General features: G+C 38.5%; 3 protein-coding genes and 1 non-coding gene across 4 annotated transcripts in view; 1 reads left to right on the top strand and 3 right to left on the bottom strand.

The window, feature by feature from the left end:
* Positions 1-5799, top strand: part of LOC140166399 (monocarboxylate transporter 13-like) — a 7489-nt gene extending 1690 nt beyond the window's left edge. The window contains exons 2-4 of the mRNA XM_072189854.1: positions 1449-1592; positions 3379-4383; positions 5286-5799. Of these exons, the coding sequence (XP_072045955.1) occupies positions 1449-1592; positions 3379-4383; positions 5286-5482 (1346 nt within the window). The 3' untranslated portion in view covers positions 5483-5799. The remainder of the gene's footprint in view (positions 1-1448; positions 1593-3378; positions 4384-5285) is intronic.
* Positions 5800-12062: 6263 nt separating this feature from the next.
* Positions 12063-21829, bottom strand: LOC140166398 (testisin-like). Its single transcript, XM_072189853.1, has 5 exons — positions 21721-21829; positions 20022-20301; positions 18982-19133; positions 14522-14681; positions 12063-13348 (listed from the first exon to the last, which is right to left on the bottom strand). The coding sequence occupies exons 2-5, from the start codon at positions 20248-20250 to the stop codon at positions 13221-13223; spliced, it is 669 nt and encodes a 222-aa protein (XP_072045954.1). The 5' UTR covers positions 20251-20301; positions 21721-21829; the 3' UTR covers positions 12063-13220.
* Positions 21830-39565: 17736 nt separating this feature from the next.
* Positions 39566-64010, bottom strand: LOC140166906 (uncharacterized). The gene is made up of 17 exons (XM_072190392.1): positions 63725-64010; positions 62719-62754; positions 61723-61764; positions 61243-61352; positions 60123-60196; positions 58369-58553; positions 56080-56244; positions 55702-55971; positions 54841-55089; positions 54061-54306; positions 52314-52556; positions 51596-51838; positions 49902-50144; positions 49013-49348; positions 45303-45632; positions 43684-43776; positions 39566-39762 (listed from the first exon to the last, which is right to left on the bottom strand). The coding sequence occupies exons 1-17, from the start codon at positions 64008-64010 to the stop codon at positions 39695-39697; spliced, it is 3219 nt and encodes a 1072-aa protein (XP_072046493.1). The 3' UTR covers positions 39566-39694.
* Positions 48017-48092, bottom strand: Trnat-cgu (transfer RNA threonine (anticodon CGU)). Its single transcript has one exon. It is a non-coding gene; the product is annotated as a tRNA-Thr (tRNA).
* Positions 64011-72089: the final 8079 nt, after the last annotated feature.

The following is a 72089-nucleotide window of genomic DNA, read 5'->3' as shown; positions in this document are numbered from 1 at the left end:
CTTTCTGAACGCGACCAATCAGTTGTCATTGGCAAGACTGTTTCTGAGAATCATCTTCTAATCTACGGTGTTCCGCAGGGATCTCTGGTCGGTCCAATACAGTTTATTTTGTACTCGGGTCCAATTAAAGATATTTTGAATGCTCATGGAATTAGCGGAATGATGTATGCTGACGATACACAAGTGTATATCATGTTTGATCCGTCCGCTAGCACACAAGCCATCGCGTCAATTGAAGCATGCGTTTCAGACATTCGGGCTTGGGCAACATCCAACAAGCTCAAGATAAACGACGCAAAGACAGAAAAGACAGAAATTGTGCATATTTCGTCTCGATTTCAATCCAAAACGACTGCACCTTCTGTCCAGGTCGGTACTGCTGACATTAAACCTGTGGAAGGCGTACGAGACCTATATAGGAGTGTTCATCGATAACCAGCTTACCATGTCAAATCATGTCAGTAATGTGTGTCGGACAGCCCTTTACGCACTACGGTCAATTAGCCAGCTGAGGAAATACCTCGATAAGACTACTACAGAGTGTCTCGTCCACGCTTTTATATCGTCGAGACTTGACAGTTGTACCTGTCTTCTTTATGGATTTCCAGACGCTGATATCGCAAACCTACAGCGTGTGCAGAACTCGGCAGCTCGTCTGGTTGTTGGAGCTAGAAGACGCGACCACATACAACCAATCCTTCAAGATTTGCATTGGTTGCCAATCAGAAAGCGGATTCTTTTTAAGATGCTTTTGTTAGTTTACAAATCCCTCGCAAACCTGACTCCTCTCTACATTAGTGAACTCATCACTCCATACGTACCCTCGCGAACTTTAAGATCGAGCTCCAAGGACTTCTTCAGATTCCTCGCGCGTCTCGATCCGCTAAATCTTGATACGGAAAAAGAGCTTTTTCCATCGCGGCTTGAGGTTGTGCTTTCAATGTAAGGCGCGTTTTATAAATCCCTTTTATTATTATTATTAAGGAGAGGAACCTGTATATAAACGATGAACGGAGTGCCTATCTCTCTTTCATTGGCGATTGGGCCAGACTCCTCTGTGTAATGCTGTGTAGAGGGATCGCTACACCTCCTCCACAGCGAGTATTTTACCTTCCCAGCATTAAAGAGTGCCGGTACCCATTTATACACCTGGGTGGAGAGGAGTATTAATCGAGATAAAGTACCTTACTCAAGGGCACAGCACAATGGCACGATGGCGTCGCCGGGGCTCGAACCCGCAACCTTCCGATTATGAGTCGAGGCCCGTTCCGCTCGGCCACTGTGCTCCCTATGGAGCTCTTATTTGAACGATTTAGTGCACCCAACAAATCTGTTAAAGGGTGTCCATCTACGGAAACAAAGGTTGGTATGAGAGATAAGAAATTTTGCTTATAATACCTTGAAGCTGGAATTACTGGTATTAAACAAAACAAATGTATTTCTTTCAGGTCCGATTGGTGGTACATTAGCTACAATATTTGGCACCCGTGCTGCAGTCATGACTGGTGGGCTGCTTGCAGGTCTCGGAATGATTGGTACAATGCTGATGGAGTCAGTCTTAGGAATTATACTGACTTGGGGAGTTATGATAGGTTTGTACTCATGTACATAAAACAGGAACATGAAAGCTAATCAATTTCGCTATACAGGGTGTCCCAGAAAATATTACCGAGTGAATAAAATTGAACGTAAGTCGAGAAGTAGACATTGGAATCAAAACATTTAAAATGTAACACATAGCCTATTTTATTGTGCATCACGTACGAACATTTTATTTGATTCCGGTGACTGATTGCGAAGACATTAACGATTACATAATGTGCGCATCAATGCAGTTCATTCCAAGTTTGATCTCATTAAGTTTAGTCCACATTATCTATTTTATAATACCACGGTGTTATGTTATTCATGCTTTCACTGAAGATGAATAACATTTTGTCCGAGAAAACTTTGATAGTGCAATTGGAAGCTTTCCAACTTTGAACTTTAATTCTTTAGGTTGTGCATATGTTATGATATTTTAAATTTCCAAAGAACATTTGAGCCAAGAATGACAAAGATCAAGTACTTACAGTTTACGTGTGATTGTTGATACCATGCAACATTAATGTTAAAGTTTTAAAAGATTTAAACTTTGCATTACAATTTCTACGAAAGATTCCAAAAACTTAAATGTCTGTGAGAGTTTTTTTAAGCCAGCTGGGATTCTTTTATGCAATAATTCTTTATGCAACATTTATATCAACATTAACGAAAAATATATTTACAAGTACCGAGCATCATCTTACATGCAAGCTTTCATTTTCAATATCGTGCCGGTTGTTTTCAAATCTGAATTAAATATTTTGAAAGAAACAGATTGTTTAAAAAGAATGAAAAGGGTTTCACAGAACAAAACATGAAGCCCTTCGACATTTAACCCCTTTAGTGCGCATTGTGTTCAATGATCTTTCTTTTAAACTTGGAATGAAGTGCATAGACGCATACGTTATGTATTTGCCTATTCCATCGTAATCAGTCAACCGATTCCAGTAAAATTGACATGTATGATGCAGAATAAGATGGGCTACACGCTGATGTTTAGATTTGTGGATTTTGATGTCTATTTCTCGATTTACGTCCAAATTCATTTGCTCGGTAATTTTTTCTGGGACACCCTGTATTTGTCTCCCCACTTGGAACTATATTTTACTAGGCTTCCTCGAGACAGTAGCGTTCACGGGTGATACACGTGAGATCAAAGGTGGTGCATCACCACCATACGGCGCGAAGTATCTGTGCCCTACAGATATACATCTTCTTTAATCACACTTGTATCATACGCTGACGCTGCTGTCTTGAGGAAGCCAAATGGACTAAAAAATAATTGTGCTTATTAAAATTCATTTCCATGGTACCAGCACACTGTCCTAAAGATACTAAACAATCTGTGTAATCATGCATGGTAATAGCTTTATTTTATAAAAATGTTAATTTGAAATGATTAGTATGTTGTTAATTCTCCCCAATGCCAAAAACTTTATTGATAGCTCAGTAGGTAACCATGGTAAAACCCGTGTTCCTGAGTCCTACATATCACGAGTTCAAATCCCGAAATGCTAAGTAAACTAAGGTTACGCAATATTTTAATAAGTTTTTCGCCAAATTAGGGGTACTACACCCCTGCCCAATTTTGTGCCTATTTTTGCATTTTTCTCAAAAATTGAGGGAAAACCAATATTTGATCAATAAATGAGTTGCTGAATTTTCATTACAGTTGTTGTAGTCCTTGCCCCTATAATATACATATCTTACTTGTGCTATAATTTTTGGGAAAAATGCAATAATAGGCACAAAGGGGTGTATATACCCCCTTAACGTGATCTTTTGTTTTACCAGGTTTGGGTTTTGCACTAGTCTTTGCTCCGGCCATCGTAAAGATTAGTCAGTACTTTGATGAACATTTCACCGTAGCGAATGGCGTGGCATATGCGGGAGGTGCAGTCGGTCAAATCTGCTATCCATTATTGACAAGTGTCCTTATTGGAAACTACGGCTGGCGTGGAGCAATATTGATACTTTCAGCTATTACGTTTCACTTGGTAATTAGCGGAGCAGTGTTGAGACCAAAACGCGCAGAAACATTTCTAAGTAAAAGCGGAGTATTGACTGATGTAGTTGCTCACGAGAACTCGGCATTTGATCGCATTGAAGCAGAGCATGAATCGTCTACAATGCCGTCGTCCAAAATAGCATCTTCAGAATGCCGCATTAAATTGACGTCAGATACCAGACACATAGTGTCAAAGCAGCAGTACGCAGATGTTGTCTCTGAAGCCGATGTAAATGGAATTAAACTCGTTTCAAAAACAGACACCCCCGTTCATGCTGATAGATATGTGAAGACAATATGCCGTCATTGGGAGACCGTTCCAATTGTTCTGAAATCAATTTTCAAAAACATTTCCTTTGATATTATGCTGGTTGTTTTCTTCATTAACGGTTTTATATTCTTTGCACCGGTTTCTCATGCAATACCTCAAGCATTGGAGGCAGGGATAAGCGAATCAAAAGCAGCTATCTTACCAACTGTGTTTGGCATCGGGAACTTAATTGGGCAAGTTGGGCCCACTTTTATTGCCGATTTTCTTCATATTCCAAGAGGCGTAATCGGTGCCTGTGCATTCGCAACGTGCTCTGTTTTAAATTTATTGAATCCATTCTTCAATTCTTATTGGCATCACACTGTATTTCACGTTGTCTACGGGACTGCTGCGGGTACTCAACAAGTCTTCATATATACCATTGTTCAAGTAATCCTTCGTCCTAAACATCGTGTAATGGCTGTGGGTTTCGCAACTTTTATTGACTCACTTGGGTACGCTGCAGGTGCATTATGTGCGGGTATGTATGTTGGAAAGCTCTTATGGATAATGCACTTGCACAAAGTTTGAATTGTTCGTGATTTCCAGATAATATTTGTTAAAATTAACTTCAACCATGACTTTATTAGCATAAAAAACTATTGCAATAAGCCCGTTTCCGTTTGTCCTCAAAGGGCCATATCGGTATCAAATTGTGATGGCGTCATCAGCAATTAACATACTAAATTACCATCCCTGATAATTACGTAGAAACAAATCTCTAACTGCAAAATATTTAAGATTCTTAATTAGAATTAGTTTACTTTGATCTACGTATATCGATACATTCTTGTGAGCAGCACAAAAGAAGACCATTATTTAATATTCACTATTTTAAAACGGGCTCCAGAGAACAGAGATCCGTCAAGGGCCAACAAATTCTGAGTGAAAGTTTCCGAAGTCACTATGTTGATAAATTGGTGAAGTATCCTTAAAAACTTCAACCATCATTCTAATGGTTCTGAAACAAATCAAATTTAAGATGATGTTAAACATACCACAATGACAATTTCGTGCACTTTCCCAAATTGAATGACCACCTTCTCCCTTTCTTGTCTGTTACTTCCTGTTGACGTAGACGCCGCTGTTAGTTACTGCTCATAATTATGTGTTCAGTAGTTTTGTGACATGGAAACGTATCCTTAAACCATTTTCATGTAAGAAATATCGCTGTTTTAGTTCGCGTCCTTTGCTGTTTTTGTGACATTAAAAAGTCTAGCTTTATTTGTAGGGATTACTTTAGAAAATATTCTCTAGCAAAAATAATGGCATAAATTACGTTTGACATCATTGACGGAACTCTGAATGTCCCTTTAAGATAAAATAATTGTCTTGACACAGTACACTTAGCTCTTCTTTGTCATGTTTGTTTTGATTTTTCAGGTTGGCTGGTTGATGCAACAGGTGCCTATAACGCTTCCTCTTTCTTGTGCTCAGGATTAGCAGCGATCGGTGGAATATTAATGATATACGTGACATTCATGTCTAGAATAAAAGTGAATAAATTGACAGTAAGAGCAAAGACGTGGATTATCAACCGTTTATACTATCTTTATGGGGTTTGCTATATCCTACACTGAATGTAAAGGCGTGGATTAGCAGATATTAGTGCGATATAAATCTATTTTAATATTCCGGAAATGTTATTTCATGTACTTGAAGCTATATAGTAGCGGAGGAGAAAACTTTAGCACTAATCCACCAGGTCCCAAAACACACCTTTATACACACAGTACTGATGGTAAGCAGTGTACTTTTATATTTATAAATGCGCTTTTATAAATACGCACGTGACTCATGGGCACGACATACCAAGACCAGCAAGCGTGACCAAATCCGCATGCATTGACCACTATACTTTTTACGTCAATGTTATTATAGTTCATGAAGCTCCCGTGGCCCAGTGGTTAAGCGAAGGCGAACCTGGTGACAAATTATGTTACTTATCAAACGTCCTACTCGTCGTCCGCGTACCGCCTATGGACAGCGATTCTTCATGGAAGCTGCTCATAGAGAATGGAACAATTTACCTCAGCATGTAAAACAAAAACAAAACTGAAAACCTTTCTTTTTAATCAATGATTGCCTTTTGTATATATATGTGTGGCATCTTTTATATCAATTTTTGTGTGTCATCGCTTCCGTGTAATTTGACATTATTTTCTTAGTGTTTCACAATTTGTTCTGTGTCTAAATTTAATTATTCTGAAAATGTCTGATGTTTTAATATGCAAGCATCTTACTATAGTTATTTGATTAATCCTCCTTGCTTATATGTGTAATAGTATAATAGGGATGCTGGAGCGAGTGTTCCTGCCATTCCGTGGTGCGCTCTCTTTTTTTCTGCGTTGGCGTTGCGGTCTGGCGAAATCAGTCGCTCCGGTGTTTCTGTTTCTTGGAAACTATATACTTTTGGTGGAAGCTCTATAGTCCGACGGTTCTTTATTCCGACGGTTCTTTAGTCCGAAGGTTCTTTAATCCGACGGTTCTTTATTACGAAGGTTCTTTATTCCGCCGGTTCTTTATTTCGAAGTTTCTATAGTCCGAATTTTAAAAAAGGTTCCCTAATCCGAATATTAAAAGAGGTTCTTTAATCCGAATTTTAAAAACGGTTCTCTAGTCCGAATATGAAAATAGGCTCTATAGTCCGAATTTTAAAAAAGGTTCTCTAGTCCGAATATAGAAATAGGTTCTATAACCCGAATTTAAAAAAAGGTTCTCTAGTCCGAAATTGCAAAACGGTTCTATAGTCCGAAACGGATACCGTGTTCTTTAGTCCGAATTGGTAAACGGGTTCTATAGTCCGAATTTCATTTTTATCATTTGTTTCAGTGTCAAATCATCAATTGTTAAATGCAAATCCGCTAAAGTTCAACATGGTTGGTTTCTTTGGATATTTTCCGTAGCGTACATTGACGTTCATTTTTATTCTGGTGATATTTTCTTAATTTTTATCTGTTTTCATTCCATTATAATACTATACTAGTAATACTCTACGATGTATTCGAGTATTGTCGAGTTCAAATTTTCATAGCGCCATCCCGATCCCGTCACGTAAATGGTGCGGCTTTTTTTAAACATTTAAACAAATTTAGTCATTTAAACAAATTAGTTAAACTCTGCTTTAGTATTATCTAGCTAGAGGGCGCAGTAAATGTTAATGTTTTAAAAAATCGGACTATAGAACCTTTTTACTGATTCGGACTAAAGAACACGGTATCCGTTTCGGACTATAGAACCGTTTTGCAATGTCGGACTAGAGAACCCTTTTTTGAATTCGGATTATAGAGACTGTTTCTATATTCGGACTATAGAACCCTTTTTAAAATTCGGACTATAGAGCCTATTTCTATATTCGGACGATAGAACCCTTTTTAAAATTCGTACTAAAGAGCCTATTTTCATATTCGGACTAGAGAACCGTTTTTAAAATTCGGACTATAGAACCTTCGAAATAAAGAACCGTCGGAATAAAGAACCTCTTTTCAAGTTTTTTTCGGACTAGAGAACCTCTTTTAAAATTCGGACTAGCGAATGCTATGAACACATGTTCGGACTAGCGAACCTTCGGACTAAGGAACCTTCGGATTATAGAACCTTCGGATTATAGAGCAGTCCCCATATTTTTGTGTAGTTTTTAACAAATGTTGTCCTTCCATTTATACTGACTGCCTACGCAAAACAACTTTTTAATTTACAGACTTGACATTTAGTACGGAATATTTCTTCACGAAGTGCCAAGACTAATTTGAAGGAGGTCTGCATAAACCGCACGGGCTAAATATTAATTGGGTGCAATTAAAGTAGAAAAGGTTCTTTTTCAGATCCAATTATTCTGGTACTTTATACTCAGAAATATTTCTCAATTCCTATCAGAAATCTTGATTACTCTGTTGTGGTGTTTCTAGATGTTTGATGAAACGGCAACACTGTTAGGTCTTGATGACGTTTCCAAACTTCCTGGTTGCCGTTTATTGATGAGTTGATCGTAGATCTTGTCTAGTTTGTAAGCCCCCTCGTCTTTGTTCATGGTGTTATGCCCCCTACTTCTTATCCAGATTGCCTCCTTCAGCCAGCGTGTTGTTTTGTCTGCTTCTTGGTCAATGATCTGTGCCTCCTCCCACCCAATTACGTGATTTTTTGCTGCTACATGTTCTACTATTGCTGATTTATGAATTTCTGATGTTGAGACTTTTCTTTGAGCCCTAGTAAAGCTTTTTGCACTCACTTTCTCAGTTTCTGTTTTATGTTCTGAAAGTCTTGTACCGAACAAGCGACCAGTTTCACCAATATATGTTTTGGGACAGTTTTGGCACGGTATTTCATAAATAGCCTCTGCTGTCTGCAATGGGTCGCGTTTGTCCTTAGGGCGCACAAGTATATAGGTTTCGTAGTGTGCGGTGGGGTTTGAAACTAGTGGAAAACCCGTGTTTCTTGAAAAACCTTTGTTCTTTTCTTTACTGTCATTGGAACACCATGAATAGCTCCTCCCACATTCAAAACTGGTACATTACAAGTGCATTTCAGTTCTGATCAAACTTATTGGTATTTAGGTTCAGTACATATCACCCCAAGCTTCATTCAATTTGATAATACCATAACAATGTTTCGAAATTCAAAACAATACATCTCCGTGCAATGTAAGGGCAAGGTATCATTGTATTGGCGATGTAACCCCATTTTGACACAGTTTATACATATATTATTTATACACAATGACCGATTGCCCACACAAAACCACTCTCTTAATTCTAATCTTTCGAATTCCTTTTCTTTTTATATTTCGGCAAAAATAGCAACACTTTTCAGCTGTGACATATAGACATACACAAACAAATATTAGGAACTCACAGGAATCACCATTATATTAATTTATTGTGAAAATATTTCAAATACTTTTTTACACAATGTAACATATCTTTTTACTCAAGATCTAACTTAATCTTAAAAATGTATATATTGCTAGAAACTAATATTATAAACATTATAAAACTAATAAACTACAAGTTAGTATTTACATAGTACTGTCATTTTATTAAAAGTTATCATGCAGACCAAGTTGAACTATGTTTTTCCTTTGTAATCCGGATTCTCCAACACGTATTATGAAGCTAAATTGGGGAATTAGTCCAAGGGAAAAGCAGAGCGAGGTACCGGATTTGGAGAAGAGTTGAGGGGTAATGAACGGGAAAAGGAATGACTAACACGAAATGAAGCAAATGAAATACAATTAAGGGGGTACTACACCTGTGGTAAATTGTGACTATTTTTGCATTTTCTCAAAAATAATAACACACTGGTAACAAAAGTTATGTATATTATTGGGGCAAGGAATCCAATTACTACACTGAAATTTCAGTGACTCAAGACAAGCGGTTCAGTATATATGATAGGAAATGAGGTACATTCTAGCGGTACCTCTTTTCTTATCATAAATAACGAATCACTCGTCTTGAGTCACTGAAATTCCAGTATAGTAATTGGATTCCTTGCCCTATAATATACATAACTTTTGTTGTCACTGTGTTATTAGTTTTTGAGAAAAATGCAAAAATAGACACAAATTTATCGAGGGGTGTAGTACCCCCTTAAGACATTTATTGTGAATTTACATCATCAGACAAACTATGTATGTCTTGATAAGTCTTACCAGGGTCACATTGCAGCATAACTAGTATTATTGAATATAATTCATGTGCAAGACATGATGACAATATATTAGCCATCATGTTGACCAATATAAACTAAACATTAGGACTCTGAACAAATTCATCAGGATCGTTCATAAATCACTGGTTAGCAAATGTTCTCAGTACAGATCCAAATAAGTAAAATTAGGTACTCACTAGAAATATTTCGATTCCTATCAGGAATCTTGTTCACTCTGGTTTGGTGAGTGGTGGTGTTTCTAGTTGTTATCGACAATCTTTGTGACTGATCTTGATGACGTCACATGGGTTGCTTGCCGATTGATGATCTGATCGTAGATTCGATCAATCGAAATATTTCTAGTGAGTACCTAATTTTACTTATTTGGATCTGTACTGAGAACATTTGCTAACCAGTAAACATTAGGAGATGAGCCTGGTTTACGTCTGTAAGGGTTTGGGAAACAACAAGAAGTGAAGCATTTATCAAAGCACGGGAAATACGTCGCTCCAAATTGTGCAATTGATCACGGATAAAACGTTCACTCGATGAACGGATATCATGGCTCACGGCACTGTGATCAATATTCAATTATACAAATGGATTATCGTCACAACACTATGCTTTTATCCCCAAATGAGGGAAAGTACGGGGTAAATCTTAAATAAAATGAAAATCATCAAGAAGCCACGATTTCTCTGTACAAAATATATGCTAAAAAAAGCATGCATGTCCAAATTAAAGTCAACGATTAGAGGTTTACAGCTTATTTTATGCAAATTAATAATGTTAGGGTTAGGGGTTAGGGTTAGGGCTAACTCAGTTCTTTCAAATGATTAAAACAGCCCCTAGCCATAATTCTGAATAGTAGGCATTCTGAGAGTAGCGGGTCTTCTGGGTAACGGATACAGCCCGCTAGCCAGAAAACCCGCTAGTCATGAGTCATAAAAAATTCTGATTAGCGGATCTTTAATATAAAATACAACAAAAAGCCCACTATTCAGAATGTCCGTTATTCAGAAGGTCCGCCACTCGTTCTGACTAACGGGCCTTCTGAATAATGGGTTTTCTGAATAGCAGGTGTTCTGACTACCGGGTCTTCTGAGTGACGGGCTGCACCCATTTCATCCGATTCTGAGGTTATACATTTCTCAAATAAATTATTTTCCTATTTGGTTTGCTGAGAGGAGTAATTTAAGACAAACTTCGATTGAATCGGCGCATTTTGAAAATTTGGCTTCTGTGCATGAGATATTTGAAAATTGACCTTATACCATAACTCCTTAAAGCCATAATGTGTGATTTGCTTCACAGTGACGCCCTCAATTTTACTCGGATTTCTACTTTTTGCATAATTATAATGCCCAGTGGTATACTAAAATACCACGTAAAAGACTAAGCCTGAAGTGCTTTAATAACAGTAAATTGTAACTCTTTGTATTAAAACCGGGTCGACCCGGTTTTATTCAGAGTTCAACCATCGAGTGCTTGCTAACATGTACCGTGGATGTCAGCTTGTATGTACACACGTCGAGCGCGATGCTCCGTGCAGTGACATGTAATACGATCGGCGAGCGTAGTACACGCATTGTAGGCGTTGGAATGAAATCGCAATTTTCTTCGTTATACCTCATTTGTTTGGCTCGAAATTAAAAGGGGATAATGTGATCAGTGAAAACAAACATTTAAATCTAATTTTATTCCTAGCAATGAGAGGAACAATTTGAGGATTATGTTTGAGATTTCTTATGTTAAGGGGAGTAATTTGAGACCAGTTTCGATGAAATTGTATTTTTTTTTAGAAGTTTGACCCAGTGTGAAATTTTTGACATGACATATTCGACCTTTTAACTCCTGAACTAAGTAAGCACCGTAGAAAAATATGACAGTTGATTTTTTATTCCATGTGATAAGAAGAACAATTTGATATAAATTACATTACAACATGATAGGACTATTCTTAAGTTTTTTCCCCACTGTGACCTTTGACCCTTCGTGGGAACCACAGGGGGCATAGAAAAAATGGAACCAATCAAATTTTTATCATTTCAGGTTTCAGGATGCCAAAAAACATTGGTTCCACTAGTGTAAGAATTATTACATTAACATATGAAGACAAATCAGTCAATAAAAGGAGAATTTAGAGATGGTTGAACCCGGGACCTTCGATTGCAGTTGGATGTGTTTGTATGTATTGACCGTCTATGCAGAAAGGATGGGAGAAATGGTAGTTTATTTCATTAAATGAAATATGCTGTACTTTAATTAGCATTGGGATACTTCCCTGATTGATTTTGACAATGTGGTTATTATACAAATATATACTGCCATGAGAGGTTCTGGTTAAAACTATGGGCCCGATGTGAGATCAATAGTACTATTTTCCTTCGGTGCGACCATAGCTTTAACCAGAACTTCGAATAAAGGCAGTATATATTTGTTTTATATACTTCATTAATATGTTCTTTGTTCATTGATTGGTTAAAAGACCAATTTAAGCACACCCTATATTTTGCCCTTCAAAAAAATTGAATAGGCTAAAGTCGGGCTAACCAATTACAGCAGCGCGAAATCACGCTATGGCAGTTTCGCGTGCGTGAACTGTTCCGTCGCATCGAATGCGCGCACGCGGAAGGCATGGTCAAAAGTACTATTTACGGCTTGGAGGTACTATTTACGGCTCATCCGGGACATTGCAAATACTATTTACGGCTTAGAGGTACTATTTACGGATAGGAGTACTGATGGTAGAACTATTTTTGGTCATGTGATTCACTTTTAACCAATCAATGAACAAGAATATATTAATGAAGTAAATAATATACAAATATATACTGCCATGAGAGGTTCTGGTTAAAACTATGGGCCCGAGGTGAGATCAATAATACTATTTTCCTGAGGGGCGCAGCCCCGAAGGAAAATAGTATTATTGCTCTCAACGAGGGACCATAGTTTTAACCAGAACTTCGAATAAAGGCAGTATATATTTGTTTTATATACTTCATTAATATGTTCTTTGTTCATTGATTGGTTAAAAGAAAATTATTTGACGTTTTGACTCTCCAGCTTCTGAACAGCACGACCAATTTAAGCACAACCTATATTTTGCCCTTCAAAAAAATCGAATAGGCTAAAATCGGGCTAACCAATTACAGCAGCGCGAAATCACGCTATGACAGTTTCGCGTGCGTGAACTGTTCCGTCGCATCGAATGCGCGCACGCGGAAGGCATGGTCAAAAGTACTATTTACGGCTTGGAGGTACTATTTACGGCTCATCCGGGACATTGATAATACTATTTACGGCTTTAGAGGTACTATTTACGGATTGGAGTACTGATGGTAGAACTATTTTTGGTCATGTGATCCACTTTTAACCAATCAATGAACAAGAATATATTAATGAAGTATATAAAGTCTTATATTTAAATTTATTCCGTTACATTATATCCCGTCATTCATATTTAGATTTAGACACATCCCGTCACCTACAGAATAAACTGCACATTAAGCTACAAAAAACAGGTTGGCATCAGTACAGCCGTCTACTACTGGATACAAACCAATCATCAAGCAGTAGGCCTATCTATAATGATGTGTCTGTATTATAAAGGCCGATTAGCCGATTGCCCGGCTTTCGCGGTTAATGGAAGTCCGAGTCATCATACTATCAACAGTTGATTATTTCATCCTCACCATCAGGGCAATGAGGTACACCATCACAACGCTGTTCTTCTAAGACACATGTAGGATTGCCACATACTTCATTACTGCACCGTAAATCGGGAGAAATGCACTCTGAAATTGATGAACACAATTGATCAGTCTATTAGATTTCAGTTCAATAATAAAAATATCATCATAATACAAAAAAATCATAATATAAAACAAATCAAAGAATAATGAATAAAATGCACCCTGCTGTGGGAGGCATACGATGTGGGTCTCTGGATGATATACTTGGCACCATAAACATGATAAAAAGAGGTCATTTGGTGCATGAGAAGGCACAGAAAGGTAGAGGTCACTCAATAACACTAGAACAATGGGGGTCATAACTTCGTCAAAATATGCAGTTGGGCACGTAATATTTTATGTCAAGCATATCTATGATTTATCAGCTCAAACCGGGGTGAAAGGCTGATAAAACCTCAGCCTGGCCAAGTGACCTGATGATGAAGGGGTCGCCGTGGATAGATTTTACTGGAAATGCAAGTGTAACCAATAATCGGGCGTTTCGACTGTGAGATCATAGGCTTAGGAACCGCGTGGGGCTTGCAGGGGCTCACCCCTCAATAATCTTGGTCTGGGGGCTCAGCCCTCCCTCCAATAAATCTAGATGAAGTCAAAAAGTATGACCAGATACCGGAGAAAATGAGTGTTTTGACATATCTTTCGCAAAATTTCCTGACAACCCAAGATGGGTCACCAAAATTTGTGTTTAGTCAGCCCCCCCATGTTGAAAAATTTCTTAAGCCAATGGAGATTGCCACCGGCATTTTCTAGATGAGCCACGGGGAAAGCGAATATTTAAGCCCAGGAGCTCTTGCACCAACCAAAGTCAAAGATCTTAACCTGTATACCACGCTGCGCCCATATTTACAGCTATACTTATTGACATGAAAGTGTCAATAACTAGCTTAAATTGTTGAAGAAAATTGAAATGACGCATGATGAAATTTGAGAGAAATTGGATCATTTGGTTAAACAGTATCAGATGTTTGGTCAGAATGCTTGAAAACGGCAGTCTTGGGTGACGACAGCCAAATAGAAAAAAAAATGGTCATTGGATGAACAGACGTTGAAAAAGGATATTATTAGTCACATATCCCCGTCTTCACCCATTTGAAGATTGAACAAAACAGTTTATGAATTATCAGTAACTCATACTTTCCCAAGCGCCTACTTTTAACTTTAGCTTTTTGTACGCTAGCATGGATATCTTATATGAAAAGCTGGTAAGAAATGTACCTTCATGTCGCCTGATGTTACGTTCAATAAACGAGTAATACCGGGAAACTCTGGTAAAGAAAGAAGGTAAACGTCCACAGCCAATGCCGCCGCTAACGATACCAACAAGATGCCATCGGCCGTCATCTCCACGGCAAGATAATGGTCCACCGCTATCACCCTAAGGAAATACAACCCACCCGCATAGTATGTTATCGCTCATAGTACAGGGCGCTGATGGGTAACTTTTGAGTCACACCTAGTTTTCCTACATTATCGGAACCAATGTTTTTTGGCATCCTTACACCTCAAAGGATAAAACTAGAATCGGTCCTATTTTTTTCTATGCCCTATACTTGTCATATTGCACTAGGGTACTAGTTAATGAGTACTAGACTAAATAAGGTCATATGTCAAATATTTCATGCACAGAAGCCATATTTTCAAAAATGCACCGATTCAATCGAAATTTGTCTCGGCAAACCAAATTGGAAAATAATTTATTTGAGAAATTTATAACCTAAGAATCAGATGAAATTATGGGTCAAATGTCATGCTTGTATATACATATTTCTATTGGACTCTAGACTATGTCATAGTCGAAATTTGAGCGGGAATTTGAGAAATATAAAAATTAATCCAGTTTTACTCGATATTTATATTGTAATAAATAGTCTCGATATCGTGTACTACAATCTACATTCTGAGTAATTCGTGTCCGAGTCCTGCCTTACTTGTTTTTTTATTCCTTGAAAGAGGGTTCCCTTCATGCCTACCAGTGACTCTCCAAGCAGTCTGTTTATTTTGAAGAATTGCTCACGTGAAAAGATCAGGAAATTCTATCAATTGTGCATACAATCGGAGTTTTATGTGTAATGTGTAAAGGTATTTAAAGCTCGAGTATGAAAACAGAGGGAGCACGGTGCCTGAAAAAGATGCACAGGCGGCATAGGAAGCGCAACACGTGACGTACGAGGCTGGCAAAGATACATGGCTGACAGCCCCATTCAATATACACGGTTAACAATTACAAATGGAAAATTAACATACTTGCAGTGGGGTACTTTGTAGAACCCCGACGGTTTTAGAGTAAGATAATTTTGCTTTGACACCACATAACAAATTTAGAATTGTTTGTGAAGATTTCATGATTATGTGTTAATCCAATGGCGACCTAAAATTGGCGATATCGCTTCCATCACCGCCTGAAGATGCATGCAGGGCTGGATGCATGCAGACGACTTTTTTGGATTTTTATGTGTAAAGGAAAAGCCTAAGTATGCACGATCCAAGTGGACTACGGAGTAGTCTAATTGGACTCTGGTTTTATGAACTCTGAAGGGGGACATGACAGTACAAATATGCACTTAAATTGTAATTTGAGACCAGTTTCGATGAAATCGGGCCATTTTTTAATTTTGACCTCTGTGTATGAAATTTTAGACATATGACCTATTCAACCTTGTATAAACTCCTTAACTAATCACCGTAGAAAAGTATGACAATTGACTTTTTTTTTTTTCCCTGTGATGAGAGAAACAATTTGAGATACATTACAACATGATGAAACTATTTTTAAGTTTTTCCCCCACTGTGACCTTCGATCTCTCGTGGGAACCACAGGGGCATAGAAAAAAATGAAACCAATCATATTCTTATCATTTCAGGTTTAAGGATGCAAAAAACATTGGTTCCATTAATGTAGGAATGTAAAATCCCAAACCCATAGCGCCCTGTACTATCATACATATGTCGTACAATTCATATATTTTACATCATAAAATTCATTACGGTCAGTGCGGTCATGGAGTTAGCTATACCCTAATAAAGAATTACGTCAAAAATGAACTACGGTATTGCCCGGGCAAAAGTCTTGTTTTTACTCTTGCCCGGGCAATAGTCATTTTAAAATATCTTCTTCTCGATTGAATAATATCGCTGTTAACAATGCGTCACTGCTAAGTGCGACATTAAGACTGTAGACATGGTAGAAGAGACTGATTTGTTTTGGCGACGCCAACACTGCGAGTCCACCGAGCCGGTGAAAACCAAAATCAAAAGAAAATTTCTTAAAATGATTACCCAGTTTTCCCTTGCTTTCTGCAATTTTATATTCTGTGCCATTCACCATGTTCTTGCAAGCTTGAAAACTAGGATTGACATCCTGAAATTTGCGTCTATGAATATAATATTTTAAACATAAAACAAGAAAGTTGATAGCATTTTTGCGCTCAGATTCTTCAACATCCAAACCAAACATTTTCTGAAAATTTGAGAATCCAAAACACTCACCGGTTTTATTCCACATTCACAACACAAATGTACCAGGGTCTCATCATTATTTTTTTTTACAAAAACAACAAAATGGAGAATCAGTTTTACTAATCTTATGAAGAAATTTATTAGTAAAAACAGCTCTATGAAAAACCTTAAAGTAAAATGCTCTCATCTTAGTTTCAATACTGCATGTAAAGTTGTTATCATGTATTTTATTCCACTCAATATCATCTTCAAGATTCAAGGCATCAATCCAAAATAGTTCGGTGTTTACAGGGCTGTACTTTGCTTTCAAAATATTGTAACAATACTTGGTAATTTTGCCATTTTCAAACAGAGTAGCAACTATGTTATCAAAAATATTCACCTGAACTGTTTTGGGACTGTAGAACCAAAATACCATTCATAAGAGTGTTGTATTTTCTTCTGTCCCTAATACTAGAGATATCAAATTCCATAACAAGATCTTCAAATGCTTTCACAAAGTTATGACCTCTATTAAGGTCATGCAGAGTGCAAATACCATGTTCAAACCAATCCTGATAAAAAAAGAACTTCTTAGTTTTAAGACGCACCTTTCGGTTCCACCAAATGGAATTCTGAAGATGATAGTCACAGTACCCAAGGTTCTCTTTCACCTTATCTCTGAACAAATACGAAACCCTGAGGGATTCAGCTAACAATTTGGCACATCAGCTTTCCTGAACTGTAGTATCGTTATGAAATACCTTAAGAACCTGTGTCTCTAAAAGTTTCCAAAAGTTATCATAATTGGGGTCTAATAAATGTTTCGACCAGACGAATTTCTGAGCTTGTGAAAAAGCCTCAACGTCAATCATACGCAACCCAAGTGAAATGACTCAAAATCCCCATGCAAAAAACAAGTTGTGTCATCAGCCAAAAGACTCAATTTTTTCTCAACATCACCAATCTTAATGCCATTGATCCGGGCCATTGATGTTCTCCTTGTTCCTGATTGAAATTGCAAGCACCTCGATAGCGCAATGAAACAACAGAGGCGAAATCGGACAGCCTTGAAAAATGCCACGTGCCATAGAAATACCTTCGGAGAGAAACCCATTATTACTGACATAACTTCTCCCATTACAATAAAATGTTTCCACCCACTGAATGAAACCTGAGCCAGAATTAAATGCCTCCAAGACCTGAAACAAATAAGCATGCTCAACAGAGTCGAATGCTTTTTCAATATCTAGCAACACTATAGAGCCAGGAATGTCATTTGAGTCACAATAATCAATCAAATCAATAATAGTTCTAACATTATTGCCTATATTCCTCCCTTTCATAAAACCAGTTTGATCATCATGGATAATTTCATGCCAAAAAAGCTTAAGACGGTTAGCCATAGGTTTAGCGATAATTTTATAATCTGTATTAAGAAGCGAAATAGGACGATGATTTTTAACAAAGAGAGGATCCTTATCTTTTTTGGAAGTAAGGTAATCATACCATTGCGTTGTGAACTAGACATGAAACCTTGCTCAAAAGAGTAGTGATAACAATTTAAAAGCATGTCGCAAATGTCATTGAAAATAACAATGTAAAACTCAGCTGACAGACCATCATAGCCACGGGCTACGATCCATATTTAAAGACTTCAAAAAGTTAAAATTTCAGCTTTGGAAATAGGCCTATTCAGCTTATTTTTACTGTCATCCAGAAATTGGGGAATATCAAATATCTAAATATGAAAGTATATTATCCTTATTGCTAGGAGAAGATTTGGAAGTGTACAAGGTTTCATAAAAAGAGTGTAATTCATTGAGAATATCTTTCTGATCTGAAATGATGGAGCCTTTTTCAAAATATGAATATTTTTCTTCTCACTGGGTTTACAACTTATATTTATGCAGAATATGTGTTAAGTCCTAGCGCATGCATGATGGGATATTATCTGAATTTGAGACTTCTTGCTATGTGGCATAGGTATAATGCTAGGACTTTACCACAGACATTCCTGACATTCCATAATTGGACTGGCCAACGATTGTGGACCTTTAAAGGGGTCGATATGAATTAGCCATAAGCGAGAGAAGAATGTCTCAATTTCTTGCTCCCAAATCAGCGGAATGTTTCAAAGATTTGCGTTGGTAATAGAAAACCCGCCGTGAATTTAGTGCCTACCCTCTGCTCTCTGAGAATACTTTGCTCTGAGTTATCATAATCATAAAAGTTTATACCTGACATGTACTTGCACCACTATCACCAGCACATATGTCTCCATCAGGGAGTTGAAAAGTTGTACCGGTTAAGTAGATATTCCAACACTCTTCATAAGAAAGTAGCGGTACTTCAGCTTCTTGCAACCGGTTCGGAAGGTCAGTGTCAGGAGCTGAAATTGAAAACATACTTTTGCATTAGGTCTTTAAGTTTCTGCATATTCTCTCTGGCACTAAACCCGCAGTAGCGTGTCAAACTAGCGCCCTCAATATACTAAAGTAAGTAAAGCAACTCACACAATTTCCAGCAAACTGTTTGAGTCACAATACGGATAGCCCTATCAAAATATTGAAACAAAACATAAAATAAACCCAATCACCCCCGCAATCACCACTGTAACTTCCGGTTTTTAGAGCAGTTTTGGGACACTTTGCAGTGGCGTACCGTGGCCGCCCCAACCCCGGGGGGCTGAAGAAGAAACAATTTTGCCGCCCCTTCCTTAACAGCCCGAAAAGGTTGACCCAATTTTTTTCACGGTCGTTTGAAAAAGTGAGGAGCAAAAAAAAAAAAAAAATGCTTTTTCATTTTTTTGCGCCCTTTTTTCTTTGCTAATTCGTTTTGCTTCCGCCGCCCCTTCGTTTTTGCCGCCTCCTACTTTGACCCCGGGGCTGGCGCCCCAAAGCCCCCCCAATACGCGCATGCTTTGACCTCTGTCACATCGGGAAAATTGCTGTAATTATTATGAATTAATTTATTACTGTCACAATGTTAAACTAAAAATATTTAGATTATTAATTTATTCAATAATAATGTCTTTGGAGGTTTGATTTCATGCTTGTAAAACATTTTAGATTATATTTTGTACGCACAAAAACCAATTTTTCTGAATTTTCCCAATAGGTCAGAGGGCCGGCAGAGTGTCCCAAAACTCCAAAAACTGTCCCACAATGCATTGCAAACTTCCAATGCCTATTTGGCTTATTCAGAAGCCTATAATTAATAGTGCAAAATTGCACACAAGCTTTAAAAATGTCATAATTTTAATGCCAAGTTTGCATACCTTCATTGCCCCATCCCGCAATCCAACAGTCTTGATAAGAATCCAAAATATCCACATCTTCCCAAGTTTTTGTTAGGCAAATTGGTTGAACAAAATCAGTAAATGTAACTGGCTCACATAGATGTAATAATGCAATGTCATTGTTCAAGTCTTCAAGCAGAAATCCTCTGTATACGATGACTGCATCAAAATTTCTTACTTGCTCGTTATTAGACGTTTCAGTAAGCATTGTAAAAAAAAAACCAGATTACCAACCGAGTAATCACCATTGAATGTGTTCCTGAGAAGAAAATGTGAATGAAATTTGTTAAGTACATTGCATTTATAGCGGCATAATAAATACATGTACATAATAATGGCCATTATTTTTGCACTTGGAAAAGAGCCAAAAATTATAAAAACTATTTTGCAAACTAAAAAAACTAACACCGCAACAGATCCACGCTGCAACCTTTGCAAGCCAAGTTATATGCACTTTCGATAGACGAACACCGAATTTTAAGAATGACAAGTCGATTATTTGTCAGTTAATTATTATAAAGTTACAAAACTTATGGTCATGACAACTTCCCTTGTACTAAATTCTTAGTCAATAGCTATGGTTAAGCTTGTAAGCGCTAAATTTCATAAGTTCCTGCATGTCGTCTATCATACGGTAGAGGATATGGTCCGCGTCTTTAGGCTGCGATAGAAGTATACTGTATACAGTATACGGTATACCCTATAGGCCTACGATATACGTTCATTCGAGCAGGCTGAGTTCACATAAGAGTATACTATGTGAATTCAGTCTGATCGAATAAGCGTATATCGTATAGCGAATACCGTATACAGTATTATACTTCTATGTGATCGCAGCCTTACGGAACACGCTTACACAGCTTGCAGCCATTGACTAAGAATGACTAAAGCGAATTGCTCCGTCACAGGAGAGGATATGCGAATAGTTAAACAGGCGTACAGGCCTTGCTGTTTGAGGCGAGCGATCGCTCTGGCTCGCCACCGCTCGCAGAGTTCGTAAGTGTTTTATATTGGTATGAATTATCTTTTAAACCTAGAGAGTGATTCGACCACTACATACAAGAGAGTGATTCAGCTCCGAGAGTGATTCGACCAGTGGTTGACCACTCGCCTTTAAAATCTAGACGGCAAGGCCTGGGCGTACGATCACGGCGTATGGGAATCAAAACCTCTCCGATAAGCGTGGCTAGCTTCCTACTATAGATATTATAATATTTAAGTTTAGAAATTGCTAGTTACTCTTTGTAGATTACTAGTCTATAGAGGTTGTGCATCTGACGTATCATACCATAAATATGGCGTACTACTCAAATGCATTCAACAAAAGCATGATTGCAATCTACCGCGACAGTTCATCTCACACACATAACATATGCACTATGATGAAATAGGTTAATGACAACATATGATTCAATGTACAGCACTGCGCCATGATTAGGCCTACGGTGAAGGACACCGGTTCAAATCCTTGGTTTAATCGATAAAAGCATGCAGGGCCTCTATTATCTTCCTTAGTAATAATTACGCTGATTTAGTGCACTGGGACGACATTAAAAACATAATTACAACCTTAATTTAAAATACGATGCAACTCGGTTAAGACAGGGTACCTACAGGGTACCTAAGACATGGTACCTACAGTGTACCTAAGACAGGATACCTAAGACAGGATACCTACACACAATGTGCAGCTGTTATAACCCAGCTTTCAGAAATCAAGCTGACACCACAAAAATGTCCAGACGATAATGTTCGCAATGATCCAAGCCAAGGCCAGGATCCTGGAACTGCATCATATCCATTAACAATTCTGGACATCACTCCTATTGCTGGCCTACTTCCACACAGTCCTTCTCCATTAATATCTGAAACAGTGAAAACAATCTATTATAATTATTATAGACAACTTGACATCACTGTTTATTAAGGCAAGGGACTCGTCTATAGATATGCTTGAACGAGCCGCTACACTGTTCATTTTTCAATAACTTTCTTGTACTATATGAAATGTGCCACGTACCCTTTGTAAACTACGATGCGTACGCACACTGCAGGGCAAAGAACAATGGAAATTGCCATAATTCGCGCATACTGCCGGGCAATGACGTCACGTGCCAAGTGGTCTATACTTCATATAGATTCCTGTCATCTGATTGGTTAAAAGTGGGGGAATTGTTTTAACTATGGCTTGTATTTTGAGATAATTTCATCAAAATGAACTACACAGCGTCATCATTCCTATATCTTCAATATAAATTGCCGTGATAGTACGGCGAATCCACTAGTTTTTCAACAGCCACGCATGGCGATTTTGTTCGAGATAGGCCGAGCAACTCAGGCTAAGCATATCATTTAAACGATATGAGATACCGCAGAGTTTCCGTTCTACACGTTTTTGCGATCTGAACATCATATGGGGTACTGAGCATGCGCAGATGATCTGCGCATGCTCAGTACCCTATATGATGTTGCCATTCTAAGAAAATTCGATTTGTTGTCAGGTAAAACCCAGGTTTTGAGAATTATAATCATATGAAAGGAGCACGCATAGCCCATTCAGCTCAGATCCACGTGCTGTATAGAATATTAAATCACAAGTCTATAATATAATGCACTATATCGAGACACTGTGCAACTTTCTTTATCTGCTTAAGACGTAATAAAAATCCCTTTAAAAGGGAGAGCTTGGCCTTAGAATACCTAAACTTGTGAAATATATCAAAAAATAAATACAAAGAACATACTACACTGTCTAGGCCCTATAGGAACTCACATTGCAGTAGACCTATACTCCGTTATATGAAACGATCTGATTCAATCTGTCCAAGTCAGCACTGGCCCTTTTACACACCTGCTCCAACAGCAACTACCATCTACCTATGCATTGTTACCTACATTCCTATCTATAGGCCATATATACCTACCTATAAACCCCGGGTTATAAACATAGACCATATAGATGGTCTGTGCATGGACTATAAAATACCTTAAACCTATACCCATGCTACTACCAACCCACAACCTAAATACCCACCTATAAAACAATAATACTATCCATTCTCCCAAATGTCAACCATGACTGACAGACACCACATATTAAATCAAGAATTTTGCAGTACCATAGACCATGGAAGTAAAACACACGAATAGACTGTGGTATTGCACTCTCTTACTTACACTGTGATGCGAAAGTTCATAACCACCAAAATTATTCTTGGTCCATTGTTCCATGTCCAAGGACATGATAATTATTGGAATTTGGTTAAATTTATCTTGGAATCAAGCAAGTTCAACCTGTCAACAGTCATTAAAACTCATCATACCCAGGTCAATAACAATCACTACTGCACTGCTTTATGAGGGAAACAAGGTTACCTGAGAGGTTGCTATTTCATCTCTGGGTCAACATGGTCAAGTCAAAGAGTGCACTGCTGAATATATAGCCAAATGAATTTTGTCATGGGGGAGTGAGGCTACTCTTTAGCCTCCTGCAAACCCACCACTTAAATTTTAAGCATTATCCTACAACATTGTTTTACTGAGGAAGAAGCAAATGCATGTTAACAAGACTAGTCTCCTACTTCAGTTCAAAGTTCGAGGTCACAAACAAATGATACTATGACTTGGCTTGGAAGCCAAGCCAAAAAGTATTTATAATACAGGCAGGGGTGTCTATTCTTCCAGAAAATTGAAATTATTCCCTCACCCTACCGCGCTGTGTCACATCCATCCTCAGATTCTTCCCCAACTAAGATTTCCAAAAATGGACCCAAAAGGGAAAATTTTAGACTGGTTGCTATCTACAATTTTTCTACATATGTACTTTTCCTTATTTTCTTGTTCCCTCCCTTCCCTGCCTGAATATAGGTGTGTTGTCAGACCCAGAAACTTTTTTATACAACTGTTAGGCTAAGTTGTGAGTTGTTCTATATTCTGTCTTCCCTGAAAACATCCCCAGTGGGTTCAGTCTTCACTGACAATGTGTACGCATGATGGTTCCAATTAGGGGTACTTTTCAAGAAATGTCCGCGGAATTTTCGAGGACAAAATTGTTCGCGATTGTCCAAATTAGGGGTGTTTTGGAGCAAAATTGTCCTTGAAATGAAAAATAGGGTGTATTTCTAGGACTTTTGTCCGCGTTTTACTGCTACAGTTTTCGTTATTGTCCTCATTTTCCTGTGAAATAGGGGGAAAAATCAAAAGCGTCCTTGAAATGGTAAAAATAGGGGTATTTATTTCGGAAAAATGTCCTTGATTCATCGTGATAAGGGGGTGAAATGAAAATGCGTCCTCAAAATGATAAAAATAGGGGAGGTTTTTGGGGGCAAATTGTCCTTGATTTCGCGCAAAATAGGGGGGAAAATTGCTGCAAATGTCCTCGATTCCCCGTGAAATAGGGGTCATTTTCAAATCCTGGAACGGTCATACGTCCTACCTTTAAATACAAACTGAACCCACCGGGAAAACATCAAATTCTTTCGTAGATGGTATGTCTGGACACTGAACCATTGTATCTAAGGACTAATGGTTCAAAGGGAAGACAGGCTGGCAAACACCTCTAGGCTCTTTATTATTTTCAGAGCTAGCTGTGATTTATTATTTACAGGGGTGTGAGAGTTCAGCTTTTTTGTTTTGATTTTCAGGTTTTTGTACCAGTACACTTGCTCAGGTACAAAAGTATAGGATCGTCCCAAATTGCAGCATTCTATTATACCGTGCACATATATGATACGACCCGTATGGACACAATGTGTTACCTGTACATGTGTGTATCAGGACCTCTCTGTACCTTTTGATACTATGGATTCCCAACATTTGCTGCAGATAAGGGATCCCCGGGGGGTCACTCTCACACAAAAGTGCCTCCCACCGTACCCGCGTCCGAACACCTCTGAAATGCACCCTTAATGGCGAATTTTCACATAACCAAATTGCGCCCCTTAATGGCGAAATACATGCAAAATCCTACCCTAAATGGCGTAGCACATGCAAAAACCATACCCTAAATGGCGTCAACGTGGAAATATCTATATTGATACCCTAAGTGGCGTAAACAGGGAAATGAGCTAATTTGATAGCCAAGGTGTCTTTTTGATGTTGCAGACATATAGATACTGAAGCAAACATGCACAAAAGTAACAAGAATCAATTAAAAAGTGGTGATTTTGATCAAATTAGTGCAAACTCACTCAAACAATAATATTACTAACCCTAAACGTCTAAGGATTTGCCTGAAAAAGTACCCCTAAATGGCGATGCCTTCTAAAAAAGTACCCCTTTTTCAAAAAGACGTCGACGCCGCTGTGTGGTGAAAAACATACCCTTTTAGACGCTTTTCTTGGACACGGGTGCGTAGCAAGTCAAGTAGTGAGTGACGAAGGGATCTGTTCAGAAGTTGATTTAAATCTAGGAAGTACATCTTGCCGTGTGTTAGTTGTTGGTACTGTTTATACGAGTCGTTAATGACTCAAGGCCAAAACACCTTTTGCCCCAATTCACTTCAGAATGCACAACAAATCACACTGTTTTATTAACTATCTGAATCGTAAGTGAAAAGTATAATAATGATTCTGCTTGTGCACTTTTCAAGCTCAAAAACGATGTGTCAACGATATCAACAAACCATGTAATTTTTTCATAACGTCTTCTGCGCATCATCTACCGGCTGCAAAATGTTAGTCTCCTCTTGGATCGCACTCTTACAATCTTCAACTGTGCGCAATTTGGGATTCATCTTTGACTGCACCATGTCTCAACATGAAACTAACAGTTGTCAGTTTGTAATTGGCAAATTCGTAACATCAGCAGGATTTGTATAGGTTCATTGAAACCCACACTTGTACAAACTTTGTGAGACCCCCAGGGGGGTCACTCCAATTGTGGCCTGTACACCATCCGCGATAATCAACTTTAATTGAAAAGCACCCTAAACAAGGATTTAACCCTTGGCTAAAACGATACCCTAAACAGGTAACACGCGCCTGTTTTCACACCCTAAACAGGGATTTTATTCCTTGCATCAAATTTTATACCCTAAATTTCATTTTCATGTATTAGCAATTGCAAATTTGCTACCCTATTTTCCAATTTTTCATGTTTTTGACACCCTAAACACGATACGCGCGTATCGTGCCTATATACCCACGGAAAACTATCCTTTTTACGTGTTTTAATTATCGCGGATGATGTACAGGCCACGATGGGAGTGCCCCCCCACCGGGGTGAGACTATAAATTCTGTCACATCTTGATTATTTTCCTGACCACCACATCTCTCGGATATATTATAGTAATTTGCAACAGTCCTTCTCTAGTCAAAAGGTCAAAATTAACTGATTGCAAACTGATCGAGTTCGAAAAGGGATAAAAGAGAAGAGTAAAACTGAGGGTTAGAATTAGCACCATACAGCCAGTTTACCACCCATTGTTTTTTACAGGGCTATATGTAATTTTAATACAATCTTCTTTTAATTTCTACTTCAAATCTGGGTTCCGCTGTTAGTCAGAAGTCTTAATTTTTGTAAAAACTTACCTCCTTCAGGAAGGTTACAAGGCACTTCCTGATCGGCAGGGAACATCTCACAATCATCCAACAAGTTTGCAAATTGATTGGGGCAGCTATCAACAACATCCAGACATTGTTGACGACACGGTGAAGCAGTGGCTGCATCTCCTTGGCATTCAGGGAACAAAATAGAACACAGCAGCCATGCTGCATCTTCATGGCAATCCTCCAATACTGCAGCTTTGCTGGTAAACAATGCTCTTGCGTCATCAAGAGTGGACGATAGACCATTTGGAAAATATGTTCGACTATATGATAGCAAAGATGAACACTCTTGTGGGATATCAGCACAGGGAGCTACACAGACAAGATATTAAAAATACCGACAAGTGACAAGTAGATGCAGTACGAGCATGGTAAATGAACATAACTTACACCGGTATCCTAAACGACACAGGCGGATCGAGGGATGCTGCATCAAATAAATTTGCAACACGATACCGTCTGTATTACATATCCCTGAGAAATAAACACTTTAATTTTAATTCTTGCGGGATTGCGATCAGTGTTACACAAAATTTTGTACCTATATCAGGTAAGTTCACCCAGCATTCATGTTAGACGATATGTTCTTATTAACATAAATGAAGTCAATGGGGAATGAATGTCAGCAGAAAGGCAGAATAAAAAAAGTGGACGAACTTGTGCTGACAGGCGCAGGCCGGAGTGCCAATCTCTCTTTTGAAGTGATTGGCATTTTAAAATAGTGGTGCAATATCTATTTTGAGGTGCAACAGGTCTTGCAGATAATAATTTGTTTGTATATCTGGGTGGAGAAGAGTAAGCGAATTCCAGTGTTTTACTCAAGGGACCGCCGCGCCGCTGCGCTGGGGATCCAACCCGTAACCTTCCGATTATGGGTCCCAGACCCGTCCACTGAGCTACCATGCACAGTAAAATGTCTAATATACCGGACAACTTACGACAGAATCGTTCATCACTGGCATCGTCACAGTCCAGGTGTCCATCACATATAACGGGTTCAACAAATCTCCCAGAGCCATCGTCACAATAGTCTAGAAAGTAAATATAGAATTATCAGGTTTGTTCATAATTTTTTTTATCTAAAATGATGCACAACTACAACGTAGCATTTTGTATTTTGCATGCTTCCTCTATGCTATATACAGGAAATAGAAGGATGTTATGTGTTTTGTCTGCAGAGTGCCCCAGTCAACTCATTTAAACTTCTAAATTACATATAATGCTAAATATTTAAGAGACAATTTAATACCTTCGAAAATAATCGAGAATTTACCCAGGGAGCAAACCCCCATATTTTGATGCAAACTGACTTGGCAAGATATAAAAACGTGTCCTATATAGATGGATTCTATGGACTATAGGCCACATCCCTAGGGTGGACACGTTTTGAAATCAGCTGCACAGGGGGTGTTATGGGGGGTCAAAGTTTGCCCACCGAAAACCCATTTTTGCAGCGTAATACTTAATGTAATACACTAAATGTGACAAAATCACCTTTATTTTACACAAAGATTATTAAAATTATGCCATGCATTTGACTGGGCCACCATGTTGGTGTGTGTATGTGGGGGGTGTGTGGGGGGGCTGGATAGTGGGGTATCAGATTAAGTAGAGATGCGCATATATGGCATGTGTGGTATCATATTTCGTTAAATTTTGCAGTCAATACACTACTCTGATGTGCTGTTTCACATTCTTTCCATGTTTCTGGATAGATATAACAAGTAGCTAGATCCTCTTAATCTTCACGATTTAGGTTCCTGTAGACCCACTCCTACTTATAGAATTGACCACCTTTCTATCCTGAATACCCTCTGCCTAGTAACAGAGACCCGACTTATCAAAACCAGTCCTTGACCCAGCTATAGCCATTATAGAGCCTAATGTAGCAATGCAGCATCATATCTGCGTCTCTCAGTATTGCTCACCTCTCTCTCTCTCTGACCACAAGTAAGCGCATGGACCCTGAGTTTGAGCCCTTACTCAGTCCTCAGTACGGTACCCCTAATGCCCCCCTGGGACTCCCCGACTCCTAATCATATCATACCTCTAACAGAAAGACCTGTAACTGCATTCCTGGAACCTCTAACTCCATTCCCAAGCCCCATGACCGTCCCTGCGGTCATCTTCAGTACCTGTAAACCCATATCCGGTTCCCCCTACCCAATGCCCACGGTACCCCTTACCCTGTTCCTGGTACCCAATCCTGGGTCCCGTAACTCCATCCCCAACTCCTTACCTATTCCCTGGGACCTCTAACACCAACTATTGGAACTTTAACTCCATTTCAGGAATCCCTAATTCCGTCCCTGATACCCACGACCCATTCCTGGGACCCTAACCCCATCTTCATTACCTGTAACCCCATACCCGGTTCCTCTTATCCAATGTCGGTAACCCTTACACCATTCCTAGTACCCCTCTAAACCTTTACACTATATATCTGGCACCTGTAACACCAACTATGGGACCTTTAACTCCATTCCTGAAACCCCTAACTACTTCCACGAGACCCATGACATGTCCCTGGGACCCGAAGCCCATCTTTGGTAGCTGGGTAACCGTCCCTGGTATCATAACCCCATCTTCAGTACAGTCATGTAAGCACATATCCAGTTCCCCTTTCCCAATGCCCGATACCCCTTACCCCATTCCTGGTACCCATTACACCAACCCTGGGACCCCTAACTCCATCCCCTGTACCCCTTACCCTATATATTCCTGGGACCTATAACACCAACTATGGGACCTTTACCTCCATTCCTGGAACCCCCAACTACGTCCCCGAGACCCATGGCACGTCCCTGGGACCCTAAGCCCATCTTCGGTACCTGTAACCCCAAATCCGGTTTCCCTTACCAAATGCCCGGTACCCCTTACCCCGACCATGGGAGCAATACGTTCCCAGGACCCTTACCCTATCCACGGGACCTTTAACATGATTGCGACCTCTAACCTTATTCCTGGAACCCATAACTGCCGGGTCCCCTAACCATGTCCCTGTTGTACCTTTTGCACTAGTGTCCCCTAAGCCCCATCTCCGGTACCCCTAAACATGCCTTTCGTATTCCCAACTCCATCCTCAGTCCACCTAACTCTGTCCCGGTACCCATTACCCAACCATGGGACGTCTAACTCCATCCTTAGTACCCCTAACCTTATCCCTGGGTCCCCTAACCCCCCTAACATCAACTATGGGACTATCCCCATTCCTGGAACCCCTAACTCCGTCCACTGAACCCCTAACCTTGGTACCCCAAACCCCATTGCTGATCCCATAATCCCATACCTGGATCCCTTAACCCTTCACCTGGACCCATAAACTATTGTCCCCGTGACCCTTGTTACCCTTTACCCTATCTTTGGTACACCTGACCCCTTTCCTGGTACTCCTAAACATCCTTGGACTTTATCAGTGGACGAGACATTACCAGCTACCCTTTCCTCATCGGAAAACCTACATGGTTAGAGAATAGCAAGACTGTTCCACTGGATCATCTTGCTAGTTTTGCAGAGGCTGACCACAACCTGACATATGACGACATAGATCAGGCAGTTGTTCATTTCAGTCTTATTCTAGCAATGGCATCGCCCAGTGTAATAGTCTTACAGAGCTCAGGGCTCACAAATTTCTGAAGAGTGATACTACTAACTTAAAGAGATTACCGCCAACCAAGGATGCATTTCGCCTTCACCTGGAGAGAGCAGCATATGCATGCATCATAGACAAAACAGCACACATCGCTAAGCCCTTTCTCCCAGATCCCAATGGATGCGGATGGACTGTAGAGGGGGACATCGTAGTTCCACAAGTAATGAGAAATCCACCATGGCCACCAAATGTATCAAAAGGAACCAACTGCTCCTGCAGGAAAGGGTACCAAAGAAACTGCAAGTGTTCAAAAGCATCCAGACGCTGCAATATCGGCTGTATCTGCAGAGGACATCCTGATACCTGTAGTCGAGCAAAGCTGCAAGAAGACTCGGAAAGGGAACTGGCAGGTGAAATGGAGTCAAGAGATGAAAAAGAAAGTGGATCTGAAGAAGACATCCAATGGGGTATTAGAGGTACCATTGCAGAAACATTCCACTGAAATAGCTAGAAGTCTTAAGGCACCTTTAGCATTTTCTAGTATTCTAGATAGGGACAGTAATAATATACGGTACACAATATAGCCTCATTAACGTTTCAATCATTCGTCAATATATAGTATAGGTCTACATGTACACCTTAAATTAAGTGTAACTCTTTGCAGGATGATAAATTGACAAAACCAACACCACTTCCAGTGTTTGAAATTAAATTTCCTTTCATTTGACACCAAACACAATATACTTTGAGCAAAAATTACTAAAATGGACCCCCACACACATGACCCCCCTGTTGTAGGCCCCGTGCAGAAGATTTTTTTACATGTCCACCCTAGGGGTGTTTATTTGACCCCACTAAACTGTTTGACACCCATGAGGTTTTTATATCTTCCCAATGCAGGTGGACCATCTCTGCTCCCTGGGTAATTACTTTTGTTTGATAATTTTCTTCCAATTGATAAAAAAAAAAGAATAAAAGTGAGAAACATTTTTCCATTTTCCAAAACCAAAAATAAAAAGAATAATAGATTTGTTCCACCGAACACAATGGAGAAATTCGGATTTTACTTCTACGCATACGCCAGTAATATCAATTCAAATTCAACAACTCTTCCTATACCTTTGTACAGGAGCCAAGCGTTGTTAATCCGTGATGAATCCACAGTTCAGTAGCGTATACGCGAACGCAAGGTTACGCGTACGCGTTACGCATGAGCGATTAAATTCATCATGCCCGGAACGTATGCATAAACATAAATTATTTTATGTTGGCGGTAGCAGCTAAATATTACCACTTTATTCTTTAGTTTTATTGCTGATATCAACAGAAAAATACCGCGATCTTCTTGTAATTAAAGTTAAGTGGCAATGACAAACGGACATTTCGAATGAAAGGATCATGTAAATTTTACATCTTTAGCTTGTTTCGTTGTTGAAAGGATTCAATCATGTTTCACCGTTGTTCATCACTGATTAAAAACTCGCGTACGGCGCTTCTGCATGGTTTCGCGAAGTAAACCACGCAGACGACGCTGGACGCATCGTTGTTAAACGGTGATGAACAACGGTAAAACATGATTGAATCCCTAAATCACTCTACTGTGACTGTGTTTCAACAGATTTACCTGGCGTATGATATGTGTATGTACCTTTGTTCCATAAGGTATAGGACAATTTTTGTTTTCGCTATTGTTAGCCCCGAATGAAATGTATTTAATTATGTTTGTACTCACTCAGGTAGCATTGTGTGTGACTATTCGAACTAAGTGCTCATCATCAGTCGGCTGCGGAGCAGGCGACTACAAGCTTTCTCCAACTAATGCTGGTTTCATACTACCCTGCCGCTTGCCGCTGAGCGGCGTGGCGCACGCGCATTGCAGACAAACGGACACAATAAAGGCTTGTCATTGGTTGAAACGCCATGCCGCTTGACGTGTGCTTAGTGCGATCTTGGGCAAGCGAAACAATTTTGTTTGGCTGCAGCATACTTTCAGTATCTCCCAGGAGGTGCTAGACATAATGTAAGTACAGTGTGCGCGGCCGTCCCGGTTTCCTCTTCCATGTGGTGGAATATAAAGCGCATATTCTTTCACAGGCTCGCCATCTTCAAGACGCAGTATATGGCCGAGAAATTTGAGTTGATAAAAATCTTGACTCTGGCAACCAGTGGAGTGGTGTTGGTCAGGTTGTAGATGGTTTCATTTGGAATCCGATCCACACGCTTGATGTTTAACATGACTCTGTAGCAAGATGTTGCAAATGCATTGATCTTGTTTTCCATCTCCTTGGTGATTACCCATGACTCGCACCCGTACAGAAAGACAGTAAACACGTTGTCTGAAACAGCTTGATTTTTGTTTCGATTGGCAGGGACAGGCTTCTCCAAAGGCGTTCCAGTTTCAGAAAGCTGCCCAGACTAGTGCTTTTCTTCTTTTTAGGTCTCCAACACTAGAGCCCATCTTGGAACCCAAATACTTGAAGTCTGTGACATGGTTGATGGTTCTACCATAGACTTCAAGTGCTGGTTGGGCGTTACAGTTTGCAGTCAAAAATTCTGTCTTAAGTGCGCTGATGACAAGGCCTAGATCTGCTGCTGCAGTTGCAGTCCTAGTAAGCTGTGACTGGGCCCGGGCTATGGAAGATTCCATCAGGACAATATCACCAGCAAAATCCAGGTCATTCAGCATCTTGGCAGCATACCTGCTTGACCGACGTGGGTAGGTAACAATTCCAGCGTCAATTCCAGAAGTTGATTTCATCAGAAGGTAGTCTACCAGGATAATGAATAGGAATGGTGCCAACACATCACCAAGAAGCACTCCAGTTGTGACTTGGAAAGGCTCTGAGATACTGCCATCTACCATAATGCCACTATTGTAGTCTTTGTAGAGCACCTGGATGGCATTGACCACAACCTTTGGTATCCCATAATGCCGCAGCATTAAGAGAGAGATCACCTTTCTTTGGTAGAGGAATGATTACATTCGTAACCCATTGACGTGGCGGTGTCAGCGTTGAGAATACTTCCATACAGAATTCGAGAATCATATCAATCATGCTATCCCCTCCTCCCTGAAGTGCTTCTGTAGTTATAGCACACTCCAATCCTGCTGCCTTGTTTGTCTTCATGTCTGCTATTGCTTCGACTACTTCTTCACGAGTTGGGGGCTCAGTGATAATAGGAAGATCTTCAACAGCTGGTGCAGGAAGTTCTGAAGCTGCTGTTCCACTGTCGTTGTTAAGGAGTGACCTAAAATATTCCGTACATTCCTCAAGCAGTTCATGGTCACTGGTTGGAGCTGATCCATCTCTCTTTTGACTTGCACCCTTTCCTTGAGTTGTTCCCAGAAAGCGAGTGTATTTTTTGCAGGTGGTGGTATAATTCCCTATCTCGTCGGCCAGCTTCAGGTCTTCCATCTGCTTATTGAGGGTAGCAAGCTCATCAGATTTATAAGAGTTGTTAAGGCTGGTGTTCAAGTTCCTCCATTCTTTCTCTAGATTGACGAGACTTTGAAATGGAGTATCGCTTTTTGGCCTCATCCCTTTCAAGTTTAAGTCTGATGGTTTTATCTGATCCCCAACTTGGTGATCCGCATGGCTCTTGCTTTCCAATAACTTTCTCAGCAACTTCACAAACCGCTGTTTCGAAGGTCTCATACCTATCAGAGATGGGTGTGGTGTCATCCATGCTCAAGACCTGGAATCTGTTTGATAGCTCCAGCTGAAATTCCTCCTTTGTATCAGAATCTTGCAACTTCTTCCAGTTGAATTTTGGTCTCTTGCAAGGTTTTCCTTTGCTATTTCGCAAACTGGCAGCTAGACGGATGCCCACAATGCGACGATCGGAGTCCACTTCTACTGCGTTGTATGCTCGACAGTTGCGGAGAGAATTTACCCACTTGCTGTTTATTAGTATGTGATCTAACTGTGCATGGGTTGATCCAGCTGGATAGGTCCAAGTCCAGAGACGGTTCCTGGGTTGCGGTTGCTAAGTGCTATTCCTTTTTATGGTCATTTTAGTGTCTAAAATGGCCCAAAATGACTTTTTTTTTTTTCAATATAACCGTCCCATAGACTTTACATGTAAAATAAAAAGGCCCATAAAAATTAACACAAAATGCTTTTTGAGCGATTACAAAGATAATTAAATACTTTTCTTTCGGGGGCTATGTGGAATTTTTTTATTGTATTGCTTGTACAATGACATATAGGTCTTTTCACAACAAAGGTGTATGATAGGCGTAGAAGTAGACATTGGTAAACATGGGCGTATCGCAACTCTTCAATTATAATGTGTCGTCATTTTTGCAATGTTTCCAAATTGAGTGTCAAGTGAAATAGAAGTAATATGCATTACCATATTACTTTTTACGTACGAGAAATCGGGAGACTTGTTCACCGGAACACGCATATCTGCTGTATTGATATTGTAGAATTATAATTTTGCAAGCATGTTCTATTCATATGTGCATATTGCATACACACACACCCCTCCCGGGAGTCCCCGCACACACATACCTGCTGGATTGACATCTGACAGTGTAATAACAAATCCCAAATCAGTTACGGCGAAGTCGCTAGTAAATGTCACCAATGTAGAACTATCAGGAATAATGATGTCCTGGTGAGCCCTCAGTCCGCTGTATCTACCATATGCGTCAAAATCCACCAATGTGCCAAAGTGTAGGAAGTCACAACATAGCTCTAATCTAAATGTCCCAAACTGAATGTGGATGAATCTTCCTTCAGTAGTACTGATAGTCCAAGGACAAATTGCGTTGTTATCATAATTCAAGTATTCCAAGGTATAGGACTCGTTGATAGTTAGGAAAATTTCGTTACCGCAAGCTGTGAGCAACATATAAAATGTATGACATTCGGTCAAAGAGAAAAAGATCTTGTGGCATAAGTCAGAAAGAAAACAAAATCAAAAACATTAAAAAAAACAGAGAAGAGGCGTTTACGGCTACTATCGCACGGCTTACTCGCGACAGCATTCACCCGTTGCAACATCTGATTCAGCACAGCTTGCTTGTCGTTGCCCGTTGAAATAGTCATTTCAGACCTCATTATGCCGTTGCAATGCGGGGTTCTTGCACTAAACTTGATATCGCAAACTCCTGGTCCAAGTTTGGTGCATGTAGGGTATAGGGCCTAATTATTGGTAGCTGTTGCGATGAATACAATTACGCCAGAAATATTGTAAAGTACGGCGTATTTCTCAGTGTTAGAATAATTCTAATAATTCCGATCAATTTTTAAACCGCTTATGGCAACGAGGAAGAGCCCACGAAACCCTGGCTCATCGGGACATGTCCCAACCTGGAGGGTCCCTCTTTCAAGTACCGGTCTTAAGCTGTATATCGAGGGTTCAGAACCAGAAAGCCGTAACTCACTATGACCAGCTCTCACAAAACGAGCATAAAAGTGGCTCCTTGCTTTGGTTTTCAAGAATCAATATTTCTTCCACAATGTATTTTGTTTTCTATTGAATTTTTTCATGATTAATGGACTGCATCTTTTATAGTGCCCTGGTGACTTTCTTTATTGCTCATTTTGTGGGAGCAGGTGATTGTGACTTGAGGCTTTCTGGCTCTCAACCCTCGATATATAGTCTGTCCTTTGACCTGCATAATTTTATAACTCGTCGCTGTTTTGTATGACAAATTTTGGGCAAAATGAGTTATGTAAACTTTCAAAATCTATGAATGAGTCTCGATATATTCATAAAGTTTTCAGATCTAAATATAATAAGTTAAGGGATCTGGAATGAGCGTTTTGAGCGTTTCGACAGCATTTTTGTTGGACATGAGAGCACATCAGACAAATCGAATTGCATTCTGAATACGAAGAATGTCTTTCTGATATCAAAGAATTTTCATTTTTTTTTATTATTAAAATTTGATATTTTCACATTTTTGATATATAACAGTCCTCGAAGTAAATTTTATAAATCTAATGATATATTCTTAAAGCGTATGTAGCTGGGAGGAAAAGCCGACGATCAATTGAAAATTTTGACCTTTCATATTGAAGATATGGAGTTTCCCCCCCCCCAAAAAAAATCCATATCTTCAATACGAAATGTCAAATTTTCAATTGATCGTCGGCTTTTCATCCCACCTACATACACTTTAAGTATAAATCATCAGATTTATAAAGTTCTGTTATAAAGTACTTCGAGTTCTGTTAAATATCAAAAATATCAATTTTTAATGATTTGCCATAAAATGTGTATTACATTGCGAATTTCATAAAATCAAAATTATTTGATACCAGAAGGACATTCTTCGTATTCAGAATGCAATTCGATATGTCTGATGTGCTCTAATGTCTCACAATAAATACTGTCCAAACGTTCATACCCCATCCCTTAATGAGATATGGCACTAACCAGTGACGACATGCTTTTTATGTACCGCACAGTGTCGACGTCCTATACGATAAATATAAATTTAATACTCCGTTGGTGAGCGACGGGCGAGTGGTATTTCACCGAACGCAATAAAAGGAATTCTATCTGATTGGCTAGCAATCGATCGCTTAGGTCGCTTAGTAGTCAACTACAAACTCAAAACTGAGCAACGTATTCAATTCGATTGAAATCGATATTCTATTATTGCCGTAGATAAAGAGAGTGATAGTATGTCAATAATGTACATTGTATTGCAGCTGGATTTTACATCCATTCCTTTATATTATTATTTTCTCAAAGAGTTGAATATGATCACAATTTTACCCAGGATTTCAAATTTTTACCCGCAAATTGCAGTTAAACATATCCACAGCAAAATACCGGTCCTCACTAATTAGTGTATTTAATTTCCAGTTAGTGTATTTAAGATAAAACCTGACAACAAATAAAATTTTCTTGCAATAGAAATATCATATGGGATACTGATATGGTAGGCCGCAACCGCCACAACGTGGAGCTGCTACGCGTAGCTGACTTTTTGCTCCGTGGAGCCAAATTGACCAATCATGATCATGTTAGAGTTTTTCATTACTCGGAGGTAAAACTGACCAATTAAGTACGACTTACTCATTACATTAATTTGCCAGACGAGCGTCACGTAGTTGCAAGATATCCTCGGTCACGAAAGTTATGATTCAAAAAGTAGTTTATGAAAAGTACGAACTGACTTATTATTAAGATGGACATGCACTCATAAGAAACTCATACAGTATTGTACATAACTATATAGCTAGGCAGAGTGGTGGTAAACTATGCACACAGTTCTTCGATCTGCAGTGTATCGCCGGGAGCTAATTTGTATAACTTGCGCGGTGTCCCTGCGGAATTCGACCTTCAGCAAACTGCAAACCAGTTCGGATTTACTTAAATACTAGTAGTAGGCCATACATACTGTAGTTACTGTCCGTTTTCCTATACACAATACTCAGTGCGCTCACCATTGACGCGTGACCTCTACAAATAGTGTATGTTAGAAGTGTAGGTCATTGCCTAGTTGACGTCACTGTGTAAAAAATAACCGGCCAATATTTAAAGTATTCTCTGAAATTCTAGAAAATATAGTTTTGTAACATGTCCTAACTTTTTAGCTAATTTAGGTGTTTGGAAATATTGGTACTTAAGTGTTTTAGGAAGGATATGTAAACGACAGATAACACCAAAAAATATGAAGAAATTATTTCTAAACCGTGTTAAGTCATTAAGCTTCTCATTTTCAAGAACGCTGGTTAACAATAAGCAGACTATTGTCTCATTTCGTAAACAAAAGCCCACAGTATTGTTACCTTGCGTTCGCTTTATAATAGTTCACCCAACTGAAACTATAATACCAGCTCATTGCTCATGCAGTGTGTATTTAACCAGAGAAGATCTGATGTAACATAGTTGAGCTGTTTTCATTGAGTGTTATCTTGGTTTAATAGCTTTTAATGGGGTTTAAGTCCTTCAAAGGTCGTGGTGAATTCTACTGTAGACATGACTGCATCATGATTATTTTAAAGTCAACAACATTCAACAATATGATCACCGTGATAGTATGACAGTATCAGTACCGTGGGTGTCAGTGATCCTGGCCTGACACAGTAGACAAACAAACAAACAAACACGCCACACACATGACACATGCATGCAAGGTAACATTGACTATACACTAATCAAACAATGGTATTGATCCTGTACAACTGGTCGTGGTTTATTTACAATCGATTCATTTAAAATCCCCATAGTAAACATTAATTTTGGCAAGAGTTTTCTCTCTCTGGAACGAGGATGCATCCACTGGCTCCGCGTAATGAAAAGATCTAACATGATTGGTCAATTTAGCTCCGCGAAGCGAAAAGTAAGCTACGCGTAGCAGCTCCACGTTGTGGCGGTTACGGCCAGCCATATACTGATCATGCGAAAATCGTAAAAACATAGAATAGAAACAGTGCGGCAGGCTCTCAAAATCTCAAATTGTATGCTTAGCCTAAGTCGCTCGGCCTATCTCGAATAAAATCACCATGCGTAGCTATTGAAAAACGTGAGGATTCATCGTACTATCACGGCAATTTTTAACACGAAGATATAGGGACGATGACGGTGTGTACCGCCTACTTCGTTCTGTGTTTTGACATACAGTCGTATCTTGATACGTCGCCATTGGCCGCCGTGTGACTGCAGTTGCCTATTATTTTGACATACTGTCCTATCACATGACGTACCATTATTAATAGTTAGACTGTCAAATTGTTCATGTTTTGTCATACTGTCTTATGAGTTTGCAGATTAATGACTTCTAATTAGTGAATTAATAAAACGTATGTTGAGAACAAAGGCAGTTATATTATTTATTATATTCTTTGATGATAATAAACATGTTTTACTTTGGTGCTCTCCAGTGGGTCTTCAAAAATAGGAATAACTTTTAAATGCGATTTTCTCAAAACTGCATTTTTCGTCATACGACAGTTTGTCAAAACTAGCATTATTTAAGATCGTTTGTTTAAACGAAGATTCTGACACCATTTTCATCCAAATCGAAGCAAGTTTACAATTTTGATCCTTTAGAGGTCAACGGTTGACCTTTGACCTTTTTGGTGATGAGGTTGAAATTAGACCCTATGTAAAGTTCAATGACCTTCCCCCACCCATGTGACAATATTTTGTTTTGGGAACAACAAAATTTGTGTACAAGGGACTTTAAGCGAAGAAATAGGATAGAAAAATACATCATCTGGGTGCATGCAAAGCCATCTGGCGGCAGAGTAGACTAATAATCCCATATTCCGTACACGTACCTGTTGGATTAACATCTGACACCGTAATCACAAATCCCAAATCAGTTCCGCTGGAATCGCTAGTAAATGTCGCCACTACGAAACTATCGGCAATTAGGAAGTCCCGTGGCAGGCTTCCACTGTATCTACCATATAAATCAACATCATTTGAGGTACCAAACTGTAGAAAGTCATGATATAGCTGTACATTAAATCTGTTAAAATCTATGTAGATATATCTTCCTTCAGTAGCAGTGAATGTCCATTCACAGTGTGCATTGTTAACATAATTCAAGAATTCCAAGGTGTAGGACTCGCTGATACCAATGGTTATTTTCGTCATCACAGGCTGTGAACATGGGGAATAAAGAAAATAAAAATATGCAATGCAGAGAATCAGGCATTAATGATAATGATACCGTCTAGTACAGGGCACTAAAGTCAGATAGACCCTACCAGGAGGTTGAGAGATCATAAGAGCGATCATAGCGTTTCTAGTACATTTCCATTTAGATATATTTTAATGTTCAAGCCAGAATGCAAAACCCCAGTTGCAAATCAAGTCGATAAGGTACAGAATAGAATGATTCGATCCAGGTATACCAACTTGGTGTGGGGAACAAGATAAAAAACTAATTCAGTATGTAGGCCTAAACCAGAATGGTGTACATAGTTCCTGCACTAGTAAAAATCCAAAACCACAGGGATAATTTAGACAAAGTTAATAAAAATGCAACCAACGTTTCTGAGTTTCCGGAAAACCTGCCCTTCCTCAGGGACAAACAACAAATATATATATATATAGCAAAGAATTGAATCTAGTGGGTAACAAGCATACAAATTAATCAAATCATAGCAAATAATCAAACCAAGGTAGTCAGTCAGAAGGCAGGTCACGATCTATGCATTACGAGGTCACAGTTTCTATGCTCGCAATTTCTCAACCCAGTCACCGCGCTGATTTTTCCGAAGTTTGCCGAAGTAAAGGCCCATCTTAAAACCATTTTCTGATAGTTATGGAGTAGTCATCAGTTGTGTTAAAAGCCTCAAAAGTATGTTTGTAGGTTTTTCCTTGTCTAATCATGCAAAAACTGGTATTCATAAAATATTTCTGGAAAATAATTGCGTTAAGATAATATGTTAAATTTGAAGGTTTCATGAACTGTACCCAAATAAACCGTGGACCTGACCGTTTACAACCTTCCCCTAGAAAATAACCATAGGTAAATTCTTCATAAAACATTGATCTGTCAGTTAATAACAAAATCAGAAGTGTTCAACGGTTTTCATTAGGACAAAAATGGAAGTGAAAGCATATAAAATTACGACTAGATCGGCTTTTTACGCCATAGAATATTATGGAATCTGCACCCTCATAAACATGACAAAGTCGGGCAGCATCACAATGGATTTTTGTCCAATAAAGCCATTGCGACTTTATTCATGTTTTATTGTAGCAGGTCTGATATTACACAGTTTTCCGAATACCACGAGTCAATCCGATCGGTTGAATTCACGCGCCTGTATAAACTCCACGCACGATTGGTTCTATGTCCTTGTCTACTACAAAAGCAATATTGATTGATTCCGTGGCTTCCACACAGACGAATTTTGACAAAATATTTTATATGCGTTGTTTGGACTATTTTCGTGGATTTGACCGTTTGCAACTTTGATATGATATGATTTTCATGGCTTGTGGAAGGGAATGATGTAAAGTTTGTACACTGAAAAAACCAGAAGTATCTGTCTGCTGGAGGTATTCTTTAAGACAAAAAAACTACCCGACTTTGTACCCAAAAATTGAGCAATCTGTTTTGTTCCAAAAATCACATTTCTTCACTCATTTTCGCTAAAGTGAAATCTGATAATGATGGATTGCACCCTTTACAACCAGAAAACGTTTATTATTTGTCATTCGAAAATTAATAGCATTGCAAAATTAAATAAATACAAGGTTATCTCCACATAATTTGTACAATTTCACAGAGGATAGACCAAGTCAGATGCACTCAGAAAAAAGAAACCAAGACCTGTATCTGTGACCGGCCGGTTGACTGTAGTGAGCAAAATATCAAAACTATAGGGCCAAAAATATTGCGACGGTCTCTACTGAAAGAGAGCTGGCTTGCTACTAAAGCAAAACAGGAAGTGTACTACAAAAGAACAACTTGAACGATTTATACCTTGATATCAGGAAAGTTATGGAGGCCCTGCATGAAATTATCGATTGGCTCCAAACAAAGGATTTGAGCCGGTGTCATTCACCGTAGTTATGGTGGAGTGCAGTCCATTCAATCAAATGTTGTCATTAACCTATTTGATCGTAGTGCAGGGTTATGTGTGTGAGACGAACTGTCGCGGTAGATTGCTTGGAGCCTTTTTTTATTTAAAGATATAACTTTCCGATTTTATGATTTCTAGAAAAGACTGAACCAAAACAAGATCCGGCGTTATTTATAAAGCTGGATGAGAATAAACGCTTCGAGTCAAGAGTGTTGTATCCCGTTATGCATACAGAGGTGATAATCTCTGGGCACGTTAGAACTTTTTTTTGCACTTTTTATATACCACGCGAATTCATACACTAAGAGCCCAAACATTACAAATTTTAACGCAGGACGGTTCCTTAAGGGCAGAGTAATGGGAGAGAACATGGACCTTTTCGAGCATAATTATTTTTGAATTGTATGTCTAAAGTATATAAAACTATACATTTCTGGAAAGGAAATGAGTCAAGGAATCTCATGGTGACGTCAGATTTGTTCAAAAATCTCGAGTTTTTGAAAAAATCACAAAAATGCACTTTTTACCCCAATTTTTTTGTTACAATTTAAAAAAAATTCCGTTCGGAGTAAAAAAATGTTAGTTACTTTTTCATGGAGAAGAGACATGAACTTAGGGAAGGTTTTTTTATTTTGTTGAAATTCGTCTTATTTTTTGAAATATTGCAAAAAACATGTAAAAAAAGCACTTTTCTCACTCTATTAATCTAAAAATTGCACATAATGGTGTATATTTTTGTTTAAAACAAATATTTTGAAAAAATGAGAAAACCTTCCCTAGACTTTGATTGGCTCTAAACGATAGTGCAAAAAGTTTACCTTTATCTTTCATATTTTTCGAGTTATCTTGTCACAAAAATCGTACAATATTGTCAAAAATGAACTCTGAGAAATCGACGTTTTAGTAAAAAAATGTCCAATTTATGCACAAAACGTCCTTATATTTTTAAACGGCAAGACTTTCACGCTTGTAAAAGCTGTATCTGGTGCGTGGTCTAAATATGCATCTTTTTGCACCAATGAATCTATAATGTCTGCTTTTAGTGCGCCCAAATCCAAAATAATTAAAAAATCTAAGTGGCTTTTTCACTGTAAATTTTTGTTTTGTTTACATCAATTTGCTGGCGTTAACAACATACCGAATGCGCCTTGACTGCGTTGGACATACGCGCAGAGTTGCGCCGCGTCACGCGACGCGAATCGCGCGCGTAATTACAATAATTCGCATTCGCGCATTTCTGACTCATTATTTCCCGCCAATTTACTAAGCTGTCTTGAGCCATGTGACTTTTTAGAGTTAAAAAGAGTGAAATAAACTCAAGCAAAAATACGAATAAATATTAGTAAGTTGTATTTTATAAGTTTGTAGCTCAAACGGTTCACAAGTTGTAAAAACGCCAATGACATATCAAGTGGGACCTTTGTACTAAAAAATGCAGCGTTCAACCCCTCAGCAAGTCTACTATGATATTTTAGCCTAATTAACATGAATCATTGCATAATGAATAATTGTATTGAAAAACACTAATTAAAAAATGTTGTAAAAATGTTATTGTAGCATACATTTTGATCATATAATCCAGCATTTGAAAATTTTCTGTAAAACCAAATTTAAACTGACGATCGCCGAACTGGGCAAATGGAAGCTTGTTTTGCGGATGCTCTTTCACACAACACATTTGGGTCTTTATTACATTGGTATTGAGATCTCAGGGCAAATACTCGAATAATCAAAAAGCTCGAATTTGGTCGCATTTTGTTTGGCATAAAATAAGTGTCTCATGCTAAATTGTGTGTATACGGGGGCTAAAACATAAAAGTGAATTGGCCGGTCGTAAAATGTTAATCGAGGTCAAGTGTTTTACTCATGGGAACAACACAATGGTGCGGCCGGGGATCGAACCCGCAACCTTCCGATTATGGGTCCCAGACCCGTCCGCTGAGCTACCATACACAGAAAATCTCTAATATAACAGACAACTTACGACAGTATCTTTCATCACTGGCATCGACACAGTCCGCGATTCCATCACACATAGCAGGTAAAACAATTACCCCAGAACCACCGTCACAATAGCCTAGAAAGTGAATATAGATTTATAATAATAGTCAGACTTTCCTTCTTATGTTCCTAATCCTAGCTTGACTGTCTTTAAGGGAAGGGGTATGAACGTTTGAACAGTATTTATTGTGGGATATTAGAGCACATCAGACATATCGGATTGCATTCTGAATACGAAGAATGTCATTCTGATATCAAATAATTTTGATTTTTTGAAATTCGCAATGTAATACTCATTTTATGGCAAATCATTAAAAATTGATATTTTTGATATTTAACAGTACTCGAAGTAAACTTTATAAATCTGATGATTTATACTTAACGTGTATGTAGGTGGGATGAAAAGCCGACGATCAATTGAAAATTTTGACCTTTCGTATTGAAGATATGGATTTTTTTCCCAAAACATAAAAAAAAAAAATCTTTTTGGGGAAAAAATCCATATCTTCAATATGAAAGGTCAAATTTTTCAAATTGATCGTCGGCTTTTCCTCCCAGCTACATACGCTTTAAGAATATATCATAAGTTTTACTTCGAGGACTGTTATATTTCAAAAATATCAAATTTTATAATTTGTCATAAAATTTGTATTATATCGTGATTTTCAAAAATGAAAATTATTTGATATCAGAAAGACATGCTTCGTATTCAGAATGCAATTCGATACGTCAGAGGTGCTCTCATGTTCCATAAAAATACTGTCGAAACGCTCAAAACGCTCATTCCAGATCCCTTAAGATATTGTAAAATGGACACATTTTGGGAATTTTCAACGATGTCTTCTCGTTTATTTCGAACGTGAAAATCTTCACAACTGGCTAAATGCGCGACCTCGCTTCAATACAGGAGAGTGGTTTTGAATAGATCGACAGGCGTATGATCAGCAGGGCGTTTGGATAACGCAATCTCTCTACCATCTTCATCTTACCTTTTACGTACGAGAACTCAGGAGCTGATACTGGTTGCGATGATTTATTATGGTATACTTAGGGTGTGCGCCTCCTAGCTGGAAGTCTCTGATTGTTACTAAATTGTTTAGATGGTGCGTCTTGGGCTATAATACGGTCAGCGAATATGTACTTTAGTTTTGTGGATTTATGCGTGTGCAGAGCGCGCTATAAACCACAGCGGTTTTATTTTAATTACTGCTTTGTTTATATCCTCCTGAGACAGGATTGTTCACGGGACCCAGTGGCGTAACTACCGGGGGGGCAGGGAGGGGCAACATGCCCCGGGCGCCACCCTTAGGGGGCGCCAAATTGACCAATTCAGCATCGATTCTGCGCCCCACTAAGCGGTGCGCCATTATGTATCTTTAGCCCCTAGCTACGCCAATGCCCGCGTCTAAAATATTCTCGGGTGGGGGGTAGGGCGCCAATTTTGTTTCTTGCCCCGGGCGCTACCAACCCTAGTTACGCCACTGACGGGACCACGTATATCTGCTGGATTGATATTGTAGAATTGTAATTTTGCCCGCATATTCTAATAACATATGCATCTTGCATACACATAGGCCTACACTCCCTCCCGCATTAACATACCTGCTGGGTTGATATCTGTCAGTGTAATAACAAATCCCAAATCAGTTACGGTGAAGTCGCTAGTAAATGTCACCAATATTAAACCACCAGGAACAGTAATGTTTTGGGGAGCAATCAATCCGCTGTATCTACCATATGCGTCAAAATCCACCAATGTGCCAAAGTATAGGAAGTCAAAAAATTGCTCTAATCTAAATGTCTCAAACTGAATGAGGATGAATCTTCCTTCAGTAGTACTGATAGTCCAAGGACAAATTGCATTGTTACCATAATTCAAGTATTCCAAGGTATAGGATTCGTTGACAGCAATGGAAATTTCGTTACCACAAGCTGTAAACAACATATAAAATATATTTACATTCGGCTAAAGAGAAAAAGCTCTTGTGGTAGAACACTTTGAACTTTTATAATCGGGCGTTTTTTAAATGTTGTTTTACGTAGATCTAGTCAGAAAGGAAAACAACAACCATAACCGCAAAACTGTAGAAACTGATGTTGGCCAAATATATGGTGCATTATAATAGTGCAAATCAGGGCAATGCACTGGTTTAGAAATTCAGAATAATGCTCTGCAAATCACAGTCATGGAAAAATGACGAGTAACCATTTTGTTAATTATCTATTACCGGTTTTCAATGGGAAAATGGCTAATTTCGGGAGGAATTTTCTCATATTCTCTCACAGGTAAACGCCACCAACATCAGGTAAAACTAGATGATTTAGAAGCCAAATGATCAAAAACTCAGCATAGGATGACCTGAGATTTTTCTTGTTTTAAGGCACTGAGCCGTAAACACATTAAAATGGCTGTGCTCCCTCGAAGTTGAAAGTTACAATTAGGTAGGGCGAATATTTACTTAAACCGAGGCCGTGCGGATAAATTTTGGTAATATTGAAAAAAAAAAATTCATATAATGAGAGAAAATATACTGTTTCGAACCATCAAAACCCAAAATTTCCTTTTTTGGCTATATAACCTGGCAAATTTCAGTAAAGCAGTCTTACAGATGCCACACAAACAAATAGTTCATCGTCGTATTTCATGCATAAATAAATAAATATTTCACATTCTGCTGTAAATTTAAATATATGTACATGTCAATCATTTTATCATGGTAAATACTATTCTCTTTGTCACTCAAGACATCTTAAAAGACAAACAAATATTTCACATTCTGCTGTAAATTTAAATACATGTACATGTCAATGATTTTATCATGGTAAATACTGTTCTCTTTGTCACTCAAGACATCTTAAAAGACAAACAAATATAGCACACTTTGTTGTAAAATTAAAATCATGTCAACGAAATATTGCACATCGTATACAGTTGAAATTTTGCACTAAAGATTTAAAATCCATTGATGATTTTCATCAAATCATAAGCACGAATTATAATAATTCCGTGTGTACAGCAGCTAAATCCGACACTGCTCGAAAAACAGTTCAGTCCATTTTACAGTTTGGTCTTTAACACTATTGTTCTTGTATATGGGTCACTCAGAGCCCCTTTCCTTCTACTTGACCGCCGCCTGTAGCAATGAATCTTGCTGCCCCCGTCTTCAATGCAATTACACACTTAGCAATTGTTCCATAATCATTTATAATCCAACAAATGAATGTTCTGTTACTTACTGTACCCCGGGGGGGGGGCACTCCCTATCTGAAATGGCAGGGATGTGCCTCGGCCATGTTAAAAGTAGGGGGCATTCAGGTCAAATGTACAATTACAAAAATATGGGGTCATTCAGTACACAACCTGAATAAAAATGGGGTCATTCGGTATGAAACTTTGGAAAAAGGATGGTCATTGGGGTAACAAAAAGTAAAATGGGAGTCATTGAGTACAGGAATAGTGCCAAACTGCGTAAAAACAACTTGGCCACCTTGGAAATGTGAAAAATCTCATTATTTCTGGAGGAGAACACAAATACCACCTAAATTTGGGAATTAAAGGGGTCATTGGGTATAGCAGGAAATAGAAAAAGGGGTCATTGAGTACATGGATTTTTTTAAAGGGGTCATTGGGTAATAGGTAGGACCATAACACAAAAAGGGGTCATTGGGTACAAGCCGGTTTGAAAAAGGGGGTCATTCGAGGCACATGATGCGTATCCACTATGGAAGTGCCCCCCCCCCCCCCGGGTACTGTACAGGTTTTGGGAAATATAACATTCTATTCAATTTTCTGTAAAGTTGTACAAAGGGGTTTTCATACATTTGTATAAAGTGAATCAGATCTCTGGATTACCGAAACCAAAATGAATGAAACAAACGGCATTCAAAAGCTAGGACTGCTACCTTGACGTTGAAGTAAGCATCATGTCACAACAGTATTTTACAATCGCCAAAGATGGCGCTTTCTTCTTGCAAAATTGTTTTTGAGACAGGCTGTAGTTGCCGTCATGAAAACTCCACGTTTTCTGAAATAGTCGCGCCTCGTCGACAAGCGGGTTCCGCGACGACGCGATGGCTGCCGTCAACCGTGTGTTCGACGGCATGCATAAAAGGATGCATCAGGGTACGGTAGAGCTGTTAAGAACTCGAGCGTTGTGAAGCAGAAAGCCCTAACTCACAATGAAAACCATAGCAAGTTGTTGGCTTCTGGTTCGCAACCCTCGGAGAACTGTTGAAAACATAAATGAAGTATACTAGATAAACATAATTTTTTACCAGGTTCGCCGTCGCAAATAATAAAGGAGACAAGTAGAAAAAGTTATCCCGCCTGGGAATCGAACCCAGGACCTCAGGTTTACGAGACCTGCGCCTTAACCACTGGGCCACGGGAACTTATTGATTAGGCTGCTTGAAATTCGAACCCATAATCGGTCACTTAAACTTATCTTCTGCCCGATAATAGCGTATAGTAAAGTATACTAGGCGTTGAGAACATGGTCTCATTAACCATGTTTACCGGAAATAACTGTTCATAAAATCAACCGCAACTAAAATAACATCCATTAACATGCAAACATTTGGAATATGAATAACCTTTGTTTATGATCCCCTTGAATTTCAGGCCTTCATATATAGTTAAAAGCAGTCAAGTTAGCTCAATTGATAAGGCGTTCTACTATGGTTCGAACCCTGTCGGTGGTTAGTACGTACTCGTGTAATTAAATTCAGCTAGCTTGAAATTCTCCTAGACAAGGAACTTACTGCTAAATGTCTGGGAGCTGATCCGGGCTGCGAATGTCAATTGTGGAATGTTTAGGGTGTGCGGTTCTTAGCTGCAAGTCCTCGTGTTGTTGTTTAATGGCCTATAAATGGAATGACATAGGCAGCTACAACATGTAAAGTGTGCTGTGGCTTGTGGATCAACGTCTAGGCGCTGTGCCTGTGCGTAGCGCACTACAAATCACTGCACTGTTTTAAGTTTAAATTAATTTTAAAGAGGTACCAGCACATCTGGATTTATCCATAAAATGTTACACAAGCTTAGCATTTTATAGCATAACATAATCCATCATAATAAAATTGTCCAACTCGCCAAGGTCCTGACCATCTAAAAGAACATAGTGATATGTAAGGACAGGGTTACTTGCCCAAATCCTAGTATAAACATTTAGTAATTGTTGGTATTTAGTTCCTGCATAAACCTGCCAGTTGACCAGGCCAACGACAGTGGACCTTTAAGTATACCACATCGGAAAATTTGAATTACGTTAGATTTTACATACATAATCCAACATTCCCACACGTCCACGTACCTGCTAGATTAACATCTGACAGCGTAATCACAAATCCCAAAGAAGTTTCGCTGGAATCGCTAGTAAATGTCGCCACTACGAAACTATCGGCAATTAGGAAGTCCCGTACCTGTGGCAGGTTATACCCACTGTATCTACCATATACATCATCATCATCCGAGGTGCCAAACAGAAGAAAGTCATAGGATTGCTCTACACTAAATCTGTTAAATTCTACGTAGATATATCTTCCTTCAGTAGCAGTGAATGTCCATTGACAGTGTGCATTGTTATCATAGTTCAAGAATTCCAAGGTGTATGAATCGCTGATACCAATGCTTATTTCGTTACCACAGGCTATGAATAAAGTAAGAAAAAATATGCCATGCAAAGGACCAGGCGTTATGATGACGTAACGTCTAGTGTAGGGCACTAAAGTCAAATAGACCCTATCACCGAGGGTGAGAGATCATAAGATCAATATATAGCGTTTGTAGTACATTTCGATTCTTTATTTTCAACCTACAATGCAAAACAAGTCACTGAGGTACATAAATATGATTAATAGTGGTAATCATAGTAGTAATAAAGATAATAATCACTACTCAAAAAGGTTATACAAACATGGAGAAAAAATGGATTACGTAATGCTTTGTTTCTTTGTTGCCGAATTGATTTGCTGACAAGCAGTTCACAAAGTGGTACCAATTTGGTCAGGTGAAAAAAGGGAATTGACCGATCTACCTTTTTTTCGAACCAAGTGAGGCCAAACATACGCTTTTTTGCCTAAAAGTCATACAGGCTATATCAATATGAATACGAGTACCAATTAGGATGACGAAATATTATTGCACAAACACAGCTTGTGTTGAATATGGGCATTATTTTCACAAATACCATACATACAAACCTTGAACAGTCACTAGAAAGCTGCATTGAGCCTCGTTTCCTGAAGAATCCGATGCCGTGTAAGTGATGAGTGTTTCGCCAATAGGAAAGTTTTGTGATGATATGTCACTTTGCCAGGTGACCTGTTGCCCCGAGTTATCTGAGAGATTACTTGCATCAGGTAATGATACATATGCAGTCTCTGAAGCTGGATCTGCGGTAGTGGTGATATTAGCTGGACAGTCTATGCTTGGTGGTTGGTTATCTGTATTTATTGAAAAATGCTGTCAGTAAATTATATTCTAGCGAATCAGGCTAATAATAATAATAATAATAATAATATTCTATATTATTGTAGATACTGTTAAGGGAGTACTACACCCCTCGATAAATTTGTTTCTATTTTTGCATTTTCTCAAAAACTAATAACACAGTGGTAACAAAAGTTATGTATATTATTGGGGCAAGGAATCCAATTACTACATTGAAATTTCAGTGAACCAAGACAAGTGGTTTATTATTTATGATCAGAAAGAAGGTACCGCTAGGATGTACCTCGTTTCCTATCATATATACTGAACCGCTTGTCTTGAGTCACTGAAATTTCAGTGTAGTAATTGATTCCTTGCCCCAATAATATACATAACTTTTGTTACCAGTGTGTAATTATTTTTGAGAAAAATGCAAAATAATCACAAATTACCACATAGATATGTAGTACCCCCTTAAGGGCAAACACATTATAGCTTAATATTGAATGTCAATTTATTTAATATTGGATGGATGTAGTTTATTTTTTGGACTTTGCTATAGTAAAGGCGGAAATGAAAAGCTTAAGCTGATCATTCCCTACCTTAGTCTAACCTCCATAGTTAGACCAGGTCTAAACTTATACCTAGTCTAACTTACTTTGTGCATACGGACCTTAGTGTCTGGTATAAAGGACGGACTGAAAAAAGCGCAGTGATTTATAGTCCGCTACGCACAGTTACAACGCCTATACGTTGATCCACAAGCCTCAACACACTTTACAGGTTGTCGCTGACCACTACGGCCCACATCATTCCATAAACCATTAAACAACACAGGGACTTTGCTGCTGCTTCAAGAGCGCACATCCTAGACATTCCACAAATAACCTTCGCAACCAGGATCAACTGCCCGAGTTTCGTACGTGTTAAAACAAAACAAATAAGCAGGAAGTTCCTTGTTCAAAGGAATTTCAAGCTAACTTCCACGAAAGAGTACTAGGCACCGCCAGGGTTCGAACCCGCGACCTCTCGCACCATAGTCGAACACCTTATCGATTGAGTTAACTTGACTTACTGAGGCTGAGATGCCAATCATTTGGAATACATTATTGGAATACATAATTGCTCAAACAATACATTGTTGCTCAAACGACTCATCTTGTTTTGAACTGGATGCAATCACTGCATTATTTTCACATGTACGTATACATGTTTAAATGGGTACCGGCATTCTTAAATGCTGGGAAGGTAAATGCTGGGAAGGTAAGCATTCTTAAATGCTGGGAAGGTAACATTCTTAAATGCTGGGAAGGTAACAGACTCACTGTAGAGGCGGTGTAGCGATCCCCTATAGCAACATTACATGGAGGAGTCTGGCCCAATCGCCAATTCAAGAGAGATGGGCACTCCGATCACTGTTTATACAGGATCGTCTCCTTTACCTTTACCTTTTACGTATACAAACCTTGCACAATCACTAGAAAGCTACATTGAGCCTCGTTTCCTGAAGAATCAGATGCCGTATAAGTTATGAGTGTATCGCCAATAGGAAAGGTTTGTGATGGTATGTCACTTTGCCAAGTGACCTGTTGCCCTGAGTTATCTGAGAGATTACTTGCATCAGGTAATGATACATATGCAGTCTCTGAAGCTGGATCTGCGGTAGTGATGATATTAGCTGGACAGTCTATGCTTGGTGGTTGGTTATCTGGATAATAATAATAATAATAATAATAATAATAATAATAATAATAATAATAATAATAATAATAATAATAATAATAATAATAATAATAATAATAATAATCTGTCTGCCTGTCCGCCTATTTTCTCGGAGATTTTAGGTCGCACGTTCCTCAAATTTGATGGGTGCGTGCATCTTGACCCAATACAAAACATTGTTTTGGTTAGTGGGTTAAGGTCAACCGAGGTCATCTATGGGTCATCTGAGGTCAAATGAGTAAAAACTGTCATATGGGCATGGAACTTGGTGGGTGGGTGTATCTTGACCCGAGACAGAACAAGTTTGTATTGGTTAGTAGATCCCACGTTCCTCAAACTTGGTGGATGGATGCATCTTGACCCGCGACAGAACAAGTTTGTATTGGTTAGTGGGTCAAAGTCACTCGAGGTCATCCAGGGGTCATCTTGGGTCAAATTAATAAAAACTGTCATATACAAACCTTGAACAATCACTAGAAAGCTGCATTGAGCCTCATTTCCTGAAGAATCTGATGCTGTGTAAGTGATGAGCGTTTCGCCAATAGGAAAGGTTTGTGATGGTATATCACTTTGCCAGGTGACCTGTTGCCCTGAGTTATCTGAGAGATTGCTTGCATCAGGTAATGATACATATGCAGTCTCTGAAGCTGGATCTGTGGTGGTGATGATATTAGCTGGACAGTCTATGCTTGGTGGTTGGTTATCTGAAAAAAATGTTATTTCTGTCAGTAAATTATTTTCAAGTGATTCAGGCTTGTGGTTTTAAAGAAGTCCTTTCTCAAAAGGAATTGTACAAAAAAGGAAGCAAGTGCATAAACCCTTTAGCTGATTAAAGTTCTTTGCCAAGACCAAAGGAAAAACTTACGTTTTTCTGCTGACAGTTTCTCAAAGCGATTGATGTTTTTATTGATCCATCTGCTTGGGCAGGAATCCCGGCCGGATGTTATTGTTTTACCGGAAGTACTCTTGTCTCCAACGTTGGTCTTGAGCAGAGGATCAAAGATGTGGCTCAGAAAGAATGTCCCCTCGTCTCTGTTCATGGTGTTGTCTCCTCTCTTGCGAATCCATACTGATTCCTTGACCCATCGTGCCCTGCGGTTTTCTTCCCTATCAAGGATTGATGAGCTGTCCCAGTCTATTAAATGGTTAGCCCTTGACACGTGATCTGTGATGGCTGACTTGTTAATTTCGGTAAGCGATTCCTTCCTCTTGGATCGTGTGTATTTAAGTTGGCTAGCTTTCTCCGCTTCCCTTTTGTGTTCATTCATGCGGACACCGAACTGTCTTTTTGTCTCACCAATGTATGATTGGAGGCAGTTTTTGCATGGTATTTCATATACACAGTTCGCTGTTTTTTCTTTGTCTTGTTTGTCCTTTGGATGAACGAGCACATTTCTGATGGTGGTAGGGGTTTCATGGCCGTAGAGACGTTGTGTTTTCTCATAATACGACTAATCTTTTCAGAGACTCCCGCCACAAAAGGAATTACAATGCTACCTTTGCTCTTGTCCGTGTTAGATTTGTCTTTCTTGTTTGGCTTGTTTTTGACCTTGTTAGCTCTTTGTGATTTTACTTTGTCTATGGTCCAGTTAGGGTAACCGCACCCTGCTAGCGCTTTTCTGATATGACTTTCTTCTGCGATCTTATCGTCTTCCTCTGTGATTATTTTCTCACCTCTATCAAGCAGCGTGCGTATAACACCTAATTTTTGATGCAAGGAGTGGTGCGAAGAGTATGACAGATATTGATCCGTGTGGGTCTTTTTTCTATACACAAGTAATTTCACGGTATTGTCCGGCTTTCTGACGATCATGGTGTCCAGGAACGGGATTTTCCCCTCCTGTTCTTCCTCATATGTAAACAGAGACGAGGGGACATTCTTTCTGAGCCACATCTTTGATCCTCTGCTCAAGACCAACGTTGGAGACAGGAGTACTTCCGGTAAAACAATAACATCCGGCCGGGATTCCCGCTCCAAGCAGATGGATCAATAAAAATATCAATCGCTTTGAGAAAGCCAGAAGGTTTCTGGCGAAACTGTCAGCAGAAAAACGTAAGTTTTTCCTTTGTTCTTGGCAAAGATCTTTAATTAGCTGTTTAATCAACAGACCTGATGAACCTCTTCAGTCATGCATAAACCCTTTTTTAATATTTCAAGCATGTTATTATTGGCACATTGTCAAGATAGAGTTGAAACTTAGCACCTACCAATCACAGTGACAAGAAACGAACACGTGGCTTCATTGCCTGACCTATCATATACCCTATACACGACTTGTGTGGTTTCTCCAGCTGCAAATCTACTCCCTGGATCATGATTAGTCTCTCTATCAGAAATCCATCTTGAATTATCTGAGGCAAATGGTCTTGACCACGTGACCTCTGCCGTTGATGCAGCAGGTGCTACTTGAACAGTGATGTCAACCGGACAGAATATTATTGGTGGTTCCGTATCTGTATAATTAAATATTTCAAAAGTTCAAACTATTTGTACCGTATGCAAGAACATTAATGCAATATTCTTAAATATTCGTTTAGAAGTTTGAAAAAAGAAACATATTAATAAAGCTGTCAACTGTTTCTACAGTACCAGAATATCTGTTCAGTACTTAGAGAGTTTTGTACTACATGACTATACCCTCAGCAAGCATGACAAGGGAAGTTTTCTTACGGATATTATGAGGCATTAATCAGACCAAACGCCCTAAAATTTCGCTGAACACTTCTCCACGACCTGATTAAGCACGACTAGAAACATGTCTCATCATGAACCGAGACCGCCAGTGACTTATGTCTCGTGGAGTGATTGTATACCATAGAGCACTATTCGTGTTATTTTTAGTAGCAAACTTAAGGTTTCCGAATGGACCTTTCTCATGGTATGAGCTAAGAGGACAGCGTTATACGTTACAAAGACTAGACTTGGCAGATGATTTGTGTGTGGAGAGCAAACGGAATCAAAACGACTGCAGCGGAGACTAATCTCACCTGTCACTGTTACTGTAAATTCACAGTAACCTTCATTGCCAGTTTCATCCATTGCTGTATACCTAACAGTGGTCTCACCAATTCGAAAACTGCTACCGGAGTTATGTGTAGATCTAATGTCTATAGATACAGCAGCTGTGAATGAATCCCTGACTTGAGGAGTTCTCCATGTTACTACTGAAGAGTCGCTACCATCGTCTGCCGTCTGGACGATGTCATCCGGACATGTGACAATGGGCACTTCTGTGTCTGGAATGAATAAGTTTGTTTGTTTGTTTGTTTATTTGTTTACCCAGGTTGGTCCGTGAGTGGGTTGGAGTACACCGACATACAAAGTCATATAAACACACACCACTACGGTTGTTTGGTCCATGTAGAACTAAAATCGTTTTTATTACTAATGTGAACACTGATGGCGTTATTTACCTATAAAACCTGTTTGGATAGTTACAAAAGAGAGACAATTCTATACTGCCATTTAAACATCAATAAAATGAATAACAAACTGCAACAAAACACCCCCCCCCCAAAAAAAAACCCCGCTGTTTATCATGTAATTAAATTTAGAATATACATAAATAGCGCCCTCAATTTTCACACAAATATACAGTTTATCGAATAAATATTACCACAAAAAAACAGAAAAGATGAATAATTTTTAAAAGTAAAATGAAAACAAATGTTTAAAATAGCTAAAATATATATGCGCAAAGCTCTTACTGTTGTTCAAGTCTAGAATTGCAATATTACATAATGTTTCCTTGAAAAAAATATAAATACTCACATCAAGCAATCGTTGATCTACGAAAAAAACGTAACCCTTAAGTCCTAACATCTACATCGACTACATAGCACAATTACCTTTTGCAGTAGTTGATACTATTTGAGTACTAGGCTTCATTGTTGATGTTGCTACTGTTGTTGGAAGTACAGTTGTGGTTGTACTCATTGCTGCAACTGTTGTTGGAAGTACAGTTGTGGTTGTACTGATAGTTGTCATTTTTGAAGTAATTGTTGTAGTTGGTTCCTCAGTAGTAGTTTGTTTTGTAGTGGTCTTTTCCATGGTAGGTAATGGTGTTGTAGTTAATGGTAGATTTTGAGAAGTTATACTCGTGACCGTTGTTGTGACCTCTGAAAATAGAAAATGAAGAATAATATTCTGAAGTAATTTTAAGTTGTGCACATACACAATTATCATTTTAAAGTCCTTTTTCAAAATGAATGTTTAGCCATGCTTACCTGTTGGTATATTTTTTGTCGTTGACTTTGTTGTAATAACTGGAAGTACCTCATTTGTGGTGGTAGGAGTAGACAATGTTGTAGTCCTTTTGTTGAGTGGTAATGTAATTGAAGATGAAGGCGTGCTTCTTGTTGTGGGTCTGGTTTGGACAAATTGGATAATTGCTACAAAAGAATAGGCGATATTGCGGGTATAAATATAAAAATAGGACATTATAAACTGGTATACTATTCATTCATTCATTCACACATTTATTCATTCATTCATTCATTCGCTTATTCGTTCATTCATTCATTCATTCACACATTTATTTATTCGTGAATTCCTTCATTCATTCCTTCAATCATTCATTCCTTCATTCAATCATTCCTTCATTCATTCATTCATTTATTCATTCATTCATTCATTCATACATTTTCATTCATATAGCCATTTATATTAACGTTACATATTATACACATATCGTTTTTAATGACGAATCGAGCCAATTGAGTAACTGTAGAAACATCGGCTACGGTGTCATGCACAGATTTGGTTTAAAATGATACAGGATGTGTAGTTGGGTGAGATAAACTTGCCTACCAAGTTTTAATTTTTGCCAACAAAGCGTTTTTGAGTTATGCCATTTTTTATCATTAGAAAACCCCATTGCCTTTGTACATAAAGTGGTTTTGACACTAAGCCTCGTTCACTAAAATTGGTAAAAGTTTGAAAATGGATACTATGTTTAAATATTATTTTTTCTCCTTTCTATCACATTTATAGAACTGCTTTTTGGATCTTTTTATTACAAAAAAGTTACCAAATAATACTTTTTTCCAATATATTGGTCAGTAATATAGGGGATATTTGATGGTAATGTTAGTACTTGCTCAAATTTTCTTGATTTGATCTAGAAACACTGAATGACCCAATTTCATAATTATTGTCTGAGCTAACCATAGGGCCAATTTTAACAAACAAGGTGTCATATGAAAGGTTATTAAATTTAGAAACTTTTCTCGCCAGCTTTTTTTAATAAAGTGTTTCTATTTTAAGTTATGGGTGTTTCTAGATTTCCCTAATTTAAAAATAGAAAAAATGATTTTTCTCAAAAATTAAGCACTTTATCAAAAAAATCTGGCGAGAGAATTTAGATATTAGGCTTATTAACCACCCCACAAACTATGGAAACCATATCACATTCCCTCTAGGCTAGCAATAAAAAAGTAAAAAAAAAAATTAGGGAATTTTCAAAAAATAAAGAAAAACATAAGAATTGTTTAAATTTTCATGAAACATTAAAAATCAGTGGAGTAAAGACTTATCTTCAATTGGTTATATATTTGAAATGGATACATAATTCTGATTTGAAATAGTGGTTATTTTCCTGCATGGACCTATTATCCGATGCTCCTACCTTAAGATTATGTTTCAGGTGATCTAATGTTACTTCCCGACGTACATTTTCGAAGTTGCCAGGTTAGCTCATCCGATAAGGCGCTCGACTATAGTGCGAGAGGTTGCGGTTCTAACTCTGGTAGTGGTTTAATACGTCATCGTGGAACATTTGAGTTAGGTTCAAATTCCTCTGGACAGGGCATACTGCAGTTACTGTTCATTTTCCTATACATATAATACACAGTATTCTCACCATTGACGCGTGACCTCTACAAATAGTGTATGTTATAGGTATAATGGGCATTGCCTAGTTAACGTCATTGTGTGAAAAATAACCGGCCAATATTAAAAGTACTCTCTGAAATTCTACAAAAATATAGTTTAGTAACATGTCCAAAAGTTTTTGCTAATTTAGGTGTTTGGAAAAATTCGCACTTTGGTGTTTTAGGAAGGATATGTAAACGACAGATAACACCAAAAAATTAATAAATTATTTCCAAACCGTGTTAAGTCTACAACCATTATGTTTGTCATTTTCAAGAATGCTGGTTAACAATATGCAGACTATTGCCTCATTTCGGAAACAAAGGCCCACACAGTATTCTTACCTTGCGTTCGCTTTGTAATCGTTCACCCAACTGAAAATATAATACCAGCTCATTGCAATATATTGGTAAAACAGAAACACCTGTAGTGTGGATTTAACCAGAGAACGCCTGATTTAACATAGTTGAGATGTTTTCAATGAGTGTTATCTTGGTTTAATAACTTTTAATGGGGTTTAAGTCCTGCAAAGGTCGTGGTGAATTCTACTGCAGGCAAAACTGCATCATGGAACTTACTGCTAAGTGTCTCGTCGTCCAATATCAAAATATCATACAAAAGCAATCTGAGATGAAGTCACTTACGTTCACTAACTAGCAGAGTGCTTGATACTGGTCGAAGTTGGAATAAAAGCAGATTTTCTTCACTTATTGCTGCCAATAGAATCGATTCTACTTGTGATATGATTGTAGACAAACTGATATCACTCAGGATAAAATCCTCCAGTGGTGAGAAATAAAGAAGGAGTTGTGAGACCACAGATCCTTGACTGAAATAAGAAGTATACACATACTGAAACCGTCAATCGTGAGTAAATTTCTGGTTTTGTGCATACGAAATTTATTTAATCTATACACATACTGCTTTGTAAATAATGCTCCACAAGTTTTAAATTCCCTGTAACAGTTTTAAAATATATATCAGACAGTTTTTATAGAATTAAAATATTAAAAAATATATTATTGGTAGCCTAATTTGTTTGGCTTGGCACACCTGGTCTAATTTACAATGTCGGACACATTATACGCTTGGCCACAATGACTCATTACGTAAGAAAAGATGCAGGTTTGAAAGTTACACTCAGTGGTCGGATATTCTGAGTTATGTAAGCTATCCACCAGTGGATCTTCTGCGACCCCTACGCAGAACTTCCGTTAGTGGATTAACTGCGCACGGTGGACGCAGGGAATCCACAGTCGGATTTTCGGCGCACGTGCGCTGAAACAACCCTCCGTATATAGGCGCAGGGAATCCACTGACGGATTTTCGGCGCACGTGCACAGAAACTCCCCTCCGTATATAGCTCCGGTGGAGTAATTCTGCGCACGGTCGCAGGGAATCCACAGTCGGATTTTCGGCGCACGTGCGCTGAAACAACCCTCCGTATATAGGCGCAGGGAATCCACTGACGGATTTTCGGCGCACGTGCGCAGAAACTCCCATCCGTATATAGCTCCGGTGGAGTATTTCTGCGCACGGTCGCAGGGAATCCACAGTCGGATTTTCGGCGCACGTTTTTCTTAAATCGTTATGATTTAATATTGGCCTACTCTAGAATGTTTCATAAGAGATAATAAAAAGGTAGAAAGTAAGAAATATTATTTAGGCCTATATTTTTAGAGTCAGAAGTTACGGTTCTGCGCATCAAATTTTTTAAACGTTTCGCAGAATAAAAATAAAAATAATATTTCATATTTTCTACCCTTTTTCTTAAACGTGCACAGAAAATCCGAATGTGGATTCCCCGCGACCGTCCGCAGAAATGCTCCACCGTATCAAAAATAAACTCTAAAAATAATATAGAATTACTCCACCGTTGTAACTTCTGACTCTGTAGGCCTATATAATTTCTTACTTTCTAAGTTATTTGTTTAAACATTGCGCAGAACCATCATATTAAACTTCCAACTCTAAAAATATAAATAATATTTCATATTTTCTGCCCTTTTTCTTAAACGTGCGCAGAAAATCCGTCAGTGGATTCCCTGCGACCGTGCGCAGAAATACTCCACCGGAGCTAGTTTCTGAGCACGTGCGCCGAAAGTCCGACTGTGGATTCCCTGCGACCGTGCGCAGAAATACTCCACCGGAGCTATATACGGAGGGGAGTTTCTGCGCACGTGCGCCGAAAGTCCGACTGTGGATTCCCTGCGACCGTGCGCAGAAATACTCCACCGGAGCTATATACGGAGGGGAGTTTCTGCGCACGTGCGCCGAAAATCCGTCAGTTAATCCACTATCGGAAGTTCTGCGTAGGGGTCGCAGAAGCTCCACTGGTGGATCATGTACGTTTGTATCAAAAAGGCACATCGCAATGTTGTTTTTCATGATATTCTACCTGAATTCACGTATTTCTGCCCTTGTGTATAAAATATTTATATTCACTTCACGATACAAGAAAATTTCCGTTAGCTGAAATGAAAGAAGAACAACAACAATACATGAACATAACAAATAAAGTTCAAAAGTAATATAGAAAACATTAGAGATTGCGATGTTCCATCCCGTGTTCCATTGGCACGTTGATACAAGTATTGGCTGTTTATCATATTTAGTAAACACACCATTCGGCCCTCTTGCGGCTAAATATTTGAAACCAAAATCTTGTATATTCTGGAGGACGTAAACATGTTTTTTAACGGCGATTATAATAAACTTCATATGATTTTAGTACAGGCTTAATCATGTTAACATACCCCTTAAAATTAATTGTTTTTCAGTGCTTCCCGAATATTATTATTACGAAAAACCTGATATTTCTGTAGATTAAGGACCACTGCATGCATATATCATTAGTCGCGTCCGTAACGCCGTAAAAATGTCGATTTAAGCGTCGACCTTGCGTATGCCACGTTTGTATCAAAAAGGCACATCGCAATGTTGTTTTTATACGGCCGATCTCACATGTATTTCGATGTACTATCTTTACGAATGAGCTGCGCGTATGAATGAAGTCAAATGTTTTCACCCCTGTTGCTTTATTGTAATGATTTCTTACAAACAAAAAGGATCATAATAATAGTTAGACTTTCTTTCGTATGTTCATAATCCTTGAATATTTTTTTAAAAATGGACAAATATTGTGCATTTTAAACGATGCCTCGACGGCCTCGCTTCGATACAGGAGAGTGGTTTTGAATAGATCGACGGGCGTACGAACACGGCGTTTGGAAATCGCAATCGCTCTAGTATCTTGACAAGCACGAACCCAATAATATATGTATCTGTTTATTCCAATCCAACAAGCTATCTCAGTTTATGATATTGTGATAATGTCCTAAAAGAGTGAACATAGCATCAATGGCGAACCCAAGTTGGATTTCCTCCTAAACTTGGGCTTCCTTCCCGTAAAAATTGTTGCCCTTCCTCTTGCCCTCCCCCCCAAAAAAATCTACTGGTGCTCGCACTGCATACCGAATTCACAAACACGATAATATGTATGAGGTTTCAATTCTTACCGCTTCTTTCACGTCATTTGCAAGAGTTTGATACTGAATTGACGTAGGATTGGCATAGTCTGGTAAGTATGGTATATCAAATGTCAATAACACTGGTGTAATGATAAACTCTGGAAATAATACAAGTTATTTAAAAAGAAATCATAATCAGGCCCGCAGCCATGATATTTTGTGGGTGGAGGGTGCTGATTTTGAAATAGTGGACTTTTTTCCAAGGGGAAAATTCCCCGGGAAAATTCGGTGAAAAGTGGACTTTCTTCTCAAATTTAGACCTTCACACAATGCGTGTTCTCTGTACAGCTTTCCTTAAATCACCATACCCAACCGCACCCACCCACCACGACATGCACACCCCACCCATTTACAAAAACAGCCCACACCTATTATACGCTCACCTGTTTGTCATCGCCATCATTGTTCATAAGTTTAATAATAATATCGCCTTTCCAGCAGATGTGGAAGAGAGAAATATTTACTTACCAATTTCCCTATCATCTGGGCGAGATGTTATTGGCGATGGTCCTAAAAATAAATAAAAAACCGAGAACATCTTTATCATGCATGAATGGGATTGTGTTTTGTTTGTTGATATCTGCCTCACCCCCAGCAAACACACAACCTTTTTCAGAAAAGGTTTAAATGTCGGGTTATATGAAGGGTATAAAAACGTTTTAATACCATTCATAAAACATTTTTGAAAACGTGATGCAAAACAATATTTTTCAAAATATTTTGAGTGTATCTAAATAATGAGATATTTTGAAGTTTGGAATTAAATCAAAATACTGGACTTACTATTTTTAACAAAGCTACGTTGCGTGTGATACCATCACACTTCATCCGGCAACTGACCCGCTGGACTGGTCATGTGAAAATAGTAAAAAATAGTTAGTCCAGTATTTTGATTTAATTCCAAACTTCATATACTACAACTGGACGACTGAAAACATTCATCAATTTAATGAGATATTTTGCACCACAACACCGTTTTCCCAAATGAAATCGGACATTCCTAAGGGAAGATATTGAGTTCGTAAGTTATTTTATTATAACATTGGAAATTGTGTTTGTTCTAGCTTTCTTCATTTCCAACAAGTTATCACATTTTTACTCTAGAATCCTGTGTGTAAATGATTTTCAACGCTACAAAGACCTTATCCTCGACAAATTCTAGAAATTTAGCACAATTTGACATAACTTTAGAAAAATATTTGAATAATTTGATGATATTTTTTGTATTGTGATTTTTGAATTCAAACATAGCGCCACCTGAGCAACCAGCCCTAGCATGGTATCAAAAGTAGTAACAGATAATCAAGTTAAATTTGTAGTGCGCCCTATTATTGAGAATGCATAGAGAAATGCGATGAATAAGTTTGAAATGCAGGGAAGAGAGTCGTCGATCATTTTTGTTTTAATTTGTCCATAATGTCTATCACAGATGTCAGTCATTTATTTTTGTAATGGGTATCTTACCTGAGGCAGGAGATTGCCGTTCGTTTGTCCGTAAAACTATAAACAAAATGTGAAAGTGAAAATTAAAGGAGTATTTCGTGATCCTAGCATCCCCTATTTATGTCATTTTTCATTAGATATCCACGAAAAAAACCTATTCCCAAAATTTCAGTTGATTCCGATTTTGCGTTCGCGAGTTATGCATGATTTATTACACTGCTCCATAGACAATGCGTTGTAATTTCGTTCTGGTGCACCAGAACGAAATTCAAATTTCACGATATCTTTGCTAAACGAATTAATCTGCAAGAAATATTCTGTACATAAACATCATGTAGCCAGAGGTTTCCAGTGATATAAAAATCTCAACTTTTTTTGAGAAAAGTGGGGGGATGCGGCTGTGGATCACGAAATGCCCTTTTAAGGTATAGATAAACTACCATATCAAACAACAATGCTGAACAGAGGGTATAATAAGAGACTTAGAGAGGCGACGACAAACAGACAGACAGACACACTGACATACAAACCCAGGTGTACTTGTGTGTCTGTGTGACAGACACAGACATGACAGACAGACCGAAAGCCAGACAGAAACGGATTGAAAACAGGGCTGCGTAACGGTATTTTCAGTTTCCGCCAAGCTAAATAAAGAGTGCCAATACAATATAAAAACTTATACCAATTAAGAAATCAGAGTTACTTATTTATTTTTGTTCTGTAATTAGTATATGGATGAGTTGACTTCTGATGTCATTGCCTGGCAGATATTTTGTTCAAGGCCCGTGCTTTTAAACCTCCCGCCACATCACAATAAGGCTATTGAACAGTGTAGTGATTGTATGCAGTTCGCTCAAGTATATCGATATACCAGTCCCTTGCCTTTGTTGATAAACATTGAGGTCAACTCACCTATAGACCACATTTTTATATACATTTCCGTAGATAGAGTGAGTGAGAGAGGGGAAGAAAGGGGGGAAGAGTAAAAGATACAGAGACAAACAGACGGAACGATTGCACAATTTACCTAGTAAGACAGAGATACATGCAATTACTGCAACCACCAAAATCAACACTACTACTAGAGCTATGAGAACACATTGCTTCCGAGTAATTCCTCCTTGTTTGTCGTCATCGTTGAATTCAAATGGATGTGGATTGGGAAACGTAAAATGTCTGCCACTTCGCCGTCCCTTTGGATCTCTGTACTCATATACAGGGTCTAGTGGAATGTCTGAGACTTGAGGTCGGTTGCTAGCTTGGTTGGCCCTTCTGGGTGCCTGTCGCCGATAGTGAAAGGGGACAAAATACATGTCTATTGGTACCGGGTTACAATTTATTAAATTATAATTACATTGTCAGTCATGTTTCATAATATATCTTACAGCCAGTGGGGGTACCGGGTATTGCGGGTTCGATCACACAGCTATAGCCCTTTACCTTTCAAGGGTCAAAATGAGGAAAATGAAGAAAAGAAAAGAGATCCAAACAGGTCTTAAGGTATTCTCCATCAGAGAAACCCCTAGCACTTGACCTTTAAGGGTTATATACAGATTCAGAAGGGAAGGAAAAGTCCGTAAATCTCCATAGCAACCAACATTAGCTTTTCAACACCGTCTGTGTAACAGTGCCTTTATATGGCTGTGAATCCTGGGTCTAGCATGGTGACATGGAAAATAAGATAAATGCATTCGCCACATCATGCTGCAGGATTATGCTCAACGCCAAGCGTCTTGATAATTGGATCTATGCTATGACTACAGCCTTTTCAGCAATTCTTTAAAAAATTGTGCGTCAATTATTCACCATATGCTCGAAGTTCTTTATTTTGGGAAACAAGATGTGCAAACCTTATTTAAATTTTAGGAATTGTACGCGTTTCTGCCAAAAAAAGCTATCTTTGAAAAATAATTTTCCATTTTATCCAAAAATGGGCGTTGTTGAATGACGAAACATTCGCGAAATCGCTGAAACAGATGTGTTTTTTCTCTGATATGTTCGCGCTAATCGCAAAATTAGATGCAAAAGGTGGTATTTTTGAAAGTTCACCGACGAGCATGAGTACCCGCGGATACACGGAGTGCGGGAACCGGGCTCTTACTACGACAAAAAGCTACCGTTAGTGTAAAAAATAAAATTCTGTATAAATTGCTTAAAAGTGAAGGACAAGTCATTGAAATTGTCATTTGGTATTTTTGAAATGACAAATTTGGCAAAAACGAAGAAAACAGTAGTACTGACGAAGTTGAAGCCCCATTCAAATACATGTAGCTAATTTAGATACTATCTATCTGTCTATCTAGGCTATGTCAATCCACTGTTGGATGTAGCCCTCCTCATGATCACTCCATACCTTTCTATCTAATGCTACTCTCGCCCATGTTGTACCAATATATGATGTTATATCATCTCTCCACCTCCTCTTCTGTCTACCTCTTCTTTTTCCCATTCTTGGTTGCCAATCTAACAATCTCTTTGTCCATCTGTTATCATTTCTTCTGGCAACATGTCCAGCCCATCTCCATTTTGATTGTTTGATTTTTCTCAAAATGTCTGCAACACCAGTCAGCTGTCTGATGGTGGAGCACCTTACCACGTCTCGCAGTGAGATGTTTAACATTTGCCGTTCCATTGTTCTTTGAGCGGATTGTAGTTTAGTTGCTATTTAGTTAATGACCATGTTTCAGAGCCATACGTCATTGTTGGAAGGACACATTGATTATATACTTTCCTTCTGAGTGACATGGGTATATTTTTTGTTGCTTAAGATTTCTTTATGTCTTCCAAAGCAACTCCATCCTGCTTTATCCTTCTCAATATTTCTTCCTTCGAACAGTCCTTTAACCTCAGTGTTTGGCTGAGTGTTTAGATAAATTACAAATTCGTGTAAAATGTCTTATTTTGTCTTACACTGCTTTCGGCTGAACCACTCGCAGGCTATGACAATGACAAAGGTCCCAAAATCTGCAAGTGTGCTTTACAAAAAGCGGCGAGTTTATTCAAAATCGGTGAACTTGCAAATTCAATCACTTCTCGGTCACAACTTACAACTAAGGCACTCACTGGTCACAGCTGGATACCTTTTGGATCATAATCGGTATATAACCATAATACGGTAGTTCCTATCCAAAATATTGCATTACATAAGGCTTTACCTAATAAAACCTCTATATATATGAAGAGCTCTGTTGCAAAAGGCCATATACATTGGCATGACATTATAGTGTGGGTAAAATAAAAAATACACATTTTGGTAGTTGTTTGACCTTTATACCACCTTCCCTTCCAGAGATATCGTATACATATTTCCCGTTTGGGAAATCTTAGGGAATCCGAACTTAAAATGAATATAAAATAGTTATGTTTTAATTGTTTGATGTATAATAGTAGCCTTGGATGTTCTTAAACTATTAAAATCAAAAGGAAAATCATTTTAATTAACAAACTTTGTGGCTTCGGAAATACTTAAATAATGGCATTTTGCCAATTAATTTAATTAAAAATTCATAAATAAAAAAAGTAAATGTGATGTTTCAACTTTTCTGTTTGATTTTGAAAGCATTATTCAAGTTGCATAAAGTAGTGCAAGAAAATGGGTTTAGATTTGGTTGCAAAGGTGGTTCTAGAAAAGCGGTAAATTTATTTTGCTCCAAAAGGCCTTACATCCACACGATATGAAATATATAATAAAATAAATACGAAGCGTTGAAAATAGTACCTAACCTATTTTTTAGTTTCTATTCATCACCACTTTAACTTAACCAAAATTAATCAAATCGATCAAGTAATAAGAAAGATGATGGGTCCCTCTAATTCGTCGGGTGCATCACATACTGGTCTATCTTGAATTTGGAGAAAATTCAACAAATTACTGACCTCATTTTTTTTTTTTTTTTTATGATCTTTTACAAAATACACATTTCACATATCACAAAAAAACACACATTTCTAGAAAATCGCAGTTGAAAATCTTCCAATTAAGTCATTTATAATTTAATTACACTATGGATTTTCATGATGAAAGTGGTTTTAAATTAAAGCATATACTTAACAAATTTATTTAAATGGAATCTTGAATTGTATTTTCGCATGCAATATTGCTTAAAACTACAATAATTTGTAGTTCTGTATGTGTGAAATAGTTAATTTCCCGATATCGTATTTAAAGTGCATTTCATACTGGTCTATCTCGAGATTTGTATGTGACTAGCGGGACACCCGCGCTACGCGCGGGTCCCCGCTAGGTGAGTAAATGGGAGCGTTCACTAAAACGGGAGGAATTACTGAACAGGTAGAATCATTGAAAAGGTAGCCTAAATTTCATTTATCTGAGTCTGACCCTCGTTAAGCCTAAGTTTCCATTTTAGCTTCTTTCTTTCTTTTTAGTTTCTTCTACATGGGCCAATTTTGTTCCATTTTTTAAAAACATTTTGCTGCTAAGCTTGCAAATTTCCGTTACCATGTTTTTTATTTACTCAATCCCGTTCCCATTATTGTCTAAATCTGTCCTTTCTTACATTTCCCTGTTGACTTCATTTTTTATTTGCTGCTTAGCTTGTGATTTCCAGTTTTCATGTTATTTATTTAGTTCTGTCCTCAGTTTAATAGCTTTTTTTATTTAAATCATCTAATTTTATTAGATTTTATTATTCTTTCCTTCTTTAGCCTATTTTATTCCTGTTTTCATTTTCTTACTGTGACTAACTATAGGCTAACCCACATACTCGTAGGCCTACCTGTTTGTCCTCATTTTGTTTTCTTTACATTACAGTAGGCCTACCTCTTCATGTTGTTTGTACTTTTTAACACACATCTTTTCCCCGTATTTATTACGCCTACGGTCGGTCGTTCACCCGTATTATCATTCATTGCGCGACTCTGCGTCGTTTACGCGCGACATGGCGTAGTGCTGCGTTACCCGCGCGCTATCGCTGCGCTACGCGAGCGGCTTGGCATTAGATACGCCCGTACGACATAACAAAAAACCCGTTTTTACCCATATTTTCACTGTTTTTGCAGCCAATTCGTGACCGATTTCAACCAAATAAAGTCCAGGCAATTTCCCGTATATTCATTGATCTCCCGTATGAATTTGGCGACATTTGGATCGAAACTGACGAAGCCTTTTACATAAACCACATACATACATACATACACACACACAACATTAGCCTATTTATAGTAAGACTAGCGGGATACCTGCGCTTCGCGCGGGTCCCCGCTAGATGAGTAAATGGGAGCGTTCACTATAACAGGAAGAATTACTGGACAGGTAGAATCATCGAAAAGATACATTTTGATTTTCCGTTTCCATGTTATTTATTTATTTAAACCTGTTCCCATTTTTTTTCTAAATCTGTTATTTGTTACATTTCCCTTTTAGCTTCATTTTTTATTTGCTGCTTGTGATTTCCCGTTTCCATGTTTTTTTATTTAATAATTCTGTTATCATTATTATAGCTTCTTTTTTTTCTTACATTTCCTGATTAGTTTCTTTCCTTCTTTGTTTCGTTCCCGTTCCCGTTGGCCTAATTACTCGTACCTCTTTTGTCATTTTAATTTCATTTTTCTTTATAGTATAGGTCTACCGCTTCATTTTGTTTATACAACACACATATTTTTCCTGTATACGTCCTCTCATAGCGTGTATGCGGACGTGTTCATCTTTATCATAATCCCGTGACCCGTCCATGTACCTTTTTGTCCTTTAATTTTTATTTATTTTTCCTTCTTTCTGTATTATCATGTCCACTGGTGTCTGGCTCACAAGTCGCGTGGCTCTGCGCCGTTTACGCGCGCATTGGCGTAGTGCGCATTACGCTCGCGCGCCGACGCGCTGCCTGCCAGCTGCAGTGACGCGCAGGCTGGTAACTGATTTTCATAACAAAAACCCCGTTTTTACCCATATTTTCACTGTTTTTGCAGCCAATTCTTGACCGATTTCAACCAAATAAAGTCGAGGCAATTTCCCGTATATTCCTCGATCTCCCGTATGAATTTGGCGACATGTGGATCGAAACTGACGGAGCCTTTTACATAAACCACATACATACATACATACACACACACATACAACATTTCCCTATTTATAGTAAGACTAGCGGGATACCCGCGCTTCGCGCGGGTCCCCGCTAGATGAGTAAATGGGAGCGTTCACTATAACAGGAAGAATTACTGAACAGGTAGAATCATCGAAAAGATACATTTTATTTATATTATAAATCTGTCTCTTCTTACATTTCCTTTTTTCCTTTCTTTTCAGTTTCTTCTACATGGGGCTATTTTGTTCCCATTTAAAAAAATATTTGCTGCTTAGCTTGTGATTTTCCGTTTCCATGTTATTTATTTATTTAAGCCCGTTCCCATTTTTTTTCTAAATCTGTTATTTGTTACATTTCCCTTTTAGCTTCATTTTTTATTTGCTGCTTGTGATTTCCCGTTTCCATGTTTTTTATTTAATTCTGTTATCATTATTATAGCTTCTTTTTTTCTTACATTTCCTGATTAGTTTCTTTCCTTCTTTGTTTCGTTCCCGTTTCATTTAGTTACTTTAACCCGTTGGCCTATTACTCGTTCCTCTTTTGTCATTTGAATTTCATTTTTCTTTATAGTAGGTCTACCGCTTCATTTTGTTTAGACAACACACATATTTTCCCGTATACGTTCTCTCTCGTGTATGCGGACGTGTTCATCGTTATCATAATCCCGTGACCCGTCCATGTACCTTTTTGTCCTTTAATTTTTATTTCTTTCTGTATTATCATGTCCACTGGTCTCTGGCTCGCAAGTCGCGTGGCTTTGCGCCGTTTACGCGCGCATTGGCGTAGTGCGAATTACGCTCGCGCGCCGACGCGCTGCCTGCCAGCTGCAGTGACGCGCAGGCTGGTAACTGATTTTCATAACAAAAACCCCGTTTTTACCCATATTTTCACTGTTTTTGCAGCCAATTCTTGACCGATTTCAACCAAATAAAGTCGAGGCAATTTCCCGTATATTCCTCGATCTCCCGTATGAATTTAGCGACATGTGGATCAAAACTGACGGAGCCTTTAACATAAACCACATACATACATACATACATACACACATACATGCATACAACATTTCCCTATTTATAGTAAGATGCGTCTGAAGTCACGTCACCGTTCGCGAAATCGCCACAGCCCCAAGACAGACCAACAATCATCACTCTGTGCATCTTCCTTTTTAGCCAGAAAAAGACCGTGTTTTGGGCCCAAACGGGGTAAAATTACAAAATTGTGCCCACTTCGCCCCACGCTGGTCCATCAAATGCAAAACAAAATAGCATGTATATAGTCTGAAATGTTATTAGTGGTATACAAAATACATTTCACTTCTCAGTAAACTTGAGACGTGAAATTCTCTTACCCAATTGTGACTGCGTCTCCCATTGGGATGATAGCGATCCATGATGCTCAGCTTGGCCCATATACATGCATAACCATAGACGTACCAAACCCGGTGCTGGATTCTAAATTTTCGAGTATAAATAGGATATCTACATATAAATATTATTAAGATTCTTTAATAGTTGAGCAATCACCAGGTCATACTATTTAATGGTTACGGTCCAATGGACGATGAATCTATTCAAAATCATTGAACTTCTCAGGGCCAGATTGCCACCAGGGGATGACACTAAATTCACGGTTTTTCTATTCACGTTTTTGGTAAATCCCATAATTTTATTGTGGTCAGACCTGAAATGTCGTCACACCGAGACACACATCGTTACCGCGCACTTCACGGATATCAAATGCGCAGTAACGATTTGCACATCGGCGTGACGTCAAATGGCGACATCTCAGGTCTAACTTGTTTTGAAAATGTTTATATTTAATTGCTTTCTATTATTATCATGATGTAGTTGAATATATAGTTTGTCAATATCAAGACTCTGATGTCAAGCTGTATCCTATGCAAGTTTGTTATTATTATTATTATTATTATTATTATTATTATTATTATTATTATTATTATTATTATTACTAGTGGGACACCGCGCTACGCGCGAGTCCCGCTAGATGAGTAAATGGGAGCGTTCACTAAAACAGGAGGAATTACTGAACAGGTAGAATCATTGAAAAGGTAAATTTTATTTATCTGAACCTGACCCTCTTTAAGCCTACGTTTCCATTTTAACTTCTTTCTTTTTAGTTTTTTCTACATGGGCCAATTTTGTTCCATTTAAAAAAAATTCTGCTGCTAAGCTTCCGATTTTCCGTTACCATGTTTTTTTATTTATCCAACCCCGTTCCCGTTATTTTCTAAATCTGTCCTTTCTTACATTTCCATTTTAGCTTCTATTTTATTTGCTGCATAGCTTGTGATTTCCCGTTTTCATGTTATTTATTTAATTCTGTCCTCAGTTTAATAGCTTTTTTATTTAAACTTCCTGATTTTACTATAGCTTTTTTTCCCCTTACATTTCCTGAAGAGTTTCTTTCTTTCCTTCTTTAGCCTATTTTATTCCCGGTTTCATTTTGTGACTTAGTATAACCCACATAGGCCTACTCGTACAGCCTGTTTGTCCTCATTTTGTTTTCTTTTTTATTTATAGTAGGCCTACCTCTTCATGTTGTTTGTACTTTTTAACACACATCTGTTTCCCGTATTTATTACGCTACGGTCGTTCACCCGTAATATCATTCATTATGTGACTCTGCGTCGTTTACGCGTGCCATGGCGTAGTGCTGCGTTACCCGCGCGGTATCGCTGCGCTACGCGAGCGGCTTGGCATTAGATACGCCCGTGCGATGCGCAGGCCTAGCTTAGTAACTGACTCCTCGTTTTGTTTACCTTGGATAGCAACGGACCACATTTTCACTGATTTTGAGGCCAGTTCTTGACCGTTTTCAACCAAATAAAGTTTAAACACGTTCTCGTATATTCATCGATCTCCCGTATGAATTTGGCGACATTTGGATCGAAACTGACGGAGCCTTTATAGGCATACATAGATAGATAGCTGTCTGTGATACTGTTACTTCTTAATAGATAGATACATAGATAGATACATAGATAGATACATACAACATTTCCCTATTTATAGTAAGATTATTATTATTATTATTACTAGCAGGATACCCGCGCTTCGCGCGGGTCTCCGCTAGATGAGTAAATGGGAGCGTTCACTAAAACAGGAAGAATTACTGAACAGATAGAATCATTGAAAAGGTACATTTTTATTTATCTAAAGCTGTCTCTTCTATACATTTTCTTTTTTAGTTTCTTCTGCTTAGCTTGTGATTTTCCGTTTCCATGTTACCCCTTTCTGCGTTTAGACCCCTTTCTGAGTCTTAGACCCTTTTTGAATTTTACACCCTTTCTTAGTCTTAGACCCTTTTTGACCCATGTGGCCGCCCATAGTT

This window comes from Amphiura filiformis, chromosome 12 (genome assembly GCF_039555335.1).
Source record: "Amphiura filiformis chromosome 12, Afil_fr2py, whole genome shotgun sequence".
In the NCBI taxonomy this organism is placed as follows: Eukaryota; Metazoa; Echinodermata; class Ophiuroidea; order Amphilepidida; family Amphiuridae; genus Amphiura; species Amphiura filiformis.
Note: the sequence above shows the minus strand (reverse complement) of the source record. Positions and strands in the feature narration are given on the sequence as shown.

Bases quoted from the DNA above. Each gene is read 5' to 3' on its own strand.
- LOC140166398 (XM_072189853.1), bottom strand. From the start codon at position 20,250: ATGCTTACTGAAACGTCTAATAACGAGCAAGTAAGAAATTTTGATGCA. The intron at 19,134-20,021 runs GTATGCAAACTT...TTTCAATTTCAG, and splicing joins TGCGGGATGGGGCAATGAAG to CTCCTGACACTGACCTTCCG. The intron at 13,349-14,521 runs GTACATTTCTTA...CATCAATTTCAG, and splicing joins TAACATCAGGCGACATGAAG to AGTGCATTTCTCCCGATTTA.
- LOC140166906 (XM_072190392.1), bottom strand. From the start codon at position 64,010: ATGTATTTTGTCCCCTTTCACTATCGGCGACAGGCACCCAGAAGGGCC. The intron at 50,145-51,595 runs GTTTGTATACGT...CAATAAATACAG, and splicing joins CTTTCTAGTGATTGTGCAAG to ATAACCAACCACCAAGCATA. The intron at 45,633-49,012 runs GTACGTGGACGT...TGTTGTTTACAG, and splicing joins GTCAGATGTTAATCTAGCAG to CTTGTGGTAACGAAATTTCC.